Source organism: Gigantopelta aegis, chromosome 3 (assembly GCF_016097555.1).
Source record: "Gigantopelta aegis isolate Gae_Host chromosome 3, Gae_host_genome, whole genome shotgun sequence".
NCBI lineage: Eukaryota > Metazoa > Mollusca > Gastropoda > Neomphalida > Peltospiridae > Gigantopelta > Gigantopelta aegis.
In genome coordinates this window covers 10,137,857-10,209,945 of record NC_054701.1, presented here as the reverse complement: position 1 = coordinate 10,209,945, position 72,089 = coordinate 10,137,857, and the positions used below count along the sequence as shown (strand labels likewise).

At 37.8% G+C, this 72,089-nt stretch overlaps 2 protein-coding genes across 10 annotated transcripts in view; both read left to right on the top strand.

The window, feature by feature from the left end:
• The window catches only part of LOC121367499 (potassium channel subfamily K member 1-like), an 18,845-nt gene extending 7,186 nt beyond the window's left edge, over positions 1-11,659 (top strand). The window contains exon 3 of the mRNA XM_041491710.1: positions 10,853-11,659. Coding sequence (XP_041347644.1) covers positions 10,853-11,658 — 806 coding nt within the window. The 3' untranslated portion in view covers position 11,659. The remainder of the gene's footprint in view (positions 1-10,852) is intronic.
• Positions 11,660-41,332: 29,673 nt separating this feature from the next.
• Positions 41,333-70,705, top strand: LOC121367498. 9 transcript variants are annotated; one of them, XM_041491704.1, is made up of 12 exons: positions 41,333-41,458; positions 50,901-50,973; positions 52,043-52,060; positions 54,527-54,544; positions 59,557-59,574; positions 60,297-60,314; positions 61,291-61,467; positions 62,565-62,664; positions 64,257-64,302; positions 66,038-66,109; positions 69,467-69,534; positions 69,918-70,705. In XM_041491704.1, exons 2-11 carry the CDS (start codon positions 50,922-50,924, stop codon positions 69,515-69,517), a joined length of 570 nt encoding a protein of 189 aa, XP_041347638.1. In that variant the 5' UTR covers positions 41,333-41,458; positions 50,901-50,921; the 3' UTR covers positions 69,518-69,534; positions 69,918-70,705. The 9 variants fall into 9 exon arrangements, with proteins under 9 accessions (XP_041347638.1, XP_041347634.1, XP_041347641.1 ...); XM_041491700.1 differs by having other exon boundaries at positions 64,257-64,332; XM_041491707.1 differs by lacking the exons at positions 62,565-62,664; positions 64,257-64,302; positions 66,038-66,109; positions 69,467-69,534; positions 69,918-70,705 and adding exons at positions 55,148-55,165; positions 56,372-56,389; positions 56,649-56,666; positions 57,794-57,811; positions 58,228-58,244 and having other exon boundaries at positions 61,291-61,461.
• Positions 70,706-72,089: the final 1,384 nt, after the last annotated feature.

The window sequence follows — 72,089 nt, the reverse complement described above, 5'->3', positions numbered from 1 at the left end:
TTGACAGGCCCTGTTTCCTGGGAATTAGGCTAAATCGGAACCACTATCAAAACGGAACCGATTTGGCTATAACGGCACCTCAATGTAATGACAAAAAAATAATATATTGTAGATATATAGAGTGTAGGGTGCCGTTTCAATCAACGCTAGGTTCCATATTGTCCAGTTTGGTTCCATTTTCGTTTGGGGCTGTTTTGGCATGGTTCCGATTTTGCTATAACCAATTTCCGGAATATCGCGGTTGCGCAGTTCGAAACTCTAAGTTGTTTATTGACAATGCGGCGCATGCATTATTATGTGTCACCATCATTCTAAAACGTTTGTTTGAATGGTTTGGAATTCTTGCATGACTGATGCGTAGTCGCGGATTCAATGCCAAAAAAAAAAAAAATAATAATTAAAAAAAAAAAAAAAAAAAAAAAAAAAAAAAAAAAATTATAATACAGTCAGTCTGGAAAAGATAGATCGCCCGTCGGACTTGTAGTGGTAGTTGCATTTTTTATTTTGTCCGTCAGAATTTTTACTTGCATTCGGCAAGCGGGCGAGTACTTTCTGCACCCCTGGTTAGTATAGAATTGCGCTTGAGCTATGTTATATTCCGCGACTGTCCTCACAAGTATTAGTTAATACAGAATTACACACGAGCTATGTTATATTGTCATCGCAAGTATTGGTTGGTATAGAATTATGCAGGAGCTATGCTATATTCTGTGACCGTCCTTACAATTATTTGTCAATATAGACATCTTAGGTTTTATCCCTGCGAGCTAATTAAACATGTGTGTAGGTATTACAAATATTATGACAAATCGTAGCGATTACATGTTCTACTTCCCACTACAAGTCTCCTCGTGAGAACCTCTACCATTACTCATGACCGGTGTTATATATCATGTCTGACCTCACAACTGTGTTATATATGTTATGCTATATTCCGTGACTATCTTCATAAGTATTGGTTAGTATAGCCCGATATTAGACTTTGTTTGACAGTGGTTCATGAATGCAATATCCACTAGACTTTGTCTTGTACAGGTTCAACTTTGTCAAACTAGTCTTTGGAGTAGGAAGAATTGACTCTTCATAGGGAGTAAATTCATGGGATAATACCGTCACAAAACTTTCAAAACGTCCCTTTAGTTCTCTTGTGCAGAAATACGACTTTAAGTGTGATAACTGTTTTGTCGTTTGGATAATATTGGGTGTTGTTGTCCTAGACACGGACACTGAAGGGTATATGCCGTCTTGTGGAATCAAAGGCAGTATTCCTATAGAAGAGACCATCATAGCCATGTAAAAAGTTCATACCCCGAGTTACTGGTTTTATGGTTCATGTAGATATTGGACATGGCATGCCATTTATTATTTCGAATAAAATCAGCTAATAGTACATTGTAAATGGAGCCAGGATAAATACAAATGATATTACGGATGAAATACACAAGTTTTCATAATATCCTTGACCCTTTTTAGGTATGGGTTGTATGGGAAAGAAACAACTTCAGATTAGAAGTATACATGATAATTGTATTCAGCATGTAAGGTGGTATTATCTGTGTCCTTTCATCCCACGCTCGCTAGTAATTAAAGGCATGTTTGCGATCACGCGTATCTTGATAGTCACTTCTGCGGCGCGCCGTCCAACTGATAGAGCAAATTAAACCTGCTCAGACCCATGCCTATTCTCTTGTCTAATTTAAACCATCAGGCGTCTGCCATAAATACATATCATAACAAGCAAGGTATATCTCTGTGTTTCGAATATGAACGATAAAACCATTAATGTATTTGTACACAAAGTAGATTCTAAAGAATGTTTCCACAAGGTCACAGCTGCTTCCATGAACCATAGTCAAGTGTTCTGTTTATAGGAGTAGCACCACTCTCCAGAACAATTAATCCTTTCTACCTCAAATCTTCAAAGGCTAGTTACACAAATATAAATTTACACCAGACAGATCTCATTCTACACAAGACATATCTCAATCTACACATGACAGATATATACACAACACATATCTCAACCTACACAACACAGATCTCAATCTACACAAGACAGATCTCATTATACACGACATAAATCTCAATCTACACAACACAAATCCAAGTCTACACGACACAGATCTTAATCTACACAGCACAGATCTTAATCTACACAAGACAGATATCAATATACACAATCTGGTCGTGAGTCATTAACTGGTCCTAATTTGCGTTGCGGGGTCAAAATGACCAATTTTTCACTATTCTTGGTATAAATACCTAGGATACTAGTGGTAAAAAAAACTAAAAACAAATAAAAAATTCCATCAATTAGCAAAGATATTAAAAATTTTAATCAACAAATTTAATAGAAAATGCATTACACTGTACACACGTTTTTGGCATTTCCTCAAATCATACCTACCTTGACGTAATTGGCCTTAGACACAATAATATCCATCTGATTTCAATAATGTATGTGGGTCTGAACGGTTTGTTCCATCCTAGGACTATGTCTGAAGTTTTAATTGTTTTTTCTCACCAAAATCTTAAAAAAGTACCATTTAGAAGAGATTATCCTAAAAAAATGTAACAACTTCCCAGGTTTCTTTGTTTGAAATTCAACCACTGGTGTTTATGACACCCCAAAGATTCAGAAGATGTGGCTGAATCACTCTTCAATTAGACATCTTCACATGTCGAGTAACATTGTCCTGCCACCTACTGGCCTACATCTGACTACCAAAATTAGAGATATTATATCAGATTCTTTATGAATGAAGTTAGTACATTCATGTGTTTCCACTTTCTAAATGAGTATAAAATATAACAACCATTGTTGAGACTTCATCCAACTGAAAGACAGTGAAATGACCTTTTCACTAAATGATATATCATAAGTATGACTATGTATCATGAGTAATCATTTACCATTGAGAAATGGTAAGAATGAGCAAATTCGTCATTAAAATTTCAAGACAAAGGCTTGGAGCTGCTGTGCTTCAAGAAAATGACTTTAACATGTATAATTACCTGCCCTCTATTGTCCTCTATGGTGAAGTTTGTTTTATTTAACGACACCACTAGAGCACATTGATTTTTTATATTATCATCGGCTATTGGACGTCAAACATATGGTCATTCTGACACCGTGTTTTTGTTGAGGAAACCCGCTGTCGCCACATAGGCTACTCTTTTACGACAGGCAGCAAGGGATCTTTTATTTGCACTTCCCACAGGCAGGATAGCACAAACCATGGCCTTTGTTAAACCAGTTATGGATCCCTGTTCGGTGCAAGTGGTTTACACCTACCCATTGAGCCTTGCGGAGCACTCACTCAGGGTTTGGAGTCGGTATCTAGATTAAAAATCCCATGCCTCGACTGGGATCCGAACCCAGTACCTGCCAGCCTGTAGACCGATGGCCTAACCACAACGCCAACGAGACCGGTTTGTCCTCTATGGCTATTAAGTGACATCTAGTGGGGAAAACCTGAAACTACAGCTGTTTAACACCCATAGAATGTCTGTAGCCACAAATGTGTACAACCACTAGCACCCCCCCCCCCCCCCCCCGCCTGCATGCTCCACCTCTGACTTAATTCATATATTTGTACATAACTCACAAAGTATTTTATATTTTTTCTTCCTGTTTTTTTACCCACATTAAACGCGCTCTGACACAGATGGTTGACCTAATTATTGGCCCAACAAGGTATTATATGACAATATATACATTTGATTTGTACCTAAAAGTACTTTATTGAACCATCTACATAACCACCATTTCACACTTATTATTGTTATTTTATAAAAATAATTGAATTATGGGTACGGTCCATAATTCTGAGAAAAATAACACCTATTTGGAGAGCAGAGGTGTGACGTATTATATTGAGTCACGTGACGGGCATTCCCCGAATAACCGCAGTGCCAAAACGATTTACCAAGCTCGTGTAACAAAAACGCTTGACCGTCCTCTGCGACGTAGGGTAAATAGAAGAAAAAAACCCCAATGAAAATAAGTTATTAAAAAATAATAAAAACATGTACTGAATGATAATAAGCTCATACATTAATTTATTTTAGTAACAGAAGCATATTAAACGTCGAAAATCCCGACTAGTTAGGCCTTGCATCTATAGGTAAATTGTTCGTTAGTCGTACACGAAAAACTCTAAACATCTGGATCACAAACACCGTCATTTTCCACCTTGTCAAATTCACTATTATACCAAATATGCCATAACAGCTGACTTGGGATAGGAATTGTTACATTTTTGAAAAATACTCTGAACTAGACGGTGTTTATATACGATGTGACTATATATACGAAGGCCGTGTCTATAGCCTCCACTGACGAGGGCTGGCTATATTCACAGCAAAAATGTATATAGACGGTAAATAAGTACATGTATTTGATTGATCCATATTACCGAACCATCTGGAACAGGAGGAATACATACTAAGTACTGTACGAACAGTGCATTTTCTGAACAGGGGAGGGGGTGGGGGAGTATATGAATTTAGCGGACCCTTTTGTATACGTTTTCCATAGATATACGAATAACGTCATATTGTCCCTACAGTACTAACAAAAAATTAATTATAATAAATAAATAAATAAATGATGATGATGATGATGATGATGATGATGGATGAATGAATAAATAAATAAAAGTAACAATTACAAATTATCAGCGGCTGAGGTAGATTAACTGAAAGAGAAACTAATTACGGACAGTACACAAACTAACATCAAGGCTTGAACTTAATAATTTTTCACTGATTGCAATTTTGAGGCTGCTTACGTAAATTTTGTAAAAAAGTTAATTTTACCGTAAATAAATATGACTAAAAGGTTATTTTGCTATATTTAGTCACATTTCAAATGCTCAAAATTGCAAGGGCCAATAAAACTGAAAATACATTTTTTTATAGGCTACTACTAAAGCTGAGACCACTCGCGGGTCCCCCACTAAATTTATGTAATGTTTTTGTAACAACCGCCCCCACCCACCCCACCCCACCGCGACGTGATTTTACCAACATTATAATACATGTAATAATAATAATAATACACAATTATTATTCCTATTACTAATATTACTATTATTATTATTATTATTAGCCTACTACTACCTTTTTGGGGTGGAGGGCGGTGTTTTATCTGGAGGAGTTTTGGCTATAAAAATGCAAGATTAACGTGCGTGCACACACGCATAAACGGCAGGCTGAACTTGTCCCTGCACGTAGAACAGGATTCAACTGGGTTAAGTAATAATTAGCCAACCTTTGGACGACAAAACATGCAACAGTACACTGTTTTTTTACGCTATACATTAAAACCGAAATATCACTTTGCGAACCAGTCAAAATAATTTGCACACGCGCCTAATAATAATAATAATAATAATAATAATAAATAATAATAGTGAATTCATGTTCCGACTGTTTATTATTTTATTTCAGCGTATTCGCGGTTATTTTCGTCACGAAATAATATATATAGCCGGCCCTCATTTGCCAAGTCTCTATACACGGCGATCGTTTATATAAGTCCAAAAATACATTATACGGTTGTCGTATATATAGCCTCATCACTACGAGTTTGTTTTTCCGTATTTTTCATGTCTCATCACAAGAAGAGTTCCAGATTTTAAAAAAGAAGTGTATCATGGAATTCCCTCGATCGTAGTTCAATTAAAATATTTTGGATCATACAATAACTAGGTTTGGTATTCCAAATGATTGTAAGTTCCATTTATAATGCATATTTAGAGAAACAAGGCCCACTAAATCCGTAATTGAGCTCCTTTAAACTATACGGATTTCCCTTTCTTCTGATACCAAAATCATTGAAAAGAACCATTATTATGGGATGTAGCAATATTTAAAAACTTGTGTTTTAGAAAAACTGCAACGGCTCCACCTTTTTAGGGTGACCAGTTAGTGACTTACGGCCATCTACACAAGACAAATTTCAATCTACACAAGACAGATCTCAATATACACATGGCAGATATATACACAACACAGATATCAATCTACACAAGACAGATCTCAATCTACACAACACAAATTTCAATCTACACAACACAAATTTCAATCTACACATGACAGATATATACACAACACAGATTTGATCTACACAAGACATCTCAATCTAAACAAGACGGATCTCAATCTACACAACACATATATCAATCTACACAACACAGATCTCAGTATACACATGACAGTTATATACACAACACAGATGTGATCTACACAACAGATCTCAATCTACACAAGACAGATCTCAATCTACACAAGACAGATCTCACTCTACACATGAGAGATTTCAATCTACACATGAGATATATATACACAAGATAGATAGATGACTACTATAACGTGCTCATATACCACTAGAGTTTCGAACACGCCCACCCAGAGTCCGACCTCCGATAAGATCGGTGGCCTGACTAGGGATGGGGGGAGGGGGAAGGTGGAGTTGAAAATGGGCAGAATTTTGAAAATAGCAATTAGTGAAAAAGTTAATAAAATTTAAAAAAAGAGAAAAAAAAGAGTTACAAGCCAAAAATAAAAAAGAATTGACTGCTCGGCCAAATATTTATATAATTTGGAGCATTTTAGAAGGACAGTCCAAAAATAAATAAGAAAAAGAAGAGAGGATCGGACTATTTAATAATATTTAAAAAAGAAAGTAATTTCGACATAAAATTTTGAACGCAGATCTAAAAGTTTAAAGTCCGATCGATATGTCCTCGTGAGTGGCCTCGTTAAGGCTGTTTGGGTGCACAGCTTATAGGGACGAGATGGGTTGCATCCCGTCAAGAAAACCATAGATTGACAGTCATTAGACGTTGAAGGTGTAATGCTGTGCTAAAATACAGATCTTGAGAAGCTGGATCTGTCTGAACGAGAGAGAGAGTATCAAACTAGGGTATAGTCCAGTCGTCATGGGTTGGTATAGTGGTTCTGACGGGCCCGACTCCGGAGGATACGAGATGGTATCACTATAAAGCAAAGTAAAGTCTAGAAAAGAGTAGTAGGGGCCGACCCCGCTTCCTATTTCTTCTTTGAGTGGGGCGGTCAATCTCCCAGTGCTGCTAGGACAGATTCGGACATGTAAAGACTAAACGCGAACAACCGTGGCGTTCTGCAGAATGGCTGTCATACGAGTCACGAAAAAACAAGTCGACATAGTCAGCTGAAGAAATGACGTGGAGGCAAGGAATCTCGTTAAAAAATAATCCAACCTAGTGGTGCAGGCTGTCGAAACGAGAAGCGTTCCAGCGTTCAATCAGTTCCAATGGCTGCATACACCCCAGTAGAAAACTTCATTTCGCTGACAAAAACAACGAAACGAAGGATCCCCAAGTCGAGCACACGTAGCACGTGCAATGTGCACAAGCGAAACAAACACGTCTTACCGCGTCGAGCTTCAGACTGGGAATGTATATACACAAGACAGATATCAATCTACACAAGACAGATCTCAATCTACACAAGACAAATTTCAATATACACAAGACAGACCTCAATCTACACAACACATATTTCATCCTATACGACATATATCTCAATCTACACAACAGATTTCAATCTACACGACATAGAGCTCGATCTTAATCTACACAAACGGATATCAATCAACACGACAGATCTCAATCTACGCAACACAAATTTCAATCTACACAAGACATCTCAATCTACACATGATAGATTATATACACAACACAGACATGATCTACACAAGACAGATCTCAATCGACACATGACATATATATACACAACAGATATGATCTACACCAGACAGATCTCAATCGAAACAAGACGGATCTCAATCTACAAGCACAGATCTCAATCTACACAACACAGCCCAATCTACACAACACAGAGCTCAATCTACACAGCACAGAGCTCAATCAACCACACACAGATCTCAATCTACACAACACATAACTCAATATACACAACATAAAGTTCAATCTACAAAACACAGAGCTCAATCTACACAACACAGCTCAATCTACACAACACAGAGCTCAATCTACACAACACAGCTCAATCTACAAAACACAGAGCTCAATCTACACAAGACAGATCTCAAGCTACACAACACAAAGCTCAATCTACACAACAGAGATCAATAACAAAACACAGAGCTCAATCTACACCAGACAGATTTCAATCTACACAACACAAAGCTCAATCTACAAAAAACAGAGCTCAATCTACACAACACAGAGCTCAATCTACACAACAGATATCAATCTACAATCCACAGAGCTCAATCTACAAAACACAGAGGTCAATCTACACAATACAGAGCTCAATCTACACAACACATAACTCAATATACACAACACAGAGCTCAATCAGCCACACACAGATCTCAATCTATACAACACAGATCTCAATCTACACAACATAAAGTTCAATCTACAAAACACAGAGCTCACTCTACACAACACAGAGCTCAATCTACACAACACAGCTCAATCTACACAACACAGATATCAATCTACACAAGACCTATCTCAATCTACGCAAGACATATCTCGATGAAAATTTAGACGGATATGCCTTATGGAATCACGTCCAATTGTAAGGATGGATCGTAAGAGGGCAAATTAGTTAGGACGTCAAACTTAGATTTAGAGACTTGTGAACCTTAAGGAACGCGAATTATTACTATAACCATGCGTGAACAACAACGGTGTTGACACCAGCAAACGATTAATCATCTTATGCATGTATCGTTGGGCCGTCAACGCCAGGGTGGCCTAAGGGACAGGAGAAAGGTAGATCGCACCATTTTCATGCCATCGCAGTATTAAAGTGATAATAAAGCGGTTACATATATCACAGAATGTTACTAAAAACATCAACAATTAAAACCTTAAACGATATCATGTTTTGACCCCTCCTTAGTACGTTTTGCCTATATTATAGCATCTGTTCATATCAAAGTTTTACTAACATTATACAGAGCATTAAATTCTACCATGCTAGTCATTGGATATATATATATATATATATATATATATATATACACACACACACACACATTTTTTTGTAATGTGATTTGCATCAGTATATATCCACTAGGTATTATTTTGCGGGCTGCCCTTAAAATTAGGATGGCAATTTTATGCGGAACTAGGATTAGTGAAAAAAGTTTCCTGTCATACCCCAAAATAAATAGCATAACTCCCATTGTGTTCGACTTACTTAATGGTGACCCTGGGATGATGGTATGTAATATTATGTATGGTGTGTAATAATTTAATTGAAACGTTGCGTGCAGACGCTTTAGTCACATGTTATTATTGTTTTCTATGGGATTTGATTTTGTGGTATGCACCCTTCAGCTGTGATACGATATGTGATGACATGCCACACTGTTTTTATTCAGCCTAAATGTTTTACCAATTAAACACATTTTTGTTATTTCTTCTGCAGCCCAAATTTCATAGATATATTCTCTTTTTTGGCGCGTCTATGTAAACATTTCTTCTTCACTGGTGATTATTTGTGTAAATGCCAGTATAAAAGTAACGAATTATGAAAAAAGGAATGCTAGTTGTGTGACGAGAGAAGGAAATCGTCTGCGTACGTGGAAGTGGTGCAGAAAGCCGATAGCAGACAACACCGATGGAGAGATAGGAGCGCTGAATGAAGGCGGAAACAAATTAGAGAAAAATATGTGCGAGGGAACGCAGTGCTGAATTGACGCGTCAAAACACGGATTGTCAAATACGTTATTCGAACACTAAATACGTTACTCGTCTTGTGGCGGTGTATGGACTTGAGTGCAATGAAGTATACTTACCTGACTGGTCTCTATTGATGTAATGGTGAATGTACGAGGGGTGCAGATTCGTGAAAAATGTAATGGTGAATGTACGAGGGGTGTAGATTCGTGAAAAATAAACAGTTTTTATGAATCTACACTTCCGAGTGTATTCTCGCTTTTTCTGTCTCTGTCTCATAGTCGGTAGGCCCATTGGGCTATTTCTTGCTCCAGATAGTGCACCACGACTGGTATATCAAAGGCCATGGTATGTGTTATCCAGTCTAGGATGGTGCATATAAAAGATCCAGTGCTGCTAATGGAAAAGAGTAGCCCATGAAGTGGCGACAGCGGGTTTCCTCTCTCAATATCGTATGGTCCTTAACCATATGTCCGACGCCATATAACCGAAAATAAAAGAACATATCCTTCTGTCTCTGTCTGTCTGTCTGTCTGTCTCTCTCTCTCTCTCTCTCTCTCTCTCTCTCTCTCTCTCTCTCTCTCTCTCTCTCTCTCTCTCTGTGTGTTTGTGTATATGTATATGTGTGTGTGTGTGTGTGTGTGTGTGTGTGTAGATGCTCGCGTGCAGGTGAAGGGTTTCGAAGGTCCAAACCCTTCTCTGCTCAAGCAATTTTTTTCTATATATATTTTTTGGTAGAGCAATACCAGAACCCCTGTAAATATCGATCGCCACACTCTAGACCTCCCCTGCCCGCTAAATTCCTATGACACGAGCTAGGTATATATATGTGTATATACGTGCGTGAGTGCGTGCATATATCTGGCTGTATATGTATGTATATATGTATGTATGTATGTGATGTGTAGTGTAGTGTAGTGTGTGTATGTTTGTATGTGATGTGATGTGATGTGTAGTGTAGTGTAGTGTAGTGTGTATGTTTGTATGTGATGTGTAGTGTAGTGTAGTGTAGTGTAGTGTAGTGTAGTGTAGTGTAGTGTAGTGTAGTGTAGTGTAGTGTAGTGTAGTGTAGTATTAAGGAGCGTTAACTGGACTATTTCAATGTATCCATTATAACAAAATCATGTTTTTGCTTTATTTCACAGGTTATGGTCACATAGCACCAAAAACCGACTGGGGTCGAATAGTGACAATATTCTACGCCATATTTGGAATTCCCCTGACCTTTCTGTGTGTGAGAAACATTGGATCCCTTCTCAGCAGCTGCGTCCGTTTCTTCTACCGACATGCCTGCATCGGTGCCATCAACCAGTGGGTAGAAATTCAAACAAAGATGCAAGTCTCGAGAAATCTCGAACGTCTCCAGCATGCCATCCACGCGCGTGCGCGGAAGTTCAGCCTCACCTTGACCAACGACCTCTACCATCACAGGCGGCGGGTCCCCGTCAACCGCCCGTCGATCGACGAAGTCGAGTCCGTCTGCTCCAAGTCTGACGACGGCATCGACGAGGACGACGGGGTTGTGTCGCTATTTAGCGAGCGGACGGGGAAGATCAGAATCAGCAGCGACTACAAACTCCGTGTGCCCATATCTCTGACTCTGACGATAATGACGTGCTACATAGTAGGGGGCGCCATCATGTTCTCCATATGGGAGAAGAACTGGAACTTCCTCGTGTCCTCCTACTTCTGTGTGATCACGCTCACTACGATCGGGTTCGGTGACTACGTGCCCGGCACGGACATGGACTCGTGGTCCAACGAGGAGAAGCGTGTCATCTGCTGCCTGTACCTGCTGTTCGGGATGGCCATGCAGGCGATGTGCTTCCACCTGATGCAGGAGGAGATCAGGATGAAGTTCAGGCGGCTCGCCAAGAGGATCGGACTCATTGAGGACGACCAGCCGAAGACGCCACCGGAAAGTTTACAAGATGAAGAAAATACAGACTGATGTTAAGGCAGCTCGCCAAGTGGATTATACTCCTCATCGAGGTTTACAAAATGAAGATACACGCCGAGATACTGCTGATGTTAAGGCGGCTCGCCAAGTGGATTATACTCCTCATCAAGGTTTACAAAATGAAGATACACACTGAGATACTGCTGGTGTTAAGGCGGCTCGCCAAGTGGATTATACTCCTCATCAAGGTTTACAAAATGAAGATACACACTGAGATACTGCTGGTGTTAAGGCGGCTCGCCAAGTGGATTATACTCCTCATCAAGGTTTACAAAATGAAGATACACACTGAGATACTGCTGGTGTTAAGGCAGCTTGCCAAGTGGATTATACTCCTCATCAAGGTTTACAAAATGAAGATACACACTGAGATACTGCTGGTGTTAAGGCAGCTCGCCAAGTGGATTATACTCCTCATCAAGGTTTACAAAATGAAGATACACACTGAGATACTGCTGGTGTTAAGGCGGCTCGCCAAGTGGATTATACTCCTCATCGAGGTTTACAAAATGAAGATACACTGAGATACTGCTGATTTTAAGGCAGTTCGCCAAGTGGATTATACTCCCCATCGAGGTTTATGAAATGAAGATACACACTGAGATCATATCGGGTGGATCGCCTAGAGGACAGGACTAATGCAGGACGACCAGGCCAGTATGCTGCCGGGACGTTTACAGAACGAAACTACTGATTAAGATACTGCTGCTACATTTAGATGCTGTTTAGGAGGCTAGCCAAACAGTTTGGACTCATCGAGGACGATTTAACGCAATACGCAGCCAGCAAATGTACAAGAGGAAGATACTGATGGAGATACTGCTGTTGCAGATCATAAATTATGACCAACTACTAGTAATTTATTTTCATGATCATATCCAATTAAGAATCTAGGATGCAACCTGCTGGAAATTGTGTACATTGGTCTAGCCTGTGACCAACGATATTTTTAGAGGTTGATTTTCTCATGTTTCCTGTGGAAATTTATTTAAAACAAATGAAACTTCGTTTGGAGCAGAGGAGCGTGATTGGTCTCTGGAACTGCCTCTGCGGACTGTTGGTGGCAGATAGAGATTCATGGATTAACGCGAAAGTAAAACTGACGATGATAATATACTTCATTTATTCAGTGAAGGTTCAAGAACCAACTCACCTGACTACACTGTGTTGATCCAGGACAGAGATTCTTGGATTAGGGCGAATGAGGAAGCCTCACCTACATTCTGATCTTAAGTCTAAAAGGTACATAACTTTAATGTAGGTTTTTCCATCGTGTGAACAATATACGAACAAATGAGCTGGATGATTATTTATAGTGATGTATATTTGCAGTAAATATATTATATTATTGGTGCCTAAGGGGCCGTCCATAATTTTCAACATTTTCACAAGCGTACAAACCGTACTCTTTTGACCCCCCCCCCCCCCCCCCCCCCCTAAAAGTGTACATCCCCAAATGAAAAATGTTGATCGACATTTTTCATTTTTCTAAAAAGTGTACGCTGGCCCCTTAACCCCCTCCCCCCGCGTACGGTTTGTACGCTCGTAAAAATGTTGCAAATTATGGACGGCCCCTAAATGCTTGTGCCCGAAATGACTTGTTTGTATGACATAATATATGTCTTGACCATGAAGCTTGTAATTGTGTAGGATATTAAGCATGCCATGTACATATATTACTCTCGCATATATAATGTGTTGGCGCACATCGAGTTTATTACTTTTTTTTTATACAATGATGCTATTTTTAAAAGTAGAATAAAATATCACTTTTGTACATGACCAATTATATTATTTTATTTACTAGTATTTATTTTATTTTATGGTTTTGTTTTTATTTGTTAATAAAATCCACAGACGACTGTGTCGACGTCGGATCTGGAGAGTCCCTTATCGTCGAGTCGACATTCTTTCTTTATTCGCCCCATACATACACTCAAATTGCATTTGTCCATATCTCATGTGAGTATACGTAATCTACAATACTTAATCCGTAACAACCACTTTCTATGCAAATAGGTTGAGTAGATTCCATTTATGCATCTCCGTATGTGTGTGCGTCTTCGTATTCGATCACTTTGTGAATTATGGATTACGGACAAATATAATAATTTCATTTGTTTGAGGTGGGCGGAATTTGCAATAAATTTTTTTAGAAGTAGGTACTGAGACCTAAGCCAAAAGTAGCTAACATAACCTGCTCATGTCTGGAACAAAACAATTAAACCCAAAAGTAGCTAACATAACCTGCTCATGTCTGGAACAAAACAATTAAACCCAAAAGTAGCTAACATAACCTGCTCATGTCTGGAACAAAACAATTAAACCCAAAAATAAATTATAATGCTCGGCGGAAAAGGTTTTATGGTGATTTGGGCAATTTTGACGGGCAATCAAATTAAAGTGTGTTAGACTGTTTACAAAAAAATAAACATAAAATTTTGAATGACGGTTCAAAATGTTTTAAAGTCCAACGTGCCCAAAAAGAATGATACCTGTCCTGGTTAAGGTTGACTTTCTACGGCGAGTTGAGGGGTGGGCTGGCACTCAGGTTCGGGACTTGATTCCTCTTGGTCAACAAGTCTGCGATGACGACCTGGTACCCGGCGCCGCAGATGATCTTCACAATCCTGTGTATGGTGTGGCTATCCATGTCGACAAGCACGATTGCTTGACGGAAGACCCCTTGGCGTCGGTGCGTCACTATCAGTCCCGATCAGTTTTTCTTGATCCTGAGTGAGTGGAGCTCGTAGTCACTTCCATTTGGAAGTGGCTTCCAGTCCTGGTTTGAAAACCTCCCCCTCAAACGTCGCCGGGTCGGTGGTGTCCCCCTGGATCAGCTGTCTGTACTGGCCCTTGACCTTGCTTTGACAGTGGGTGGCGGCTGTCTTTCCTCTTGCGGCTCGGCTGCTGGTGAAGTCGCCTTTCGCTTAGTCGCCGCAACAACAACAACAGGCGCGGACTCGACGCGAGCGGTAGGTAAAGTTAACCGCTTCACCGCAGCCGGCACCTTGGGAGTGGAAGTCGGCGGAGCCGCCCTCGGTGCTTGACACATTCCTGTGTCCAGCTGCGAGTACGTCGCGTTGGGGGACTCTGGAGCCGTTGGCTGTCGTGTCCTCTTCTGCGGAGTAGGTGGGGGCGGGGACGCAGAAGGGACCGCCGCTGGCAGTTGAGCTGCCAGCTTTGTTCCCCCCTGAGCCGCACCTGGCGCACGCTTCTTCTTCCTCCGTCTTCTTCAAAACCTCTTCTCTGGAACCGCGTCGCGTACACACCGGGTCACGCTCCCAACAGTGTACCGAAGCTTTCTATCAAGTCCTCCAGGTGGGGGGGAGCAAGTCGAGCGCACAGGCGATTACGTCGAGCTGCATCGTGAGTTAGCTCGGGAGTGATTAATAATGCGTAGATTCGCACACCGTACAGTGACGCATACATGGAATCTACTCTTGAAAACTATTTGCATAGAAAATGGGGAGGGGGGGGGGGGGGGGGGGTGTAGAGACATGAGACATACTCCCCCGGAAAGCGTATTGAAAAAAAGATAAGAAGAACATTGGCTTGAGCAGAGATGAGTTTTGACCCCCGAACACCTCCCAACCCACAATTACACACGCGCCTGGTTGCCCTTATTTCCCGATCCCGATTAGTGCAGCAGACTGGTGAAAATTATAGAAGAATTGTGCCTTTTATGATAAAAGCATGACACTTGGCATGAAGTAAGAACATACCAAAACAGTTATTTTTAGATATAGGGACATTGCAGATTTGTTCTGTGGTTGCCATGGTAGCCATGTTGAAAAATGCCCGCCATGGTCACAACATAACCTAATGCAGGGGTTTGAATTTAGCTTATTTTTTGTTCTTTACACAATTAATTACAATGATTTATAGATGTGCCTTTACACATCATGTAGGTGTGCTGGTACGGGAAAATTCCAGGGATAAATCCAGAATATGGTCCAAACGGAATTATATTTATTAAGAAACTATGGTGTCTATATGCTCTTTTCCGATAAATAGCTTATATAATTATAATGCAAATATTTACAGGGTTCAGATTAAATTAATTTATAGGTATGTCCATTCCACATATAGGGGTGCAGTTTGTTAAACATCTCAGGGCATATCCTGAATGAGAGAGGGTTGTCTATCGGAAAGGGTAGCATTTCTCACCATTTATTATATGCTTTGTTGTTCAACAAATCATTTCTGATTTTTAACTATGAATTTCTAGTATCACTAAACTGCTTTCATTCACAATAAATATTTGTTGTTTTATAAACAGTACAGGAAGTACAGCACCAAACAAAAAGAAAGTCATGACAATGTCATAATTTTGCACCCTCTTACAATGTTTCTTGTCGGTGGGCCCATTGGGCTATTTCTCGTTCCAGCCAGTGCACCACGACTGGTATATTAAAGGTCGTGGTATGTACTATCCCTTCTGTGGGAATGCGCATATAAAAGATCTCTTGCTACTAATAGAAAAATATAGCAGATTTCCTCTCTAGCCATTGTTAAATTAATTCATGGAACATGGCCAGCAAGTCACGGTAAAGACATATTGATATGACAGCCTTAAGGTGGTAGGAGATCTATTTGATGACAGTGGTTGGACAGATGCCCTTGTACAGACTGAGAGCTGCCTCCGCAGTTACAACAAATTCTTTCTTAAAAGTCACCCATGTAACACACACTCCTAACACACACACATGTAAAACACTCGTGAAGCTCATTAAGCCACAGCTTGTAGCCTGCACATACTCATGAAAAAGGCATATACATGGTACAGCAGCAGACTTGTAGAAGACGAGCATCTCATATCAATCAAAGACTGGTGCAGTATCGGAGCTGAAGTAAGTCCCCAGTTTCAGTTTTGGTTCATCGTTCTTCAACTGGAAGTCAAAGTGTTGATATTTATCCGAGCAATTCAGGTGACAAAATTCCTTTTGTACATTGATGCCCTGACCAAGATTATTCGATTCGTCTTTGCCTTAAATCACACAAATTATGCCAGATGGATTTCAGTCCATTTGAGAATTCCTTTCCATTTGAGAGATTTGGTTACACTCAAAGAACACCATCTTGTATATGCCGAATTTCAAGCAGGAAGATTCACAATCAAGTAGACAGCATGCCTTTTCCCTGACTAGGCCCAAAATAATGCTACTGAAAAAGGTGATGGTGGAGCTATAAGCCTAACAGAGAATCCGACAGCTCTTAGGCGTTGGATGGTATGTGAGCTAGAGATGGCTCGACCAAACGTTTGAGTCATCCATTGAGATGACCCAGGAGGAGCAAATTCAGTACACCATGAACAGACCAAACAAACACAGAAACAATTTTTTCTCCGAGATGTCAAGTCGCTGACAAATATAATAGAAGGGATCAATTTTGTAAAAACAGTGATGATCTACTCAAACTAGATTGCTAAGACATTGCAGACCATGCAGTTGTTTATGCTATGCGCAATCTTGAGACGTTGGGATAGGATCAGTATGGAATATTTGTGAAAAAACCCAGCTTATTTATTAGACAAAGTCCATCCAAGAACCAATTAAGAATTTCTACTGCTCTTCAAGCATCCTCCAGTTCGAAATAAATCCAAAGTACAACAGCAAATGTCTTCCCTAAAAATTACTGCTCTGTGTTCCAGATTTTACGTTGCTTGTCAGGTACTGGTTGGCAACCTGAATGAGTTGTTTTAGCATGCGAATCAAGCCTGGCCACCATCACTGTTACATATGGGAAAACTAAGACTTGGCACAGAGTCTGACCTTGTGGACTGCCTAGAGGATCTTGTAACATCCGATTGCAAATTTAACAGACCTTCTGTTGAGATAAGCATCTTTGATGGTGAAGCTGTAAATAACATGTTGAAACCTGAGGTCTTCGTCTCATATCTTGCATCACAACTACAACAGGCTACGAGGAACGATGTCATCTGGGATGTTTACAACCTAACCAGTATGAAGTCAAGCACTTGAAGAATGCGACGGAAAGGCATGTGGAGCCATTGAGTCCTGGAGTTTGGCAAGGATTCCTATAGCTTGACGAAAACAAGACTGAACTGTGTCAGGCAATCTGCACACAGGGCTAGGTCTGGCACTCGCCAAATTCGCAAATTTGGGGAATTTTAAAAACAATTGGCAAATTTTATTTTAATATTGCGAACTTATTCTTATGTAATAATTGATATTATTTTGGAAAATATAATAGTTTCTACTATTTTGGAAGTTTGATAGATAATTTGGTGAAACGTCCTGCACACCCAGAGCTAGTCCTGGCACACATCTTCAAAATATCCTATACAAACAGCCAAGATATGTCACCAGTATAGCCCCATGCACCCAAGAGGAAGCAGACACATGAATATTGCTTCATGTAGCTGATGCTGTTAATGAAGAAAACACTGTTGTCTTGGTTCTAGCCATAGCAACTGTTCAAAAGCTCAATATACCTGAACTGTGGGTGGCTTCTGGTACTGGAAAGAAGTTTCGACACCTGGCTGCCCATGAGATATATCGTGTCTTGGGTCCAGACAGATGCCTTTCATTGTCCATGTTCTACACGGTGTCTTCGTTCGGTGGTAGGGACAAGAAAATAAGTTGGGTCGTCTGGAAAGTAGCAAATGAAGACGTGTGTTTGTTTTGTTTAACGACACCACTGGAGCACATTGATTAATTAATCATCAGCTATTGGATGACAAACATTTGATAACTATGACTTGTAGTCATCAGAGGAAACCTGCTACATTTTTCCTAATACAGCAAGGGATCTTTTATATATACTTTTCCACAGACTGGAAAGCACATACCACGGCCTTTGTCCAGTTGTCGTGCATCGGTTGGAACGAGAATAGCAAATGAAGTCACACCAGTGTTCTGTACCTTACCAACAACACCAAGCACCACAGAGGAACGATAGAATGCTTTGTTTTATTGTTGAATGACCACACCAGCAACCTACACCTTGTTAAGAGTACTGAGTCAAATACCTCCTAAAAAGGCAGAACTTCTACAACATGTGAAAAGGACAATATACCAGACATCACACTGTCGGGGTCAGATGCTAGTTTCTGCACTAGAACTCCCACCACCAAATGAATAGGGATGGTATCAAGGTAACACAGGCAGCTGGGAACCAGTTTGGACAACCTTGCCTAGGGCTTCTAGTGCATGCAGAGAACTCATTAGATGCGGTTGTAGAAAAGGCTGTGGAGTGCACTGTAAATGTTTTAAGTACACTACTCTCTTCCAGTTTTGTGGACACATGAGTGACAATGAATGACTGTACAAGTATGTATGTGGAGAACAAAAATAATGTTGTTTAGCTTATATTCTGGAACTGTCCCTGAAATTTGTATAAAACATCACCTCTACATAATGTACAATGGGCATAGCTATACATTATGGTAAAATATGGTAAATTCTGACAACCGCATTGGATCATGTGGTAGCCATGGCGGCCATTTTGAAAAATGGCCACCACGGCTCCCAGAGGACGAATATGCAATGTCCTTATATCTAATTTTTGTCTCTAATGTATGTCCTAGCACCATGCAAAGTTGCATGCTTTTATCATCAAAGGCACAATTTTATCACATATCCGCTGGACTAGATACCATGTGCATGGAAACAACGTTATACGACCACGAGTACACGAACGATAAACGTCTTGGCGAATTAGTTCTGGGACAGAATAATGAAACCTAATATCTGCATTGCCGTGTTTTGTGAACTCATTTATAGCAACGCGTTGCGTGGTCTACTGCGATAGGAACAACACTACAATGTTATCTAACCAGTTCATTACATTTTACAATAATAAATCTTTACACAGGTAAGTGCCATACCTAAACGACTGCGGGTTTCACAGGGACGCCTACTAGGGATTCTTGATTAATTTCACTACATTAGCAAATTGAACAAACTGTCTCATGCACCATCGCTTTCCAAAGATACCGACATAAAACAGCTGTATAGAGTTTTATGATTCCCAGGAACTGTAGGAAGATATATAACAGGTTTTGGTCGTTAACACTGTTCCAGAAATGATCTTATTGGATAGGGAGAGAGAAGCCATTTTCCAGTACCAGTCATTTACAAAATGTAACCAAGTCAACCTGTACGATATGCACAAGCGCAGGGTGTCCTGATACAGGTTTCTAAGGGGATCTGGAACAACAGACATTTAATGTTTAACTGCATATATATTGAAATGCGGTTTACTAGTATCTAAAACATAAACTATTTTATAATACTCTTAGAAAGGATCTCATTTGGGCATCGAAGTTTTGAAAAAGGCTAAATTTTAGTATGTGAGAATATACTATTAGTAAAACAATAAATATGTATTATAATGTATGCTTAATCCTGCCATGTCATAAACAGAATATGAATCCTTATACAGTCTCCTTCTATCACGTAATTAACAAGACAAGACAAGAATTTATTTACACTCGGGCCGTTGCACAACGGCATAGGAAAAATATATGCATATACAATTTATAATGATTGCTGGAGAATACTTTATTTATAATTTATTTTTTATACTTTTAAAACCTGTTTTCAATGATGTGCACGGGATTGGGAAATAAGTGCAACGTAGATGGCGAAAGGACCGTCGAAGAATACAGGATACACGCCTGAAACGAAACACGCTACAGTTAACTGCATCAAGATGCATCCCAGAAGATCTAGCATACCCACCCCTCTCCGTTCTTTTCTGGAATAAATATTCCTTACGCACTACATAAGTTTTATGACCGCGGGGACACCTGAAACTCTTGTCCATTTGCACATCGACCCTTACATCAAGACATATGAACGACAAAACCGCAACACATTGCCAAGGCCATATATCCACACAATGCAGAGTGGAATGGGCATTTGGCAAAATGGCGATCGATTCCACGAATATCCTCTTTCGAAGGATCTTTACAGTCATGTCAGTGGTTGTGATTATTATTATCAAGGGTGGACCCAGAAATTATAAATACCAAGGATAAAAGGGTACGTGGATCAACTCATTGCAAAGAGCACACGATTGAAAATTGTATGCGAATGCGAATACGAATGTTTATTTGGATTGCCGATCATTTCATAGCGTGTTCCGCAAATAAATACATGTGCATTATATTGCATATACATAAATGTTAAAAGTGAATATAAAATTAATTTGTACAAAATAAATGACAAATGTCAAATTACAAATGTATGCCATTCATAACAGTAAACAAATTGATAATAAATGTTTGGGGCTTTGTTTTAGGGGGAGGGAGGGTACAGATGCCCCTGAACCCCTGCCTTTGATACGGTTTTGGTTATAGAAATAATATATATTTATAAAGCAGCCCCACGAATACTTTCTTGAGATAGTTGGCAACGCAGAACATGGAAACCAGATCAACGCATTAGCAAATTATCTTGTTCTTACATAAACTCTCTGATGGACGGCCAGTTTCCGGAACACGTCTGCATAACACAGTTGCTCAGAAGTGTTTTTAATGGTTTGGCTCGCAATAAGATAGATATCGGGCCGCCTGGGATGTTCCAGATTTGATCATATATCATGTGGGAAAGAGTAAGAGATCTTATTTCCAGTCGTCCGCAGAATACAGCTATACAAACAAACAACAAAAAACAAACAACTAAAGACATTTTAAAAAACTACCCCAAAAACCAAAACAAACAACAAAAAACAAACAAAAAGAAACAACCCCCAACCCTCCAAAAGCAAGAAAAAAGAACACCCCCAAAACCCAATAAAGCAACCAAAAAACCCCCCAAAAAAACAACAACACAAAAATCACACAATAAGCCCCCACAAACAACAACTACACCAAGAAAACCCCAATCCAACCACACGACATCAACATCAAACAAACAAACAAAAAAGAAGAACCCCCAACAAATCTAACAACTGCGAAAAGACATACACGTACTTCAATTCATTCCACAAGACACTATTTGCGTGTTTAGACACTTGATTGAATTCGAATATGTGGAAACAAATGGTAATGGTTTTATAGACATTGCGAAGTTTGACAAACGCATAAACTTCACTAATGACGGCGCACCTGAACATTATAACCTGTCTGCACCCACGTAAGTGCGCCACCATGAACTGTTATATAACAGCAGGGGAAACAAGCTAAATCCACCATATTATTTTAATTAGCCAGCAGTTTTCTTTTTAACACTTACTTGCCAAGATAGCTGGCAGTAGCGCTATATGAAACAGAACCGCCATTACACAACGTGCTTCGCGTTTATAGACTTCTTTCAAGCATAGACAACAAGAATAGAGAAAATAGTAATAAAGAAATAAAAATAAGACAACTGAGATGGAAAGACCTACTAGAAATGTAATACTGAGAGATAAAAGTTATATATAACTTGAAAGGGACATGTTGATAGCAACCTTTATGGACCATGAAACACGATATGATTTATATATATTTGGGAAACCATATGTGAAGAAAAGCACTGTGTTTATTGTCTTTGATCTATGGAGATGTATGGAGCATCCAAACAACGTCTCATTGATCACATATGTGGATTCAGACATTTGAATATTAATTCTTGTCTGTGGGATAGTGCATATAAAAGATCCCTTGCTACTAATGGAAAAATATAGCAGGTTTCCTCTCTAACACTATATATAAAAATTACCAAATATTTGACATCCTATCACCGATTATTAATGTCAATGTGCTCTAGTGGTGTCGTTAAACAAAACGTACTGTATTTATTTGTACATTAGATATACTTTTTCTTCTTCTTCTTCTTTTTAAACTTGTTTGTTTATAGCAATCCAACAGTATTTCCATCATGACTAAAAGTGCGTGCTCTTTATAAATGTGGTTTCTTTTAGGTGTACCGGCCTCGGTGGCGTCGTGGTTAGGCCATCGGTCTACAGGCTGGTAGGTACTGGGTTTGGATCCCAGTCGAGGCATGGAATTTTTAATCCAGATACCGACTCCAAATCCTGAGTGAGTGCTCCACAAGGCTCAATGGGAAAACCACTTGCACCGACCAATGATCCATAACTGGTTCAACAAAGGCCATGGTTTGTGCTATCCTGCCTGTGGGAAGCGCAAATAAAAAAATCCCTTGCTGCTAATCGGAAAGAGTAGCCCATGTAGTGGCGACAGCGGGTTTCCTCTCAAAATCTGTGTGGTCCTTAACCATATGTCTGACGCCATATAACCGTAAATAAAATGTGTTGAGTGCGTCGTTAAATAAAACATTTCTTTCTTTTCTTTTATGTGTAGTCATATTAATATAATACCATCTGCTGTATATTTGTCTAGATACATGACATCACATAATGGCCTTTGATATTCAATTGCTTGTTTGAGCGAGAATATAGAATTAATCTGTCCACCGAGGGGAAGAGATCCGACGACCCATCGCACCTAAGCTACAACCCGAAACACTTTAGTCACGGAAGGTTCCATTTGACCAAATCAGTTCCCATTGCCGATAACGTTAAGATTTTCTAACGCAATTGATATAAACAAAATATCAACACGCCCAGGTAGTATACGTTTTGAAAAAAAATGACACCTTACATTTAATACACCAGCAAGAAACCTGGAGTGTCATACTGTATTTAAGAGATTTTAAGAATTTGTTCAGTAGAAACCTAATTTTTGGAGAAGTTGGTCCCATTTGTTTTAATTTAATTTTTTGGTACACTACATAACAACTCCATGCTTAACAAATGTATACATGTGTATTAATTTATTGGGAATATATATTAATATTTCCACAATTAAAAAATGTCACATATTACTACAACTCAAAGAGGCAGCTGTTTTTACTTCAAAGTGAAATCAGACATTGGATTTAATTGATGCATCATTTATCAGTAAAGGTAACAGGAGATTTTAAATACAAAATGAAATGGTTGACTTCACATCACTGAATGTTGCTTGTATTTTAAACTACAATACAACCGTACCAGATTGCTAAACCTTTTTGCCTTAGTATATTTGACGGTGCGCCCCCAACTTTAACACAGAACTTTCCGATTTTGTATACTGCAATCTTAAGACGACACAGCAAGACCGGTTTTCAAACAAAATACGGTCTTTGATAAATCGTTTCAGCGTTCTCAGTTCCCAGACACCCAGCGTCTTAGAAAGGCGGTGGTATTCTCAGAATAAATCTGACAAATAAATGATATGTGTGGTGTCAGATGAGTCGTCTGTTTTAGCCTAAAACACAAACGAAATCTTGCAACTAATCGGTTTACCAGCGAGTTAATTATTGTGCACCAGAACGTGTTAGAAACAGGTCATTTACTGAACGTTCGAACAGTAGTTGTTTTTCTCACTACACGAAATGAACCTTTTGTAATTCTAGTTTCAGATTTTAACATGATGTTCTTGTATATATGTATAAGAAACAAGCGAGAAAAACTGATTTTATTATGACATCCACTTGCAAATTTATATTTTTTGTTAATCATGTAATAATCATGTATTGACATAAGCGAGGAGGTAGTAAATATAAATATATCACAATCACAGTTTTCCATAAAGTAATTCCAACCATCGATTTTATCATCACTCTTTTGAGAATTGGAGAACTTATGTAATTATTCACGACGTTTACAATGGAGGAAGATCGACCGAATATAGTAAGCCTAAAACTTTTCCCGAGCACTAAAAATGTCTAATTTCCTAGTTTTTATTTTGATAATAATAAATGCTGTAATATGGACGTATTGTATCACCTTGTCAGACTTCGCACATTTAGTTTGTCTTATACATAGATACAATTTTGTATAGACACAACCTGAACTTTGTCCTTTATATAGATACGACTTTGTTGCAGTATCTTCTGGGCTTTGACAGTGATACGACTTTGTACAGGTATATCCTGGACTGTGTCCCATTCATAAATAAATAGATGTACTGGTATATCTTGGACTTTGTCGCATACACATGCACGACTGTATACAGATATCTACTGAATGGTGCCATATATGTATAAACTGGACTTTGTCCTGTACGAAGATACGATATGCTGAAGATTTTGTCGCGGAGATCACAGCGAGCAGAATGTAAAGCAATACAATCTAAACTCGCACCCTACGCCATTTAACAAAGCGCCATTATTCGGCGATCACAGATTTATTTTCGAGGTTTCTTGTTTTGGTTTAGTATTTACCAAACCCCACGGAAGACAAGTGCCCTCTTTTCTACGAACGGTTGAACCCTACATCTCCACTTTCTCATGTCAGTCTTGTTTTATAGATGTTGCTTACATCAAGAAAGCGGCAAACTGCAATACATCATATCGACGTCGCAGTATATAGAGAACAGGTTTATGTTTGTGTTCGTTTTTCAACAATGTTACAGCGGCGTGCTTTCGCATGCTTGCGACGAAAGCTCTCCGATCAGTTTACAACAAATTGTTACTAAGCACAATACAAGATGTTCTTTTACTGTGAACAGAATAAGCAGTATTAATGTTTCTATATTTTCGTGCAGTTAAAACAAATAATTTATAAATAAAAAACAGTCCGCGTGTAATGCGTGAAAGTAAAACGTTATGAAGGATACCCCACACGTTGGTAAGTTCGCGCCAAGATTTAAATTAGTTACAACCCGGGGGAGGGATCTCAGTCAGCTTGAACTGCTCTAGGAATCGCAGAATCTAAGCGGCGGAAGATGCCAGCTGCTCGGGGTGGGGGTTAGTTATGTTAATTTGTCTTTCAACTGGAGGAGGAATGTAAACTCTTCAGAGGTAGTTGGGGATGGTGCTGCTTTCGATGCCTATTCTCTCTGCTAATGATTAACATATAGCAGTTTTATCCTTGATGGCACAGATTCACTTTTATGTCTCCAGATAGATCATAGTATAGAGAAAGTTCCACAAATTATCACAATACTGGTAGGAACCTTAATTATTATTTTATGCCTGGCTGGGGTGATACATATTACCCCCGTATGCATACATGGTATAATCCGTATGTCCATAGATTTCTGAGATGAAGTTAAAAGTTTGTTTTTGTTTAACGACACCACTAGAGCACATTGATTAATTAATCATCGGCTATTGGATGCCAAACACTTTGTAATTCTCACATGTAGTCATCAGAGGTACATTTTTCCTAATCCCTATAGGGATTTTTTATAAGCAATTTCCCACAGACAGGAAAGCACATACCATGGCCTTTGACCAGTTGTGGTGCACTCACACTCCCCATCACTCACCTGAGACTTTTTCTCGTTCCAGCCAGTGCACCACAAATGGTATATCAAAGGCCGTGGTATGTGCTATCCTGTCTGTGGTATGGTGCATATAAGAGATCCCTTGCTGCTAATCGAAAAGAGTAGCCCATGAAGTGGCGACAGCGTGTTTCCTCTCTCAATATCTGTGTCGTCCTTAACCATATGTCCGACGCTATATAACCGTAAATAAAATGTATTGAGCGCGTCGTTAAATAAAACATTTTCTTCCTTGTTCAAGCAGAGTACTGTTTAGCTCCCCCCGCCCCCCCCCCCCCCCTCACCCCTTAGCATGTGAATATATATGGTATCAATACTGTAAAATGTTAAATTGTTCCCAGCAATCTAATTCAGGGAAACAATTAATCACTTCCCTCAATTTGTTTATTACGTAGATATCAGGAAATATATATAGGATAATTAGTAAATATGCTCTAACTGACACACATTATAAAACGGTGCTTTGGGAATAATTAGTTAAAGGAAATGAAGTGTAAGTGCGAATTCTATTCCCTCGATACCCGAAAGGTAGAATTTCTTTTGCACCTGCCGCAAATCAGCGGTGTTTTTGTGAAACATGCTAACTAATTAAGTCAAACCTGGAAACTGTCACTCAAACATTTGACCTATGATTACATCCAATGAAGGATCAGGCTTGTCCGTCTTGAACCCACAAGGATGCGAAATATGGGGTTATGAAAACATCGACATCATTGAAAGTATTCATATAAACTTCTGAAGACACATCTTACCAGCTACAAAAAGCACCCCACTATTCATGCTATATGGAGAACCAGGAAGAAGACTCCTTCCGTTAATTATTCAAAAAATAATTATCAGTTTCTGGGTCCGTATCGTATCTGGTAAACAAACAAAATCATCGTTTTTATTCCATAAATTAATGTTAAACGAATCTTCTGTTAATGGATGCAGTTATATGTGGATAAAATGGTCAAAGATAACTTTAACCAGCTAGGCTTGACAAATGTTTGGATGTCACGGAACTTTTAATCTGTAAAAATACTTCTTAATGAAGTAAAATTAAGATGAATAGACCAGTATTTACAACAATTGAATAGTAACATAACTTTATCATCAAGAGGTAAAACGTACACTATATTTAAAGAAACCTTAGATTAGAAAAAATATCTTATTATGTTACCACAAAAATCCTGCGCCAGATATTATGTTAGCAACCTTAGTTGGAGTTATCTCCCTTGATGTATTAGTATTTCTCAAGTAAACTTGTGTTTTACTTTCTAAGTTTGTGTTTCTGATCAGTATCTATTAGGGTGGCAACTTTTCTCTTAACTGGCGTGGTGGCAGCAGGTATCGAAACCACGCGTTTGAACACAAGCAGAGTTTCTCGTAAGCTGTCCTATATAGTTTTACTACGTCACGTAGCTGATCGGTTCGACGTTTAGTTCGCCTGTAACACACATTCTTTCATCGTAGTTCTACAACACAAACACACCATGACACAGACACACCGCGCTCCAAAACAATGGTCTCTAACAAAAGTAGAAACAGTAAATTCATTCGAAAACTGGCGTCAAAATATAATGTACACGTTGTCACTCGATCCCAACTTCAGCCGTTTCCTGGCCGATGGATATACGTGGGATAAGAAGTCCCGTGCAGAACCCACAAGAGGTTTCGCTGACGATGGTGAACATATCCCAGTAAGACAACGTCTTACAGCTCAACAAAAAAGCAACTACTTAGACTTGATGTTGGGACAAATGGCAAATTATTGCCCCATCATATCTCGCAACACCATAATCAAAACATCCGCATCTCTGCCTTGCATCTGGCAGTCAATACGCCTACATTTTGGCTTCCAATCCACCGGGGGTAATTTTCTGGATTTTGGTGAAATTCAACTACAGCCAGAGGAAAGACCGGACGATCTCTTTCAGCGTCTAACTGCATTTGTAGAAGACAATCTACTCACACCTGATAGTGGCATCACTCACCATGGTGACCAGGTTGCTGAAGATGAGGAAATGTCTCCATCTCTTGAGAACTTCATTGTTCTTCAGTGCCTGAGACTTATCAATAAAGACCTACCTAGACTTGTCAAACAAAGGTATGGCACAGAACTTAGATCAAGAACTTTAGCATCAATCAAGCCAGAAATATCACAAGCTTTGCTGTCATTAATCGATGAATTACGCACATCTGAAGATGCAAAGGTCATGCGCTCCTCAGCATGGCGGTCGCAACAAATACCCAGACACCAACAGGCTAAGCATTTTACCTCTCGGACGCCATCCAAAGTATGCCCCATATGCAAAGCAGCAGACCGTTCCTATGATCATTTCCTGAGCCGTTGCAAACACCTTCCTGAAAGTGATCGCAAATTCCTTCTAAAAGCTCGACAAATAATCAACATAGCTGACAACCAGGACTCTGCAGACACCGATGACAACGAACAAAACGAATCGCCATCTGAATCTCACCAGTCTTCTAGTGCTTCTACACTGAGAATGCAGATCAGACAGTCACCCTACATAAATGTGTTTTACAAACATAACAATGTTCGAGTAACTCCTGACACCGGCGCCACTGGAAACATGGTCAGGTTATCAACTGCACAAGCATTGGGATTCCACATCAAGAAAACATCACAATCAGCTCACCAAGCAGATGGCTGATCTCCCTTGAATGTGATTGGAGAAACTACTGCCACTTTCTCTCGGGGACATAAGGAATTCCATTTTGAAGGCTTGATCGTGGAACAACTAGACATAGACATACTTACTGGTACAACATTTATGGAAAGTAACGACATCGGCATTCGACCTGCAAAGCGTCAGATAAGTCTTAAAGATGGTACACTTGTTCACTATGGCTCTATATCTGAAACAAAGGATCAACACACCATTCGCCGAGCTTGTGTACTCAGAGCACTACCCACTACTACCACAGTGTGGCCCGGTGACTATGTTGAAATACCAGTGCCTGATGACTATGCACTTCAAGATGATTTGTATGCTGTAGAACCACGAACCGATAACATTCATGCTACACAAGCCAAAACATGGCCTCCACACAGTCTCCTCCAAAGTGTATTGGGGAGAATTCGCATACCAAACACAACCGACAGTCCACAGCTCCTGAGTAAAAATGAACATTTTTGCCAGATTCGACCAGTATTCATCCCTGAAGTTGACAATGTCAGTGACAAAGCACGTCTCCCCAGAACATATACCAAATCACAGTCATATAGCAAGTTCTCAGATCAAATTCAAATAGACCCTCACCGTATTCTCTCTCCAGAAATCAGAAAGGAATTCAGTGCTCTAGTTCAGGAATATGATGATGTGTTTGACCCTTCCATAGAATGCTATAATGGTGCCAGTGGTCCATTCCAAGCAGTAGTTAACATGGGTCCAGTACAACCTCCTCAGAGGAAGGGAAGAGTACCCCAGTACTCCAGAAAGCAACTCAGAGAACTTCAACAGATGTTCGACGACCTCGAGGACAAGGGAGTTTTCAAACGTCCTGAAGATGCAGGTATCAAGGTTGAATAGGTCAACCATTCCTTCCTTGTCAGAAAGCCATCGCCTGGTCACATCATTCGGTGATGTTGGTCGTTACACCAAACCTCAGCCGTCCCTGTTACCTGATGTAGATTCAACATTGAGACAAATCGGTCAATGGAAATATATTATTACCATTGATCTGTCCTGTGCTTTCTACCAAATACCACTTGACAAGAATTCCATGAAGTATTGTGGTGTCGCTACTCCGTTTCGCGGTATCCGTGTATACACCCGATCGGCAATAGGTATGCCAGGTTCAGAAACTGCACTAGAGGAACTTATGTGTAGAGTTCTGGGAGATTTATTGACGGAAGGGGTTGTCACTAAACTCGCTGATGACTTGTATTGTGGAGGAAATACCCCTGAAGAATTAATCAACACTTGGCGTCGGTTGTTGACAGCCCTTCGACACAACAACTTAAGACTGTCAGCACACAAAACAATAATCACTCCACAATCAACCACAATCCTAGGATGGAATTGGCAACAAGGCTGTATTCAGGCTAGTCCTCACCGCATCGCTACTTTAGCATCATGTTCGCCTCCCAACACAGTCTATGGTTTGCGCTCATTCATTGGTGCATCCAACATTCTCGCCCGCGTTATACCCGGCTGTTCGAAGATCCTTGCCCATTTGCAGAGACATGTTTCTGGAATTTTACACACAGTACAAAGTGAACTAGCTTCATTACCAAAAGAAGGTTTTATTGCACGATTAATTGAACTTGTTGAATATGATAGAAGTGATATGGAATCTCTTCGTTTTGAACTTTTTAAAATGTGTAAAATGTGTGAGCATTTTGCCCATAAATCGGCGCAACTAAAACGCAGATATGAGGCTCGTACTAGAACCGGTGAGAGTATGTTGAAAAAATTAGCAAAGGACTGTTTTATTCTCTTCCGATGCTCTCTAGGTGATATCCATGATGATTTGTTTGATGTTATTAATATACAAAATCATTCCAAACGACAAACATCCATTGCTTGCAGTCAGAGTGAACAGTGTTCAGACGACGTAAACTACGACGCAAGCATTGTTCTACGCGAATCCATGGCGATTCTTGAACGTGACTTGGTTACACTGCGTGGTGAACTCGTTCAAGATGTGGACTGTTTGCGAAATAAAGTTAACGAGCAAGCCCGCGTACATACCACACTGGCTGATAAAATTAGCAAATTAGAAAAACAGTTATCTGACCAGCTAAAGATTAGAGAGCTTTTTCAACGCGAAAATGTTGATCTAAAGGAAAAAGTAGTAACTTTACAACAAAAGCTGGACAAATTAAATTCAGACAATAAAAGTCTAGTCAAGCAAATTCAAAATGAGTTTAGGAAGGTCAATGAGAATAACATAAATATTCAATCTGACACTGATAACTTGAAAAGTGAATTAAAAACACAAATTCAAACTTTAGCTGCTGTTAAAGAAACTGTCGACCCTTTACCAGAACTATTTGGTGCAACCAAACGACTACGAGAATCGCATATAGCCCTTGTGAAAGACTTTAACTATGTAAAATCTAAAGTCGACAATGGATGCTTAAATATAACTCGTGTTGAAGATCACAAAAGTATGGGCATTATGGCACTGAAGTCAAAAGTACAGCTAACAAACTCTAAAGTAAATGACATGGAAAGCAGCGTGGATGAACTGAAGGCGTTAGTAACATCGGTGACAACATCGACAACTGATCTAAGGAAACGCCTTGGTAATCTAGAAAAAACAGAACAGAGACATCAACTAAAATTAAAAAGCTATGCCGAAGCGACTGCCAACACAAGTCGTCCATCCCACACACTGCATAAAGAGACGTCAACTACACAGACTGCATCAAAAGAAACCACTGATTCGACGGAGACATATACAACGGGTTCTAACACTGGCATAACGGTAGATGAGGGCCGTGCAGTACGTGAATCGACAACATCTACAATGACTGAGTCACCTTACACAATAGCTGCACTCCCTGATATACACGCCCAAACACCGTCTTCGCTGGAGAGTCACAATTCTGAAACTGACCAAAACCAATCTTCGAAATTACCCCCCGTTAGTACAAGCAAATGTACCACTAGTCGAGATTGCCCTGCTCGTGAACAGTTGTCAGTGATCGAAAGAACGGATAATCATCACACCAGTCATGACGATCAGTCTCCCATTGTAAACTCCAAGCGAAGTAATACTTCTTCTGTGTGTTTAAACACGATTAGCGTCTGGGCACCCGGCGACCAGTGTAGGGCAACGTTTGCCAAACAATCAGTTTTTTGTGGTGTAACGAGAAAGCCTAGAGTAGCCCGATTTTATATTGGTGGTATCAGCAAATATTCCACGGAAACAGGCTTAAGAGATTTTCTTATAGAAAAAGGTGTGAAACCAACCTTTCTCAGATTTTTTAATAAAGATACAATGAAGTCCGCTTCTGCTCAGTTAAATATATGTTACGAACATCGCGAAAAAATCGAATGTGCCGACTTTTGGCCTAGTGGGGTATATGTAAAACCCTGGTTACCGAAAGACAAGTTTCTTAGCCAATTTAATAACAGAAACACTGACAATGGAATATCAGAATATTAATTTTATGTGCTGGAACTGTCGAGGTATCATGACAGCAACTCCTTATTTAATCAAATGTTTAAATAATCATAGAATAGATATATGTGGTATCACTGAGCACCACTTACGACAATACAACTGCAGTTTTTTAAATTCTATTGATAACAATTATACTGCATTCGTAAAATGTGCAACAGAACGTGACCCTTCAGTATTTCGTAATGTAAATAAAGGAGGCGTCGCCATTTTACTCCACAATCGTTTTGCGCACTGCTGTAACGCAATTGAAGTAGACTGTGATAGAATAGTTGGAGTGGAAATTGTGCTCGGTGACTCCTCAAATATCTATATATTTTGTGTATATTTGCCTGCGTCTAACTTGTCTGATGATTTATTTAACGAATATTTAAACATTGTAGAAGAACTGTATATTGCCTATAGCGCAAAAGGTATTGTTTATATAATAGGTGACTTAAATGCTAAAATAGCTGGGCCGAGATATAACTTTATAACAAACAAAAGAAGTGATCTATGTCACGCATTTCTTATTAGAAATAGTCTTGTATCGGTCCACGTTCAGGAATTTTGTAAAGGTCCTCCCTACACTTTCGAAGCTTACGCAGGTGGCCCGATGTCTGCAATCGATCATATTATAGTACCCGAAGAGTTAATTCCTTATATAAGTAATGCTCTAGTTAAAGATGATCATGTGCTCTCATTATCAGACCATAAACCCATAATATGTACAGTAAAGATAAACAATATAACTAATAAAGTAGGCACAGTGCCCGAAAAACCATCATGGGAAAAGGCTAGGCGATCACATACATTGTCGGACTATACGTTTGCGGTGTCCCACATGCTATGGCCAATACACATACCCAATAACGATGTAAATAAAGCAGAAATTGAGCGCTTCCACTTAGATATAGTCCATACATTAAATCAGGCAGCCAAAGAAACAATTCCTTATTCAAGGTTTAACAAGCATGTAAAACCATACTGGTCTAAAACAGTTAAGGAATGCCACAAAGATATGTCACATTTTAGGCGATTGTGGATAGTAGCCGGCAGGCCCCGCGGTTTTCAATATAATGTGTACAGATTTTATAAAAGGGCAAAAGATTTATTCCGCACGAAATTAAACGAAGCTTATTTAAACTATGAACACGACTTCTATAGCTCCTTGGATAAAGATTGTGAAACAGATCACAAAATGTTATGGACCAAACTTAGAAATAAGAAAAAAAGTAGCTATATTATGTCTTTAAAGGTCAACAATACAACTATAACACAACCACACGAAATTTGTAGTTCTAAAGTAAAGTTTGTTTTATTTAACGACGCCGCTAGAGCACATTGATTTTTTTTATCTTATCATCGGCTATTGGACGTCAAACATATGGTCATTCTGACACTGTTTTTAGAGGAAACCCGCTGTCGCCACATAGGCTACTCTTTTTACGACAGGCAGCAAGGGATCTTTTATTTGCGCTTCCCACAGGCAGGATAGCACAAACCATGGCCTTTGTTGAACCAGTTATGGATCACTGGTCGGTGCAAGTGGTTTACACCTACCCACTGAGCCTTGCGGAGCACTCACTCAGGGTTTGGAGTCGGTATCTCGATTAAAAATCCCATGCCTCGACTGGGATCCGAACCCAGTACCTACCAGCCTGTAGACCGATGGCCTGCCACGACGCCACCGAGGCCGGTTTGTAGTTCTATGGCAGAACATTTTAGTCGAGTATTTAGCGACACAGAAGATGAACATTTTGATGCCAATTTTAAATCAACTATTGAAAAGAAAGTTTCAGAATTTAAGCTAACTGCCGCTACAAGTAAAGATAGTGTTGATATTTCCCCCATTCTTGTTAGCAAAATCTGCTCTAAGCTACCGAATAACAAGTCTTGTGGGCCAGACAAAATATTCTATGAACACTTAAAATATGGAGGTTTTTATCTTTATTTTTGTCTTTCTCGGTTATTTTCCTTGGTAATAAACAGTGGGCACATTCCAGAAGGTTGGAATTCAGGGCTTTTAGTCTGTTTATTTAAAGGTCAAAGTAAGTCGAAATCCAACAGAGACTCTTATCGAGGTATCGCACTTCTATCTGTAATCTTTAAAGTTTTTGAAAGAGTGCTGGAAACGTTAATGCCAGAACTGAACTCTTCAGAAAGTTTTCCTAATATTCACCAATGTGGTTTTCAGAAAGGCCTTTCTAGCATTGACACTTCGTTCATTCTACAAGAAACTATCAATCACTATAGAGAAAGTGGTGATGGAGTAATTGTTACATTTCTAGATAGTGCTAAAGCCTTTGATACTGTCTGGCACTCTGGTCTCTTGTGGAAACTTTCTGAAACTGGTATATCCCCCAAAGTCTGGCTTACTTTAGAAGCAATCTATTCAAACTGTAAACTACAGGTCTTAGTAAACAATAGTTTCTCTTCACACTTTCCTTTGAAAAGAGGATTGTGTCAAGAAAGCATACTATCCCCCAAATTGTATGTATTGTTTATTAATGAATTGCTGAATAATTTAACCCAATCCAACAAAGGTGCAATGATCCTGGATACTAGAGTTTCTTGCCCAACTCAAGCAGATGACATCTCTATTATTTCTCCTACTCCAAGTGACATGCAAAATATGATTTCAATATGTGAGCGATATAGCGCTAAATGGCGTTTTACATTCTCTGCTTCTAAAACACAAGTTGTTTACTTCTGTAAGGATCCGGATACGAAACTTATTCTGTATGGAAAGGAACTGCCATGTTCAACAACCATAAAACATGTTGGCATTAAATTACAAAGGTCTTTAAATAATTGGGACAGAACACTCGAGACTTGCAAAACTATAAAATCCACCGCCATGTCTCTAGTTCAGGCTGGTTGTCACTGCCGTGGAATTAATCCTGTAACTAGCGTCAAACTAGTTCATTCGCTGTGCCTATCAAAAGCTTTGTACGGTAGTGAATTATGGAATAATTTAAATACAAATGAACTATTGGCGTTAGAAAGAGCATATAGATTTGTAATAAAGATTATCCAGGGTCTTCCTAAAAGAACACGAACCGATTTTTGTCTTGGACTTCTTGGCAGTATATCCCTTGAAGGACATATAGATAGAAACAAATTATACTATTTAGGACATCTTTTGCGATGCCCCGTGTGGACTCTGGCTTATAAAATAGCAGTCACTCGACTACTAAGTTTTAAAAATCAGTGTGTTCGTTCAAATATTGGCTTTGCAGCGGATATATACACAATTCTTCGTAAATATAATCTACTGCATCACCTCAACGAATTTTTTCTAACATCAGTATTCCCTAGTAAGCATATTTGGAATATAATTGTAAGAAAACATGTTTTAGAATTTGAGGAAACTAACTGGCAGTTACGAATTTCTTTAAACCCCGATACAACACATTTTCTAAAAATTCATGCCAATCTCGAAGTGCATAGAGCTTGGTCAGTTGCACGGTCAAATCCATCACTAAAGGAGCAAGCAAATCACTTGATAAATATATGTGCTACATGGAGGCAAAACTCAGTACACGGTATTTGTACGTTATGCACTAGTAACTATTCTGATCTTTTTACACACGTCATGACTAGTTGTTCATACTTAACAACAACCAGAGATACATTCTGGACAACGCTTCTTGATATCTGTCCTATTGACCTCAGTGTAGAATTACATAACTGCCCCGATGATATTTTTATTACAAAACTCCTGTCCTGTAAACCTCCAATAAATATTGATGATGAATCATCTATGTTATATAGTGAAACTGTCATACACTTCATTTATAAAATAACACACATATATTACGTTAACAATATGAAGACCAATATACTGTAGACAGTCTGACTGTCTGTTCTTGTGCAAATGTGCAGATCTTTATAGTGGGTGTGTGTGTGTGTGTGTGTGAGAGAGAGAGAGAGAGAGAGAGAGAGAGAGAGAGAGAGAGAGAGAGAGAGAGAGAGAGAGAGAGAGAGAGAGAGAGAGAATGGCAGGGTGGCGAGTGAATTTATATGAGTGTGATTCTGATCAACCAATAACCTTTTCATGTAATTCTCTCACCATGCGTTTATTCCAATGCCACTGTATATATTACCTATTATTTATTTTGTATCAAGTACTATGTATTATCCATTAATCATTGTGCATTGCCTTTTATGTATTATGTATGTATGATAATCTGTACTGTTCGAACTCTCTACAAGAGGAATAAAGAATATATATATACCCGGCTGTTCGAAGATCCTTGCCCATTTTGATGATATTGTAGCAGGTCCCAGTCAAAAGATGAAATAGTTTGGAGCAATGACCTTCATGATGCCTTTTCTCATGCCCAGACAATGCTCTCGTCAAACAAAGCAATCGTTCTCCCAAACCCAAAAGACCAACTTTGAATTGTTACAGATGGAGCTGTTAAGGACCCAGGCATAGGAGCAACCTTGTACGTAACTCGCCACAATCAACCTCGCGTTGCAGGATTCTTCAGCGCAAAACTCAGACCACGTCAAGTCACATGGTTACCATGTGAAATTGAAGCACTGTCGATTGCCGCTGCCACAAAGCACTTCAGTCCTTACATCATCCAGTCCAGTCTGAAACCTATCATCCTCACTGACAACAAACCTTGCGTCCTTGCTTTTGAGAAGTTATGCCGTGGCGAATTTTCAGCAAGTCCTCGGGTTTCAACTTTTCTATCTACAGTCAGCAGATTTCAAGCCTCCGTCCGTCATCTAGCTGGTAATGCAAATATCCCATCAGACTTTGCTAGCCGAAATGCTCCAGAGTGTCACAATGAATCGTGTCAAATATGTACTTTCATCCAAGAAACTGAAAATTCTGTTGTTCGACACATTCTCATAGATGACATACTATCAGGTAAGACTCGGATACCCTTCACCACAAGATCAACTTGGCACTCACTACAAGAAGAGTGCAAGGATTTACGGCGTACCCATTCTCACCTGATTCAAGGTACTCGCCCTTCGAAGAAGCTTACCAACATCAAAGATGTTAAACGTTACATCAATACGGTAACCATTGCCAAAGATGGTCTCCTCATTGTAATGCGAACTGATCCACTATTCCCCACACGAGAATGTATTGTTGTTCCATGACAAGTTCTAGGTCTCCTCAATGCCTTACATATTCAGTTGAATCACCCATCAGCATTTCAACTGAAGAAGGTAGTTCAAAGATACTTCTTTGCGCTTGACATGGATCGTTCCATTGACTCTGTATCCAACAACTGCCATCAGTGTGCTGCTCTGCACAAGACTCCATCTACCATTGTCGAACAAAGTTCAAGTAATCCACCTGAGACTGTAGGCAGTCTCTTTGCTGCGGATATCCTTAAACGAGAACGCCAAGTCATCATAGTTGTGAGGGAATGTGTTACATCCTTTACAGTCGCCTGTCTGATTGATAATGAACGTAGTGATGTCATTCGACAGGCATTGATTCGTTTGTGCATAGAATTACGCCCTCTTGACGGACCCCCAGCAGTCATCCGCACAGATCCTGCTCCAGGCTTTCTTGCGCTGGCAGATGACAGTTTCCTACACAAACACAGAATCACTCTTGAAATCGGTAGGGTCAAGAACATAAACAAAAACCCAGTTGCGGAAAGAGCAATACAAGAATTGGAAAATGAACTCCGTCATCAAGATCCTACTCGTGGTCCTGTTACTCCTACCGAGTTAGCCATAGCAGTCGCTAGTCTCAATTCCCGCATTCGAAACTGTGGCGTATCATCTCGTGAAATGTGGACTCAGAGAGACCAATTCACAAGCAGCCAATTACCCCTTTCTGACCAACAACTTATTACAGACCAACACTCCGCCAGATTATCAAACCACCCACACAGTGAGGTATCCAAAACTCTTAAAGGAATCCAATCAACCATGCCTTCAGTACACATTGGTGATTTAGTGTGTCTATATTGTGACAGAAATAAGACATGTGCACGTAATCGAAATTTTGTTGTGAACATTGACGGGCCATGGTGCGACATCCGCAAATTTGTTGGATCACAACTTAGAAATAACTGTTATCGTGTTAAACGTACTGAGTGTTACATAGTACCAAACAAGACTTGTCAAATTCCACAGTGTAATTCCGGTGACACAGATAATGATGATGAAACACCCCCAGATCCTGACGTTGACACAAGTTATGATCTTCCTCCAATTCCAACTGAGATCGCCTCGCCTCTACCAGACATATCTTCCCAATCACTGGACAACATCCTGAACACAACAACGGAGAACTCGCTACTCCCCTCAAGACCACGACGACGGATAAATCTACCAGGTCGATTTAAGGATTTTGTGTTGAACTAACATTCACCATGTTTTTGTTCTAACCACGACATAGAAATATACTGTGTCAGTGTCATGAATCTGCATTATCTATCGTTTACCATGTTTTATTCCAGACCCCAATGACAAGAACATCTACCGCGTCGATTTTGATGATTTTGTGTTGCTTTAATAGTAACCATACATTTATTATATACTCACAGACAGTAAGTTCTAACCTTAACATTAACAGTACAAAAACAAAAAGAAGAAAAAAGTGGTTACGCCAGATATTATGTTAGCAACCTTAGTTGGAGTTATCTCCCTTGATGTATTGGGTGAAAGTAATCGCCCTTGTTTTTCACTCTTCCTTCTCCTTTTGTATTTCTAAGTTTGTGTTTCTGATCAGTAACTATTAGGGTGGCAACTTTTCTCTTAACTGGCGCTGGTCTATATTACACAAATTTAAACATCTAACCACTACTTAACAATCGAAATAGAACGCTGGAACAACACCTCAGTTGCAGATCGAGCGTGCACATTATGTAACAACAATGACATTGGAGACAAATTTCACTGTTTATTCACACTTTATCCCTTTCAAGTCAGTCTTCACGGTCACTTTTCACTAATTCAACTTTTGACAACTGCAAGTTTAATACAGTAATATATAAAGCTTCTAAATAATTTGACGCTCCCTTATATTAATTAGTTAAATTCATACTCTAACCGCTTTACAACAAATCTTCCATTTAGGTATATAGATCGTTCAATTCTTAATTAATTATCGTTTGATATTTTTGAAAAAAAAAAAAAAATGTTTGCGTAATCAGTTGTTATTTAGTTATTTTAAAATTTATAACTTTTTATCCGCATTTGATTCAGAAAATTAAAATTTATAAAACCCTTATGTAAATCATTATAATGAATCGGAGATTTGACGGAAAAAACCCCCGAATGTAACTTTCTAAGGGAATTCTCTTACTTGTGTATTGATACAGTTGTAAATCATTGTGGAATAGCGTTCGATTGGGGTTTTAAATGTAGTTTTCTTTTTCTTCTTCGTCGTACGCTCAGACAGGGACCCCAGTGGCTCGAATAAAAGCTGCTGTATTAGTAGTACCAGGGCCTATTGGGTACCATGTATGCAAATGAGCTAGGTCACGTGACCTATCCTGCGCTCTGATTGGTTTACGGGGGTGGGGTCTAATGACGTGGCTGCTGCTGCTGCACGCACTTAAATTATCTATAGGGCTACCTGTCCAGGACAGTGGGAGGTAGTGGTTAGTGAAACGTCAGGGTAGTGACCAGTTGACACCCGGATACGAACCCAGTACCTACCAGTCTTAACCACTACACCAATGAGGCCAATAATAATGTGGGTTTATTTATTTAAATACAACAATGTCTCGGGCATTTCTTGTGACTTCACACCCCACGCCATCCATAGCGTCCCCACGCTATCTCGAGGTCAAGACGTGTCTGAACACGTTCTGGAATGACTCCTGGCCATCGCCGAATATGGGCACGTTTTAAAACTTCCCCTCCCCCAGATGTGCACAGCTGCCAAACCCATTAATCAGGTCACCGAGGTCAGCTGAGAACTGCCAAAGTCATTAACTCCCGTGAAAGTAGCGTCCCTACACTTAAACCTGACAGCTGTCAAACCCATTCACCGAGCTGAGTTCGTTGTTAAATAAAACATTTCCTTCCTTCCTTCCTGATCCCGTTCCATCGGTCTCCTGGCGCCACGAAACGGAGCACGGGGATCACCAGTAGCTTGTGTTGGACCATTTCGAGGCATAGGGCCCGGCACTCTTCCACCCTGGCGGGTCTCCAACGGTTGAGCATCATCTGTCAAGTTTCTGTTGTCATCTGTCATATGGGCGGAAATGCGTTGAGCTGCGGTTAGGCGCCTCCCTACAAGTAGTTTGGCCCAGCTCATCCGTCTTCAGCAGTGGTCCATATTAGTCTAGCCTCTACCCTTCAACCAATCGAGCCTGGGTGGCCCTACCAGGAGTCAAAATTCCCGCTGACATAGCTCTCTGGGTCATTGAGGCATACACGCCACCTCACCGCAACAAGGAATGGACCATGAGGTGGAAATACAGTTTTGTATAATGGCAATATTAATGCATTTAGAATTATAAGAATTGGACGTTATATTTTTGACGTTCATGCAATGATAAACACCAAAACCGTTTTACACACTTCGCGCTACGCCATTCGAACGGTTTTGGTGTTTATCATCGCATGAACGTCAAAAATATAACGTTCAATTCTTAAATAAATACTATGAGAAAACAATCAACTCTTTCTTTAGGAAATTAAAACAGAAATATGGACTAGACATCCTGCGATTCGGCTTTTCCCCTTTAGTAGGCGAATATGGGATTTCTCACATTCTTTCATAAACAATTATAAACAATTAATCATATTTAGACCTACTTATTCAACATTAACAAACAACATAAACAGTTATTTTATTAATTTTAAGTAAAGAAAACTAAAATGATTTAGTTTGGTTTCTAAGTAGGCCTATTACCAAAAGTAGTGCAACATTGAGATTCAACGTCGGATTTTTTTTTAAGTCACACGATATCATTTGGACCAATAGGGCCTACACGCATTTATAAGAAAGGAAATGTTTACAGATTCGAATTATCTACTAAATGACCCAACAAATCGGTATACAGCCTGGAAATACAGGCACTTTTGCAGGGAGGGTTAAATTTAGTTTGTTTTGTTTAACGACACCACTAGAGCACATTAATTTATTAATCATTCTGACATATAGTCTTAGACAGGAAACCCGCTACATTTTTTCCATTAGTAGCAAGAGGTCTTTTAAATGCACAGACAAACAGTATAGCACATACCACGACCTTTGATATACCAGTCGTGGTGCACTGGCTGAAATGAGACATAGCCCAGTGATGCAGGAAGGGGGCCGGGGTACCAGTGACTCTGACGTCACACAATCTTTCAAATGACGTAATATCGTTAGATAGGCTATTCGTTTTCCGCCAGTCTTGTCTCCACTTTATTCTTTAACAAAGTTGATTTTGGAAAATGCAGAAGAAAGTCTAGGTTCTTATTCATACCAACCACATATATCAGGTAGGACTATCTGTATGTTGTCCCGTAGCTAATTGGGTGTATGGGGGCATCCCCACCCCTGAAATAAGAATAAGAACAAGAATAAGAATAATTTATTTGCATAACACCCGCATATGGGCAGAGCAAAAATAACTATATAACATACATTTATCTGCAGTAACAATAAATGACAGGCGCGCGTGCAAGCGATATTTCGTTTTTAAAAATATATTTTCCGAGAGAGCATGACCCGAAAACCACTTTTGAAAGTTCGTTCACCACAATCTTAAAAAAAGAAAAGCAAAAAAAGTCCGAACCAAAATGTTAACTACAAAAAGTTGCTCTCCTACCTTTATTTTTCGTTAGATTGTACCCAAATTTTGTCCAGATAGAAATCTTGAAAAAAAACCCACATTACAGTGACACAGATTCCACATACTAGATGATAACCATGTCACCTATCGCATAGGGCAAAAAGCATGTACTTTTGTGCCGGCTGCCATTTTGACTTTTTTTTATGGAATATTCTCCAAGAGGGGTGAAAGGATATGACTTAATCTAACAACGTCATAACAGGTTATGATATAAAAACAAACGTGATGACGTCATATTGATTTTTTTAAAAATATTTTTTAATGATACCACTAGAGATCATTGATTTTATATTAATTATATTACATACTTTGGAAGCTTTCACCCCTCACGAAGAGTATTCCATAAAAATAAAAAAAATGGCAGGCGGTAGAAAACTGCATGTATGTTGCCCTATGCTATCTCAGCAAAGTCGATACTGGCGACATCATTACAGTCTCATATGTGGAATCTGTGTCACTGTAATGGTTTTTTCACAACTTGTGTGTGGACAAAATTTGGGGGAAATGTAACGGTAATTAAAGGTAGGAGAGTACTTTTTCGTAGTTGTTAAAGTGCTGTGCCAGACCATACACTAAAATTTCAAATTCCACAATTAAATGCTTTCTTAATTCATTGCAATAATATTTTACACCGATATGTAAATCAATAATTACGAAAATGCCCCATAAAAGTATTAAAACATCACCCCCGTAGAACACTGCCGGAAACGACCGAGTAAAATTCTCGGTAAAAACATTTGCCTGTAAATAGCCATGACGTCACGAAGGGAACGCGCTTGACAGAAACCTACCACGAGATGACTTCCAGCGCAAGCGAGAGTGGGACCGACAGCGATTCTTCTTTCGATGATGAAGTGTGGTAATGATGACTGGACTAACACAACAAATAATGCCTTATCAGTTTGCCTTATCAGTTTTGAACCTGGAACATCTTCCGACGAACCACCGGCCTGACAGATTACGATGAAAATGGTCGTGGAGACAGCTTACCACTAATTTACAACTTTTATTCTTGTTTTGTTCTTTAGCTTTTCGTGCGAATTATTTTGCTACACTGTATGTTCTAATACTTGTGATGTAGTAGAAAAGACGATAAATAACTCTTGAATTCTACGAGTCAAGTGGACCCGATATCGGTAATTTTAAGAAATAAACAAAAACGACTTTTAGTCCGTCCCATCCCTCTATGAAGATGGGTTTTTTAATGAACAATTTTAGTTTAGTTTGACGTAAAAAAAAGAGTAAAAGTGTTTTGGAAATAACAAAATAATACTATTTTTTTTATGCATTTATGAAAACAGTCTGCTCAGAAATAAATAACTTATTTTAATTTTAAGAAATAAACAAAAACGACTTTTAGTCCGTCCCATCCATCCATGAAGATGTTTTTTTGTGTGAATAATTTCAGTTTAGTTTGACGTAAAAAAAAATAACTTATAGCACATTCCATAGTATGAAAAAAGGTTTTCTCTGTGGGAAGATATAGTAAAATTAATTTAATGTATTTATAGTCTGTTTTACAGGGAACGCCTTTTTGTCATACTATGGAATTTACAAGTCATTTATTTCTTAGCCGATTGTTTTCTAAGATGCATACAAAATTAGCTTCTACTTTTTTTCTTTCTTTCTTACAAAAAAACCCCTACATTTTTGTAGGATGGGACGGACTAGGCTATAGATACTTACTTGTTTGTACTTTATTGTTCTCGAACTGTAAAGAAAAATCTCACAAATGAACGAGATGCAAACGACAACAAATCGGATCTCGATGATTGCACGAACCGTGCATGAAAAACAAACTGACCGGAGTTGAAAGCATAACGCAATTTCGGACATTGACGATATATGCACCCCAAGGTCGTTTCGGTGTGGATGGCGTCGGCTTGTTGTCATTTGTTTTGTGTCGCAGAAAAATTGTTGGTATGGCATCTTTTTTTAAAAGCCATAACACATGGTATTCCCATATCTCGCTTAAGCCGACAAGCCAGTTCGGACGAATCGAAACTAAAGTGCCTGCAGTCACAACGGTCTCCAGCATTTTCTTCCTGTCCATTATTTTCACGTTATTTTAATCAAATTCACACACAGATTTCTCACAGCAACATTACTAGGAAATGCGTGAAGACTAAATTTATCGGCTTTTGTATTGCTACAGCCGCTAACAACATGCCGTTTAACCATAATAAACACAAAAGAAGCAATGAACAATGGTGCTGACTATCGAAAGAAGTTCCCTTCGTGACGTCACGGATCAAATCTTACGGAAATTCCCGAAACGTATTCAGCTGGTTCTGTTTTTCAGGGGAATATTTTTAAATGGAAAATATACCGGTATATAAATTTTTTTACATTTTTTCTTTTAATTTTCTAATCATATTAAATAATATCTTGATTGATATAGCTCGATACATCATACATCTGGAACAGCACTTTAACATTTTGGTTCGGACAGCGGGGGAGGGGGGGGGGGGGGAATCCAGGAATTTTAGCAGGGGGGGGGGTCCAGTCTTGAGCCTTTGAAGGCCCTCCTCCCCCGATAGGAAATTTTAATATTTGAAGATGGCTTTAGATGTAAATTGTCGAAAACCGTACGAAATCGAAAACCATATTATTTTACTTCCGGGTATTTTGTAATGTCTGTGCATGTTCGATCGTTGATACGACAAGAACTTCTTGTTAAGGAAGTACACTTAAAACAAATTTACTTAAAAATGCGGGGGAAAAAGTAAGAATACGTTTTATGCACAGTGAAATGTATTATTACAGTTAATTTGCACCCTGGAATCTTAATGAATGCAATGCAAATGCATCCCTAAACAGCAACAGGTGCACGACGGAATCCACACAACCAAACACGTCTGCTAGCACTGCCAAATGAGTAATGACGGATCATTTCCGGATAGCCGCTTTTAGAACACGTGACTGTTTTCGCGGGAAAAGCCGATTTTATGTTGTTGCCATTACGTTGATAACGTCATAGTACGGTTTTCGATAATGCTTTTAAAATGACGTTTTCTTACCACCTGTTATAATTGTTGATGGAAATGGGATTACATGCGAGTATGTACTTACCTTTTTATACATTTTATTTCTAAATTGAACAAGGTAAACATTAATGTCGTTAATTAAATTGATAGCCTGACATGAATTAGCATGCGCACCAGCCATTTCCTCTTAGTCTTACGGTTTTCGATTAAACGAGTATATATTCCCGTTATCAAAATCCTGCTTGTTCAAACACCCAGGCCATGTCTGAAATGTCTCAGGATCGAACATAACTGTTTGTTTTCTTTATTCTTTTTAATGAAATTAATTTTGTGTCACGAGCAGGTGGGTCCAGACCCCCCCCCCCCCCCCCCCCCCCCCCCCCCGATCCGCGTCTGGACAATAAGGTCGACGACAGTCAGTTTTTGCACCCTTGTTTTGGGTTCGTACACAATAAATATAAAAATCTAACATTATTGTCTTCAATAAGCGTAAAATGAACACAGATCATCTTAACTTTACCATAGGGTCCTCCAAAATTAACATATCTAATGACTACACATATTTGGGTATCACTATAGACAGCCATGGTAAATTCAACATTGGTGTAAAGTGTTTAAAAAACAAAGGACTTAAATCTTTAAATCACTTATTAAAATCAATTCTCAAACACAATCCACCTATCAATATTTGCATTAAACTATTCAATACATTAATTAAACCAGTGTTGTTATATGGGAGTGAAATTTGGGGACCACAAGTTTGTAACACAAATTATTTTACTCTTGATGTAGAAAAAGTACACATAAAATTCTGTAAATGGGTTTTGGGGGTCAATAAATATACCAGTAATGCTGCAGCATTAGCAGAATTAGGAAGATTGCCACTGACGTATGATATAATTATTAATGCCTTTAAATATGTATTACATATCCAGACTTCAAACAACCCACTGTTAACTGCTGCGTTTATTGATAGCTCAAAGTCAGCTCAGAATAACAAACCGTCGAGGGTAGCTAAACTTATTAATGCTGCAAAGCTAATTGGAATTCCTACGCATCTATCTTCAACTCCAGAATTACCGACTGCATGCACTTTAGGTGAAATCGTAATTAAATGCGAGCAGTACTTTTTGCAGTATATTACAACACAGCTAACATCAAACAAAAATTCTAACAAATATGGTAATAAAATGCGCACATATATGTCATTCAAACAAATTTCGAGTTCAGTTGAGTCCTATTTATTACATACCAAAGACTATGAAAGCAGAAAAGCTTTTAGTAGGCTTCGTTTAAGTTCACATTCACTTATGATTGAAAAGGGAAGATACAAGAAACCACCTGTCCCTGCGAATGAGAGATATTGTCCCAACTGTCCCCTAGAAGTTGAAGACGAATATCATTTCATTATGACGTGCCCTATATATAATGCTTTTAGAAATGATTTACATCATAAAATAATAAAACAAGAATCACATTTTTCTTTTTTGACTAATAATGAAAAATTCTTATTTCTTACACGCAACAATATTCCGGAATTATGCCCTATCATTTGCAATTTTGTAAAGAGATGCTTTAAGTTGCGTGAAAGCATATGAGTTGGAAGTGATTTCAGATTGTTTGCATTTCACGTCTGTATAGGCTGATGGAGAATGTGCGGGGTGTGTGTGGATTCGTGAAAAATAATTCACGAACGCCATAGTTGATGGGTTTTTTTTTATGGCTCTGCACTTCTGACAATATTTGCTTTTACCTAAATATTAATTAAGGCTTAAATTACATATGTATTTGTTGATTCAGATGTTTGTTCATGTAATTAATGTATATTTATGTTACTGTTACTGCAGATAAATGTATATTATATTGTTATTTTTGCTCTGCCCATATTCGGGTGTTATGCAAATAAATTATTCTTATTCTTATTCTTATAACATATCTCACCGTAATTTCACCTGAAAGCCATATTTCGTAAAAGGTACAATTTTTTAATCACAAGATTTTCTTCAAACACATTCCGATGCATTAGTAATATTCAAACAAAACATTTTCAATAGCAAGTTTGCATTGGAATTTTTCCAGCATTCTTAAAACGGAAACGTCATGTACCCAGTGTATGGTTATGTTATTGTAAGGCGATTCAAAGTGACGTCATTGGAATACTGACGTCATTCAAATTCAAAATTAGCTATATTAGGTCTCACTACACAAATGTCAGCTGCCATTGAAACCCATGTTAAACTGCCCAAATTCAAGCGAAGATTGCCCATAAAACGGGTTCTCGTTGGCACTAACAACATACACCATTGCGAACATACATTATATAAGCATTTATTTTCACTCCAAAATTGAGAACATTTCCGTCTCAGGTTTTTTGCTATATGACCGCATCTGGCAGTAGTACCGGTCTGAACAGGTGGTTCATTAACCGATTCACTCCGGCTGTCACTTGCGCTATATACCCATGTCCCAAAAGGTCGATGCACAATATTACAAAATAACATGGGCAAAATACAGCCAGAAGGCTTACCATTAAACATACATATTGTTTTAATTCTTCACCATTTCCTAGAAGTGAATATATGTGAACCATAACATGTGTCACAATTAGGAACTGTGGACCGTCATCAATCAACTCTCATCCGGAAGTGATCTGTGTAGTGATACCTTATTACAATGCTTCGCCACATTAAAATAAAAACTGGTCTACTAACCTTGACCCCTGTCAAATTTCTATAACAAGCGGACGTTATTTACAGGTTGACATGTTGTTATTTTTCATAATTCTGGACAAAATATTAATTTTAAGTTTCAAAAGATGAAAGAAATAAAAAGTACCTTTTGTCAAATATATCATATAAAAAAATTACCGTTGGATATGTTGTATTTACTGTGTACGAAGCCAAAATAAGGATGCGAAAAGTGACTTTCGTCTACCTTAGAACTCCACTCGCGCTTAAAGTTACATTATCTGGTTACCATGATATTATAACATCATGTACAAATGTTAAATACAAGCTCAAATGCACTTTTAAAAAAGTCGTGTGTGTTCGCTATGAACGGATATCGTCAAACGTATACGCTTGATTCGTCGCCTATGCGCCATAGCTCGGCAAAGAAACGACAGCCTGTTGTCAGTTTCAGTTAACATGTGCGTTTGCAGATTTCAAATTGTAGGGTTCGTCTCAAAACATTAAAAGAGAAATCTTGCGCTGTAGTTAAAACCGGTTTGATCTTGACAACGTGTTATCGACAGTCGTACCTTCCTATTTCAGAATTGATATTTTATAAAGTGTTAGTAGAACTTTCAAAGTTTAGTTTGTATACTAGTAACACATTAATCATGTATATATTTTTAAAATAAAATATACTAAAGTAGACAATGAACGTTTTCACTTCTTAATTTTACATTAATTTTAATCGACAAATTCAAATAAATATTATTTCGTTTGGAAAGGGTAAAGTTGGATGGGGTGTGTGTTTAACGACATCAAAGATAAAGCATATTGATTTAATAATCATCCGACCCCATACAACCGTAAATAAAATGTGTTGAGTGCGTCGTTAAATAAAACATATCCTATCCTTCCTTCCATCTGCTGTTGGATGTCTAACATTTGGTAATTTTGACATATAATCTTAGAGAGGAATCGGGTGCATGTGCAGGGGGAGGGTATTGGAGGTCGAAACCCTTACTTGCCCAAGCGTAAAAAAAAATCGAAACGTATTTTTTTGGGGAGCATGGCCCCATATAAATTTCGCTTAACACAGTCTATAACCCCAACCCCGCTGAAATCCCTGCACACGCACCTTGGAAACCCGCTACATTTTTTTTTGTTCAGCAAGGGATTGTTTATATGTACCATCCCACAGACAGGATATTACACACCATGGTCTTTTTGCATACCCGCCGATGGGGATCGATCCTAGACTGACCGCGCATTTCCAGAAAACACCTTTTTAGGTCTAAGTAATGAATAAAAATAACATATAGTCTTGAAAAATGTTACATAAATCGAACACAGTACCCTCTTCCTCTACCCCTAGAGCGTTACGTAATTAGTAACACCCCCTTACATGTAACGCGTATGCCAACAGCTGGCCACTGTCAAAATTTCAAGGCAAATCCCCCACTCACAGACCCCTGGAAAGGCGTTGTACCATACCTCTATGGATATAAATATTATTTAGGAGATATAAGACGACCCCTCAATCAAGACAGTTAAATTTGTTCAAAAATTGCGAAATCTCACGTGATCTCTTGTTGGGGAATTCTATACTTGTGATAAGCCAATGAAAACCGAGATCGGTACGAGCCCGTCAAAAGTGTTCCACTTTCAAAATCATGGCTTTGTTTTTTACCTGGATAAGCCAGCGTAGTGAAACCAATGCGGAGTGCGGCGTCATATATGCACCAAACGTAATTGGATTTTCTGTTCTATATGCTTAAATTATAAAAATATTCCAGGGAATGTAGTTTTAAACGATCGGCCCCATAGAATCTGTATTTTATTAATACAGTGTGATGCTGTCTGTACCAAACAAATAAGGAAATAAGAAACCTTTTGTGCACGGTGGTTGATACATGTTCATAAGCGTAAATGCTGGAGAAAATCATCAAATTCGGGCAAAATGAAATAATATATGTTTTGGTGTATAGATGTTGTAGGGAATCAGACATTCAACACGAGTGGACATACTATTGTGGAAAACGGTAAAGTTGTAAAATAAAACAGTTCGTTTAATTAATTTTTCGTGTTGTGTGGATTGCAAGATAAATAAAATAACTGGTTACAACCTCGCGGTATTGTAACCTTCGTAGGATAGAGCCGATCTTAAGACAGTAACCAGTGTGTTTGTGTGTGGCGTGCGTGTCACCGTGTGTCTGTCTGCGTCTATATATATATATATATATATATATATATTAATTAAATTAAAATTAGGGAATAACCCTACTGTTTTCCGATTTGCGGACGTATATCGGTGGTTTTACTGTCGCAAATTTAGTTATATATATATATTAGTTGCGCGGTTTTTAATAGGCGTACGGGATTATACGCTCCTCCAAAATCTGTATTTCCCGAGGCGTAACGAATTTATTTGATTTTATAACATCTTTGTTTTATAATTAAACTAAAATTACACTAACAGTCAAACTTTTAAATAGAGTACACAGACATTTTGAGTTTGAGTTTAATAACATAAAATAACATCAAATTCCTAAAAATATATTGGATTTTTTTGTTAACAAATAACTATGCGAGGTATTACTGCTGTTTTGTTAGCTGTTTGGGTATTAAGAGTGTCAACAAGGATTCAGGGTGGTTTCACCCTGAAATCATTTCGAACCCTGTGTTTCGCAAAAGGAGACAACTCTTAACGCCTTATTATCTTGCGTTTTTAAACGTTTATGATTATGTTGTAATCGTATCGGGAAAAACAAAATGGAACACCCGCAGCCTAACAAAAATATTTGTCGTGTTGAACTAACTTGTAGAACATGTAAAAAAAAGCAGGTAAAGTCGTTACTTCAAATATGTTCGTGATAATTAGCCCAAGTTCTAACACGGTAACCGATTACGCACTGCTATATTCTAGCATTAGCTATTAATGCACGAAAAACTACAATCTAGCACATTTTTTTTGCCAAACGTGCTCAAGAAATCTTCAAATAAACAGTAAAAATAAAATTTACGGAATTGTGGTATTCCCATTCATAATGAATTCAAGACTTTTAAGAAATTTAATCAGTGAGGCGTGTTGGGAAAAATTTCGTCGCTCTCATACGCAGTTTGTATTTTCGTACAACCAGTCGAGCAAGTCACGTGACATTTCGTACACCCCAGAAAATTCTGTATTTTCCCGCAAATCCTGTATTTTCCCGCAAATGACACGGCGATGCATTGGCTATTGACCAAACAAAACGCATGCAATTTATCTAAAAGGTAATAAATATCAGTATTTGAAATAATTTTGTCAGTTTGTTCTCACTTTATTAGCTGCCGAATTTAGTGAATCAGGGTTTGTGAACGTGTATGTAAAATGGTGTGGTTATTAAATTTTATTGTGCAACTCTCTATTTCAGTGTTTTTGTTCACATTTCAGGTCTTCCAACAGGCTATCTAGATGACGTGGACACTTCTCATTGTGCCTCTCCTGGGGGCCCTGTTAATCGATGGTCTGTATATGGGTCATTCTCCGCTCTAGGTAGTACTAAACCAAATAACACCCGGCGGGGTCAAAGTTCGGCTGGGTCAAAGTTCAAGGTGCAATGAACTTTTGATAGAGCAGTTATTACCACAAGTCCTGCCATTGGTGATAAATGTAACAGTGTTGTAAAATAAATTAGTTTCATCTAGGCAATACATGTATGCAATTTAATTTCATCCTTTAGGACTGTATCAAGTAGCCTTTTACCTGAAAAATGTATAAACGTACCTGTAAAACTAAGTACTACAAGTTGGTGTGTAACTGGGATTGTTGTAAAAAGATCCTGTTATATCGAAAATGAGCCATGAAACGTTCCACTTTCTTCAGTTAATACTTTGAGGGAGGGGTTGCAGTACTGATATTTATGGGTCATGGTTTGGTTGATATATAGAGAATAACACACGAGTGGCCGTTAGATACCATTTATCTTACAACGAGTTGTTTTAAATGTATCTAACGAGCGAAAGTGAGTTTGATACGTTTTTAAACAACGAGTTGTAAGATAAATGGTATGTAACGGACACGAATGTATTATTCTATTTCTTACATATCCTCAAAAACCAGGTTTTAAGCAAACTTTAATATCTTTTTCGACTAAAAGTTATTTACAGCCTTTGCACTTGTAGCTAACTTACGCGTCACAAACAATTGTCGGGTTATCTATACGTCACTGTAATCGATTTCGATCGTGCTGTTTTTTTCATTGCATTATGGCATTGGGGACCTTGTCATCCCCTGGGAGCTGCCAGTTGTATGTCTTGAAATTGTTAACACACGTACATGTGTAAACAAATATGTGTTATCAAAAATAACGAATGATGTTCTCACCAGTGGGTGTGTAAGAAAATGTTTTGAACCAAATACGATTTTATTTGGTATAGTACAACCCCTAGAACCCATTTACCGGAAACATGCACATAAACATATAAAACAGCCAATGACGAAGCCCTCTGCATGTATTTTATAATATAGCATCTAAATATTTAAAAAAAACCCTTGTTTAATTGTTATTCGGAATATTGTTTTTACTTTTGCAGCCTCAAGATCAACGTCAAGTAAGTATTAAAATTGTGAATCAATGGTTAACATGTTTACACAGGTTAATAGTAAAAGTTCTTTTAATTTTGTATGTTTGCATATGAATAATCAAGCCTTACGTTTCATAATGTGGGCATTCGCGAAACGCTTTGTCGTTAGCGTTAAGACAGAACACGGACTGGTGGCCACGAGCAAACCGAACGTTAACTAACGTCAAGCGGCCTCGGTGGTGCAGTGGTTAAGCCATCGGACTTCAGGCTGGTAGGTACAGGGTTCGCAGCCCGGTACCGGCTCCAACCCAGAGCGATTTCTGAAGGACTCATTGGGTAGATGTAAGGCCACTACACTCTCTTCTCTCTCACTAACCACTTACCAACTTACAACTAACCCAATGTCCTGAACAGACAGCCCAGATAGCTGATGTGTGTGCCCAGGACAGCGTGCTTGAACCTTAATTGGATATAAGCACAAAAATAAGTTTAAATGAAATGATCTAACGTCAATGAAAAGTTACTCACAGCGAACAAAAATAGCTGCCATACTTTTCAATTTGCACACTTAAACTGTTAAACATTGTTAACTTTTTCACACTGGAATAAATTAGTTATGCTCTAAAAAAATTAACGTGTGTATCATTATTGGAATTAAACAAAATAAATTTCATTACATCGGCAAGCAGTAATTTTTCTAAATTTTTCGTTGATAATTATATGTTCACAGTTTTGTTACCGTGTTAACTGTTTAATAAAAACAATCAATGAATTAAACGGATTTTGTTTCATGCATTAAATGTTATAAGGATATACTTTTGTTTTTGAAACCAAAAGCCTACTAATGATTTCAATATCTTATTTGAGAATAATACAAAGTCAAGCATTTTAGCTATTTTGGTCAAATATTTTGGAAAACGTTTGTATATTAGAATACCATTGCACAGACATTAAAATGCCCGCGGCGAACGTTCGCTTTAAAAAATGTAATGCAGTTCCAAGTTCAGCCAGCTAACGTTTCGCTAATGTTCGCGAACTATTTGATTGGTTCCCAACATGGCTATTTGGTTTACCATATAGCGCATAAAGCAGTCTAGTAGACGTTTTTCTGCTAGGTGTGGCTGAACGCAGCCCAGGACTACTGGTAATTCTACCTTTCTGTGTTGATCGTTATTACTTGTGTTTATAGTCTCAATATTTAGTAGATTTTTTAATATGTAAGTATTTGGAACAGATGACCGAGTTCTGTTGTCTTGTTACATGCCATGAGTGTTATTTTATGTCAGAAACGTGTAGTTGTCACCATATTGAGTCTCAGTGGCGGGTCACATGTTTAGTTGTACACTGTATTAAAATCGACAACGAGATTTGTATGTCTCACCAAAAACCTTGCTAGGTGAGTAAAATACACAACTTGTTAATTTGAAATCTGTAAAGCTGTAATCGTATTATAGTTGTGTAGTTAAATCAAGCCATATTAGTTTTTCATTTTATTAATATTATCCGAGATTGATTAATTACCAATAATCATCTATTTTTAACTATATTTTATTAATTTTATTTATTTTTTAGCTAAATACTCCTCTTCAAGTAATCATAACAACAAACACATGATTTACAAGTATTTATTGTAAAAAAAAAAAAAAAAAAAAAAAAAAAAGTCCTTTAATTTTAAATTCTTTAAACATAATCAACGTGAGTAGTATTTGAATGTTTTGAACTTTATTGCTACCTTATGTTTAAAATATTCACCGATACTACTTTCATTCTATCAAATTACACTAAATTGTTACAGTTAATTTTTTATTACCCAAACTTATTTTAATATTTATTTTAATTTTTACTAAAATTGTCCAGCCAATAGATACTAGTTCTAGAAGCAGTCATGTTGTTCATGCTTGTTTAATTTTATATCTTTGCAAAGAATAATTGAAGATTACTGGTAATTACAGCCTTTTGTCCTGATTTGTGTCTTCTTATTTTTAACTCCTAGTCAACTGTCGAGTATACTTGTAATATATAACGCGGTTGTTTTTTTAAAAAGAAAAAAAAGTTTTATTGTATTTTCCTAACACGCCATTCTTCGATTTTGTTGTTATGTGTATTTATGTGACAAACAAATGTAGTTTTTCATACATAGCGATTGAGGGTGGGTTGCATCTGAACTATTATTCAATCTGAGTTTCATTATCTTTTGTTTCAATTACAATTATCAGTGTGACTATTTTAAGTCCATTTTGACAGTCTGTTTAAAGATTTAATATTGTTATGAAAAATATATTTATTAAAATATTTGCCTTTCTTTGTTATTCAGTACATTAAAAATGGCAATTAATTTTGTTTTGTTTTGTTACTTCAGGGCAGTTGACCGTGTGACTTTAACGTATTCATTAGTATTATCTTATAGAGATTAATATAATAATTCATGAATCAACTATATCCACATTTAAATACTATAATGCTATTTTATTTTATTTATTTTATTTTTCACAGCTACAAGCTCCACTTCAAGTAAGTATTTAATTTTCATTTCAACATATTTTCGTGCTTATATCCAATTAAGGTTCAGGCACAGCTGAAAGTTATTTTAATTTTAAATAGGTCGTAATTTCACCTTTCTGGTTTGATGTTTTTTCCCTTCTTTTGTCTATATCTCCAGTATTACTATTAAGTATATTTTATATTTACACATGATCATCGCATTTTGTTTGTTCTAAACACGTCATACTTAAAGTTTGTGTAGCCTATTATGCCATATAGGACAGAAACAAGTAGTTTTAAATTTAACCATATCGATGATTGAAGGGTGAAAGGAAAACAAATAAAGTTTTAACCATATCGATACTTGGAGGATGAGGGTCTTGCTTGAGTATTAGAAATGACGACGAAATGTTATGTTAAAGCTGCATGAATGTAACCAGATGGTATTACTTGGAGGGATTGGGGTGCGGACATTAAATAATAATAACAGAATATACCTAATTAAGTAGTTTTTAAGGAGTGGCTCCCCCAGTGACCCCTGGCTACTGAGGCTTAAAGTTAACCATTAATATTATCCTCAGTTTTTCACTAATATATGTTAACTTTCATTGTTATTAATTTTTATTATTACAGCCACAATGTCCTCTTCACGTAAGTATTACAATTATCCAACCAATGAAAACAGGTTTTACAAGCTTTTATAATTTATTGTGAAAATTTAAGTTAATTGTTTTTTTTAATACAAATTTAATGAAGATGACTTCGTCATTGAAGCTCGTTACATTGTATTCTGATCATCATTATTTCGACCAAACGTTTATATAATTTATCAATATTATCTTCATACTAACTAAATGAAACAACCTATGAATCAGTTACAGTTAATATTTAATTAGCTAACTTATTTTAAATTTAGTTTTAATTCTCCACAACCCACAAGTAAGTATTGATAGTGTCCAAGTAATGAACACAGTTTCTTGTAGTAGTGATTGTTATTCAAACATTTTCATTTTATATTCTCGCATAAGCACTAGTAGTAATTTATATATTATCGTCAATTTTCATGGAAAAATATCCCTTTGTTTGCTTTGTACAGCCAATAAATACACCCACATTCTCACAATTAACATGGAATACCAATTCATAATTGAATCCAGTTTCACCAAAGATAGTTGACCAACATACAATGTACAAGTTTGCTTTGGTGAGACTCTTGCCTATTTATTTTGTCATCGTTTTAGATGAAGTGACGGGCTTGTCAGCTGTGATGGCGGTACTCATGTTTTAGATCAAGTGACGGGCTTGTCAGCTGTGATGGCGGTACTAGCGACGGGTGCCACCGGTGGGGCAGGATATACTCGCCTTTCTCAAACACCTGGCATCATCACAGTTTTGACGGATTTATGAGTGCATGCCATTGCAGCTGTTTATTCCAGTGAGCTCTGTATTGTGCTAGCTTTGATTTAGTAAACTAGTCTGGGAGTGCCTGTCTTCTGTTTGGCAGTCAAGTAAAGGCGCTCTTCGGGAATACCTGTCCTATAAACAAGGCACTAGATAGAACATCATGGAATCGACCACTATTTTGCCAAATGTCTATTCGACTCTGCATTGTGCAGAAATACGGTCTTGATCACGGATAAGGTTTTGTCGTTCAGTTAGTATGTTACATCAAGGAAGCTGACAGCGTCCAATGATAGTTGAACCACACACAATTGTTAAAGTGATTGGGAAGTGATATTGGGGCTTTAAGTTATTTATTAATGATTTGCTCAGATTAATTTTGATAATTTATAAATCAGTTATAATCCTTAGTTAACTAATACATTTTAAATTTATGTTTTAATTTTTCTATTACAGCTACAGGATCGACATTATGTAAGTATTCAAACTGTCCAACTTAAGGACACAGGTTTTCAAGCATCTATTACAGAAACATTCCTTTGATATTGAATACTTCTGTAAGACTAAATGTTCCTCATTGTTCTAATTGGTTTTTGTCAACATATTTTTAAGTGATTAATCAGTTGGTATTATTTTCAAACTACTTATTTATAATAATTGTAAATCGGGAACAGTTGATATTCAATTACCGTAAGTATTTTAACTTTTATATTTTATTTCTTTACTTGTACAGCTCTAAGTTCTACACAACGTAAGTATTAAAATTGTCCAACCAGTTGAAGTATTTATTGTTGGAATTTTTATTTAGTTTTTCGTCTTATGTAAAAATAATCAAATAGTAATATTACCCTTCTGTTCTGATTACTTTTCTCTAATATATGTTTTTTTGTTTGTTTTGGTTTTCTTCACTGTTTTCTTTCTTGTTTTGTTGAGTTGGGGTAAGGGTGTTAAAATATTTAGACATTTAGACTACAACATTCAAGGTGAGACATAAAGAAAGAATCTGTCTATATGTCCAATTTCATTTTGTTTAATTGTTTTAATTTTTATTTCCTAATCACACTTGCTTCTATTTCTATTGCCCATTTTATGTTTTGTAAGCCACAAATAGATGCAACCTTTCGCTAAATTGATGTTTGAAGGATGGGAGGCATTTTATATTAAAAATAGCACGGAGATCGTTGATAGTTGAAACACATTTTTTAAACTATAGGTGTGTTTTGCATTAGTAAATGGCGTTAAGTGGCTAAGAAAATGATATTATTATCATATTATTACCATATGTTCAACATAACCGAGTTAATAATAATCATACGAAGCACATGTGTAATAGCAAGTGTAATGACGTAATTTTGGACAGCGACGTCATAACATGACATTGCTTCTCCAGTCCTAGCTCAGACTGTGCATTTTGAAAGATGGTGTCATTTCATCATCTCCTTCTAGTTGTGGCTGAAACAATTTGAGTTGGGTCTTGTTTTTCATAAAGAAAACAACAATAATAATATAGATAATAAAGAAAGTATTACACTCGCGTCGTGTGTGAGTCGTACTGATTTTACGGATGCAGGATGCATGTATTACCCGCGCTCTCGCTTGCAGCTGAAATTTCCACTTCAAGAAAGAAGTAGTATATGTATTAACAGGGTACAATCGATGATTACAAACGTTTGAGGCACTTTATTAAAAATATGTTTCTAAATTTAAAATTATTGGATAAGAATAATGACGGTCAATTTATACCTCTTCCTTGCTGTTTTGTATCGCTATCGTTCTGTTGAATGATTTCTTAATATTATAATAACTTGTTAGTAGGCTACAGTGAATAATTAATTACCAAAACCTATTTCACTTTCTTTTTTTTTCTTTTTTTTACAGCTCCAAAAGTCACATCAAGTAAGTGTTAAAACTATCAAACCAATACACATCAGTACTAGAAGCATTTATTGCTAAAAGTCCCTTTAAGTTTATATTCATGTATAACAATAAGCAAGGACTAGCAATTTTAACTTTCTGTTCTGATTTTTCTGTCCTTTTTATTGATTTTGTTTGTGACCTATGTACTTGTACAATCCAACTGTAAATGCATTAAACATGGCAGTGAGTGTTATCTTACATCTGAACCATCAGCAGTATGTGTTGATAGCTGTTATTTTTTATTTGTAAAGTTGAATAATGCGTGGTTATAGTGGGGATTTAATATTATCGCTAGACAGATTAATTGCTATTATAATAATTCATGAATCAATTATCTTTCATATTTATCAAATATCTGTTTTATTTAATTTTATTAAATGTATTTTTTTTTTCAGCTAAAACTCCACTTCAAGTAAGTATTAAAATTATAAAAAATTACAATTGTTGATTAATATTAGAAACAAATAGTTTAAACAGGTCAATGCAATTTTCATCAAATCGTCCATGAAACACGGGCACATTGCCACAAGTACGCACCGATTTACCTTTTTCCATTTTAAGATTACGAAGTAAAAACTATCGAGAAATGCTCCTCAATTCCAGTAAGGTTTAAATACAATTCTGGAGCTGGTAGCAGGAGGCGAACCAAGTACTAACCAGCCTAACCGGATGTAGTTCACAATTTGTGGTTTGTTATATTGATGCTTGGTGGTGGGAGCTGGTAGCAGGAGGCGAACCAAGTACTAACCAGCCTAACCGGATGTAGTTCACAATTTGTAGTTTGTTATATTGATGCTTGGTGGTGGGAGCTGGTAGCAGGAGGCGAACCAAGTACTAACCAGCCTAACCGGATGTAGTTCACAATTTGTGGTTTGTTATATTGATGCTTGGTGGTGGGAGCTGGTAGCAGGAGGCGAACCAAGTACTAACCAGCCTAACCGGATGTAGTTCACAATTTGTGGTTTGTTATATTGATGCTTGGTGGTGGGAGCTGGTAGCAGGAGGCGAACCAAGTACTAACCAGCCTAACCGAATGTAGTTCACAATTTGTGGTTTGTTATATTGATGCTTGGTGGTGGGAGCTGGTAGCAGGAGGCGAAGCAAGTACTAACCAGCCTAACCGAATGTAGTTCACAATTTGTGGTTTGTTATATTGATGCTTGGTGGTGGGAGCTGGTAGCAGGAGGCGAACCAAGTACTAACCAGCCTAACCGAATGTAGTTCACAATTTGTGGTTTGTTATATTGATGCTTGGTGGTGGGAGCTGGTAGCAGGAGGCGAACCAAGTACTAACCAGCCTAACCGGATGTAGTTCACAATTTGTGGTTTGTTATATTGATGCTTGGTGGTGGGAGATGTCTCACCTGTTTCAAAACATCGACCCTGGCAATTATGAAAATGGCCTCAGCAAACAATATGCCGTAGAAAGTCTCTACAGTATTTTACACGGCAGTTTTGCGGATAATTTATAAAAGAGGGTTAATCTGAGAATATTACAAAAATAAATAATTAACTAAGAAAAGTGACATTAGAACTTTAAATTTTAATGGCAAACTAAATGTCATGAACAATTTTAAAGACTGCGACAATCTCCACGACTTTGCCGATTGCCGATTGCCGTGGTTAATTGCAAGGGCTGAATTTTAGGGTACGATGTTAGTATGTTGAAGTTATTAAATGTTGCTTTTTTTCCCCCTTTTTTTTTCTTTTTTTTTTAATTACAGCTACTAAAACCAATTCATGTGAGTATTAAAATTATCCAAGCAATGCCAACATATTTTACAAGCTTGTATTTTGAAATGATTTTAATTTGAAACTTCTTGAAGAAGAATAATGAATATTAATTAATTCATCAATGCTATCTCCATACTAGCTAATTATGCAAACTTATGAATCACTTAAAAAAATAAAAAATAAAATTTGCACAATTACATTCCATGATGATTTTTGTTGCCCACCATTGTGGTTTGAAGGATGAGGATGGGGGTTGGAGTGGGGAGCTCATGTGATTTCTTGTGTATTATGTTAAATATATCGCGATACATGGATGCCACTCTGTTGATAGTTGCAAGATAAAAAAAATTAAGATGTAGCTGTGGTCGTATTTTGCTTTTATTAATTATTATATATTTAAAAAAAAAAAAATCTAAATATTGCATTAGTAAAGGAAATTAAATGACGGGACAAATGATATCGGGGTATTAAATAATTAATTCATTAATGATAATATTTTCATTCATATTTTACTAATGTAGGTTTTTTACATCATTTTTACAGCTACAAGTAAATACAAAAAGTATCAAAATAATGGACATATGGGTTTCAAGCATTTATTAAAAATATTTCTTTTAATTAAAAATTTGTCAACATTATCTTAATACTAATTACAATAACTTGTGAATCAGTTATAGTCGATATTTAATTACCTAAACTATTGTAATTTCATTTAATATTGTCTTTACAGCCGCAAAGTTCATGCCAAGTAAGTATTACAACTGTCCAACCCCTAGACACTACTAAAAGCAATTTACTGATAAAAAGTCCCGATCACTTTATATTCTTGTATAAGAACGATCATTCAGCTTATCGTTATACACAAGTAGTATTCGTTTGAAAATTAATCTTAGAATTTAATTAGATGTAGTAAATTATTTCTTTAATTTTGTTTGTAAACGTGTGGCTATCATTACTCTTTTGACAACGATATCATAACTGTTCAAATATCACCCAAACTCCCCTTTGAGTGGATATAAGACTGTCATTAAAATTTTATTCATCCAATCTGGAGAGTGGCAGTCCCTCATACGAATGAGCAGGAACGATATATTTTCATGTCTGAATGGGAGTCCTCTATATGAAGCAAGGACAATGTCTTGTCAGGGAATGGCAGTCCTCCATATGAAGCGTGGATGATGTCGTCACACTGAAGAGTGTCAGTCATCTATATAAAGCAGGAATGATGACGTGACATTTCGCAGAGTGTCAGTCCTCCAGACAAAGCAGAAATGAAATCTTGTCGTACTGGAGAAATATCTGAGTCAGTAATGGGTTAATTCCATCACGAGTTTGTCAAAATTTACATCCTTTGTATCATGTCCTGTGTAGAAATGCGAGCTTATCACTTATCAATTGAGAATAAACAAATATCAATAGATAATAAAGAATTGAAGTAATATTAACAGAATGATAACCGTTGTATAATTATGATCCGTGATTTGTGCAGAACTAAACTTGTTATCTGCCAGTTGAGCCAGTCTTAGGAGTGGCAGTCCTCCAGACAGCGCCTAAACGATAATCCAGCTGCGTGTGCAGGTTGAGGGTTTTGTGAATCAATCCTCTACCCCCGTTCAAACAAATGTTCTGACACCGATTCATAATAACTTTATGGAATTAAACGTTATAATCGTTTTATTGTTCATAATGACAACTTTTGTTTTGTTTCTGTGTTCTTTTGGCAGTTAATGGACAGTGGTCAGGTTGGACAGTATCTGAACATATAGACTGTGATGACCATTGCTTGGAAACAATCGTCTACAAAAGAACGTGTAGGAAGCCAGTCCCCTCGATTGAAGGTAGACCGTGTTTCGGAAACTCGACCTCAAACACTACAACAGTATGCAGGTGGGACCTCTGCGGTAAGGCCATATGCAATGATACACTGGTTGAAAGAATAGTGGTTCACACCAGCACCTTTACCCATAGTGACAAGAACATAACAAGTGTTACTGACATTCAGTCTCACATTACATCCTTGTACTTAATACAGACATTACGATGCTAATAGTAATTGAAATGTGGTCCACGATACCAAGTTTCTCCAAATGTCTTTCTCTTAGTATAATAGCAGGCACTAGTGAGCTCTCATGGGAAATATTAAACGAGAAACCAAAATTATAATGTTCAGTGTTTCTTACAGACGCACAACACTGGGTCCTGGTAAGAAAAATGAATACGTTTTGGTAATGTCATTGATAGTCAATTAAATGACCACATATATGTAGCCTGTTGTCATCTGATGTGAACAGCAAAGAAATGCTTGAATACATCAGTGAGCACAATCCAGTCAAATCTGTGTTAAGCAGCCACCAAATGGAGTGTCAAAAAGTGGCCCTTCAATACAGGTTGTCGCAAGAGCAGGTGTGATTATATATATTTGAAATTTAAAAATTCGCTTTTTGTCGCTCTTATTATAAACTGACAGTTTTAATGATTAACTAATATGGTTTATGCAAGGACTGATCATGAAAAACCTTGGCTGATGAATAAATGAATGAATGAATGTTTAAGGACACCCCAGTACGAACAATACTTTGGCTATTGGGTGTCAAACTATATATGTTAAAGGCAAAACAACCTTGGCTGAGTGTCTGTATACATGGGTGGGGTGGGTTTTAATATTAACATAATAACTACATGGTCAACTTCGATTACAAAATCAATGTACTGTGATATCCTTTATTTGTTTTGGGCTTACATTTTGTTTTTCTTTTCCTCTTTTTGCTAAAAGCAGAAGGTATGTCGTGGGTAATTGAATTCATGGATTACAAAGGGTAGTGTTGTAAATTCATATTATATGTGTGCACGTATATTGCATTTACGTTGTGTTCTTAAATTTGCTGACAACACTAGTCAACGAATTACACAAAATTTCGACAACCGCGAAAGTGCTTTAACAGTAAATAAAAATGAAAATGCGAGTCATTGGTAACAATTTACCTTGTTTTTCTTTCAGCAATCGAGAAATTTGTGGGCTTGGGTATGGGCCGTATTGTCGTAATAGCCATTTTGGTGCTCCTTCTCGTTACTCTTTCAGCAGTTTGTTTTTTTACCAGGTAATTAATATAACTTTCCAGTATTGTTCGTTTAACAATATTAACGTTTATATAATGGCGTAGCGTGGTCTGGAACTGGTGTGTATGTGTGTGTGTGTGTGTGTGTGTGTGTGTGTGTGTGTGTGTGTGTGAATATAAAGTAAGCTGACCATTTTGTCTACATGTTAGCGTAATTTCGGGCTTTGGTAACTACGGACTGTGGATCGTCCTTAACAATTTAGCATTTATATTCATTAAACTCACCAAGCAGATTTGTAGTTACATTAAAGTGTTTTTGTATAACTGGATGATCCAGGATGTACTCTGGATGGCAATAATTAATCCATAAATTGTATACAAAAGTTAGAGCTTTACACACATTATGGCGTATACACCACTCACGTATCATACTCCTATGGACTTTAAGCAACAACTCGAGCAATTTTAGTTTTACATGGTAAAGTTCTTAGCCATTACGACAGAATAATATGGAGAGGGGGAAGATATAGCTCAGTTGGTAGAGCGCTCACCTGAGCAGCTTGTGTCCTAGGATCAAATCACCCTAGTGAACCATTTTCTGACTGGGGGGTTTCTCATCCGAGCCAGTACCCCACAACTGGTATATCAAAGACCGTGGCATGTGCTTTGCTGTTAGTGGGTAATGCATAAAAAAAAAGATCTGATGGATCCCACAAAAAACAAATGTAGTGGGTTTGCTCTGGAGACTACATGTCAGTTTTACCAAATGATTGGCACCCATTAACTCAGGATTAATTAATTAATCAATGTGTTCTAGTAGTGTTGTTAAACAAAACAGTAGGGCGATGACCATTAACAGCCGGTTTCTGATCTCTAGGACTGTCATGTAGCGTTTATAAAGAAAAAAATGTTTTATTTAACGACTCTCTCAGCACATTTTATTTACGGGTTATATGGCGTCAGACATATGGTTAAGGACCACACAGATTTTGAGAGGAAACCCGATGTCGCCACTACATGGGCTACTCTTTCCGATTAGCAGCAAGCGATCTTTTATTTGCACTTCCCACAGGCAGGATAGCACAAACCATGGCATTTGTTGAACCAGTTATGGATCACTGGTTGGTGCAAGTGGTTTACACCTACCTACCCATTGAGCCTTGCGGAGCACTCACTCAGGGTTTGGAGTCGGTATCTGGATTAAAAATCCCATGCCTCGACTGGGATTCGAACCCAGTACCTACCAGCCTGTAGACCGATGGCCTAACCACGACGCCACCGAGGCCGGTATGTAGCGTTTATAGGTTACCAACATACATATATGTTTGGCGTCAGAAGTGAACTCGAAACTGATGAAACAGATCAGTGGGGTCCGATTTAGATACTGTGTGTATTTTAGAAAGAGAACTTGGCGACCTGTCACGAATGTCAAAATTCAAAAACGTATGACACTCTAGCTCTTGGCATAACCCACCACCCCCCTCCCCCAATTAACAAAAATGGCCGACTCTGATTTTGATTTCAGTGTATCTTATTTTTACGGCCCTATTCTCAAATATAAACAGAATAGAACTAGGTATCACTCGAAGTACATTGCGAACGTTACCTAATGAACTTAATATTTCTGTTCACAGAAAAAAGAAAACCAAAGAGGCCAGAAAACCAGAAGCCATTAAGATAGTAAGGCATCCAGAAGATAAAGTCAAAGTGGTAACAATTGAAGAGTTCAGGCGCAAAATGCGATATAAACCATTTTCTTTCTACTTTTTAGTTAAAGCCATTATTGTATGTCAGTAAGGGCTAATCGTAGGCCCGCTGATTTGCTGCAAAACGTGATTGATCCTTATGAAATTGTATTGGGTAAATGCCATTTTTTATTTATCAAAATGCTATATACGCCAATTAATTTTTTTTTTTTACTGAAAATGAAAAATGGATATATCGCGTTTTGCGCCTAAACTCTTCAATTGCTCTTTTCAATTATTGACCAACTACTGCTGATGCAAAATATACTAGCGGGTGATTAAAATAAGGTGGCTTAATTTTTGAAGTTGAACATCAGAAAGAAAGTATGTACAAAAGTAGTTTGTTATGTTGTATATTCATAGTAAAAGTTTCATTTTGATACATTTCTTAGCTTAAAATACACCTAATGTGTGTAGTTGAAAAGATTGTCGGCTTACCCACCGTCTTCGTAATAATATAACACCTTTAAGTACAAAATAAAATACTGTAAACATTCCTAGGCCATAATGAATACAGATACATGTTATTACCATGGGCTACAACATGCTGTTGAGGTAGTCAGCGGACTACTTATGATCACTTTCTCATTACATGTATAGACCTAACTAGTCGGGATTGACACTCTTTGAAATGCTGATATTACTCAAATAAATTAATATATTAAATTATGCATTCAGTGTTTGTTTTTCTTTTGTTGGTTTTTTAAAACTTCCTTTCATTGTGTTTGTTTATGATGACCCCACTTCGCCAAGGACAGCGACACGTTCTGGAAACAAGGAAACAAGGTTTCAAGGAAAATATTTTTAGCTCCCCTTAATATGTGGATGTATATGGTATCAATATGATTATAACTTAATGGCTTTCCATAGTCTAAGTTAAGGGAAGAATGAATCACTTTCCTAATTTTTTTAAATTGTTTTTATTATTATATATTTTTTAAAAGAATGTAATTTGCTTTCATTGTTTTAATTTCTGCTGACCACACTTCACCGAAGACAGCCACACGTTCTTGATACAGGAGCTTGGCAAATAATTTTATCCTGCAACAACAGTTTCTATTGACAGATTATGATAACGATAAAGTAGTCATATCCTGCTAGTTAAGTAGCAGGATGTGACTTTTGACGTCACTCATGTGACGTCACACGCATAGCTACATTACAAAGTCGCTCATTTGACCTCTAGGTCATCGTACAATGTGGCTGAAATAACAGAAATAATAGCTTTTTCCCTTATTTTTATGGTCTGCAGGATACAGATAATAACTATTTGATGACGTCGGATATCTGCTTTATCCTGTTTAGGCCGAATGAGAAATTTCCCATTCTTACCTTCACAGGATAAAGCTGATAATCTGACGTCATTATCTAGTTATTCTCTATTTAACAATGCAGTTAATCAGGGGTTGCCCGTCATGCGACTCAGAATGTAATACGTCACACGTCTGTGCTCAAAATTGCCCTTATTTCTTTTCTGATTTATGGACCATGGAAAAAATTCAATTATGTTTACAAAATATCAATGATAAAATGGATATCGGGCTTATGTAGATGGTTGAGTAAAATACTTTTGTGAACAAATCAAATGTATTTCGTTTTAGATAGTATTTTGTTGGGCCATTAAATAGTGATATTATATGGTTGTTGTTTTCTTTGTATTTTGTTTACAGAGAGCGCCAAAAAGGTCTCCAAGCTATCAAATGCAATACGACAATCCTGCCTTTTCAGCTTCACCTGAACGAGTCAGTATCTTATATATATTCCACCGAACCTTGTCCACACCTCGTCATTTATGAGGAGCTATCACTCTAGCTCCCCATCACTCCCTTGAGATTAGTTCTAGGAAAATATGTTTAGCTCCCCTTGACATGTGAAGTTATATGGTATTAATATGGTAATTTATTACATACCAGTGTAAGATATTAATCACGTCATAACAATTACTCAATATCTAACTAGTATAATATTGGCACGCCTAGACTGGCGGGGTTTAGAAAATCAGTGAGCCTCCATGTACCTCGCGAAAGTTCTGATTTGAGCTCTTCATGTCACCATACACAAATGTTTTTTCTAAGGACATTAATTAATTTAGTGGAGATAGAAAGTCACACTGCACTTGTCAAATGTAAACCTCTTACACTGACCTGATAGACCAGACTTACCATCGCACCGTCGTGTTGTGTTTTAATGAATAGGATGATTACCTGTCTTTTGGTCAAGGCATTCAAAACTCTTGTACGCTTGTTTAAAGGGACATTCCTGAGTTTGCTGCATTGTAAGATGTTTCCGACTAATAAAATATTTCTACGATTAAACTTACATATTAAATATATTTTCTTGTTTAGAATATCAGTGTCTGTATATTCAATGTGTTTCTGGTCGTCTTGATATTTGTAAGAAGCCCAAACTGGATTCTATTTTAGGAAATAAAATGAAATTTAACCTAGTAAAAATATTAGAACAACCAGAAACACGTTTAATATACAGCCATTAATATTTTATGCAGAAAAATATATTTGATATGTAATTACAATCGTTCAAAAGGCTGTGTTAGTCGATAACAGCTTAACAATTGCAGCAAACTCAGGAATGTCCCTTTAATAACAAACTGAGAATTCAGCAGCTGTTGAAGGCATCAATCATCAAACTTTCCCTGGGCAATGGACTACTTGTCTTATTCTGTTATTATCCTGGTGTACAAATTTTCTAACAGTAGAAAACGTCCCATCACTGCAAAGTGTCGTCCGGCTGAAGTAGATACATCCGTATTACTATATACGAACACCTCCACACCAATGTCAGTGCATGATCAAACAGCTTATCCCTGTATGTTCTATATCTAAAGTAAAGGTCCAGACATGTGGAGGTCACTTTGTAACGAAATAAGGACCCCAGCTGTCATGACCACTTGATTGGATCTGACAGTATCTGTCGGATTTCTGGTCACGGTAAACGAGCTATATGTGAGAAATGTGCTATGAAACAATTAAAGAAACTCTAGCTCTCTCTCAAATCATTACTCCATTGAAACCAGTGGGCGAGACGTATCCCAGTTGTAAAGTGCTTGCTTGATGCGCGTTCGGTTTGGGATCGATCCCCGTCGGTGGGCTGGTATATCAAAGGCCGTGGTATGTGTTATCCTGTCTATGGGATGACACATTTAAAAGATCCCTTGCTGCTAATCGAAAAGAGTAGCCCATGAGGTTTCCTCTCAATATCTGTGTGGTCCTTAACCATATGTCTGACGCCATATAACCATAAATAAAATGTGTTGAGTGTGTCGTTATATAAAACATTTCTTTTCATTGAAACCATGAATGCACTTAACACCTTTGTCATGAACTTTGTGTATTGTAACATGAGTAGCTCAATCCTTTTAGAAACTTGGGATAAAAGTGGCACTAACAAAATTAAAAAAAACCCCAATAAAGCTCCCATCAGACTGATTTTTCGAACAACATTGGTTAAGCACCTATCTCTGCAATTCCTTTCTCACATACCTCTCTTCTGTTGTTCTAGCACTCCCACGAATACCCAATACACAGACTGTAACTGATGATGATAGCTCTACATTAGGTTTCAGTTATAACCTATATTCTTTGAATTTACAGATCCAATGGACATAAAATATTTCGCAATATATTGTCCTTACCAAAATGTCATCATATTGTAAAAAGGACCCATGAAAAGATTGTGAATCCCCTTTTTAGTGGAAATAGACACCTCATTTATTATACTATCTCGGTTAGTTCAAGGGTTCCAGCATTTTCTCATTTTAAATATGAAGAATAACGGCCATCTTGGATTTGAAGATCTAGGTGATCTCAAATTTCAAAAGTAATATCACTAATAGATTGTGCGTTCACTTTTCAGTACAAAAATGCTATTCACGTATGATCTAACCCAAATATTTCAAGAGCTCTGACGTTTTTTAATTATCAATATGGTGAACAACGGTCATCTTGGCTTTCAATGTCAAGATGCCTTCCAATTACAAAAATAGCCCCACCAGAATATTAGGCATCCTCTTTGTAATGGGAATAGACAACTTATTCATGATTGTAAGTTATGTATAAGTGAGATATTGCGATTTTCGATTTCCAGTATGGCCACCGGTGACCATCATTGATTTGGCCCTCCTGTAGAGTTAGCTAGAACTTTCGCGAGGTACATGGGGGTTAATATTGGTTTAAAGGTCCCAAAGACTTGAAATCCACCCTCAAACTTTGGTCCCCGAAAAATCATCACGGGGCATCCAAATATGACCTCACTATCCCTTAATTAAATAATAATAAAAAATATATATATTTACTTTAAAATAAAATAAAACTTCTGGGTTTTTTGTGTGATTGTTGGGCACTTGTCGTTTTGAGACGGCCCCTGGAAGATGGAATGGCTGAGAGGGCGATCATGTGACGCAACGTCACGATATAAATCGGCGAACTTAGAATTCTGCTGTCCGGAGTTTGCCGAAGCATAACTGAATATGGGTGCTGTCGGGTTTCTTTCTGTAGTGTGTGTATTAGTGATTAATATCTGAATTTCTTTTAATCAATTAACTCGAAAATGATCGATGTAAAGGTATTTCACGTCAAACATAGGATTGTTGTGGTATTAGAGCGGAAATCTTTGACTACTTTTTGGTTGTCGGCAATTGCCAAAAAAATACATAGCTTGGTCTCTGGCTGTAATGAGAGCGTATTTATGTCCAAATGTCCGTCTAGCTCTCTTACAGTCAGAGTACTCGGGCTATTTAAAATAATAACTTGCTTTCATTGTTTTTGTTTCTTCTGACCCCAATTCTGCGAGGACGGCAACACGTTCTCGATACAGGAGCTTGGGAAATTACTTTGACACTGCAGTTATTCGGGCGTTGTCCGTCATGTGAGTCCGAATGTAATACGTCACACGTCTGTGCTAAAAATCGCCCTTATTTCTTTTCTGATTTATGGACCAGCGCAATAATTCTATTATTTATTACAATAGTAAAATTGATGTGATGGTTATGTAGATGGTTTAGTAAAATACTTTTTGGGACAAATCAAATGTATATATTTTCAGATAATACTGTGATGTTATATATTGTTGTTTTTTGACAGATAGTGCCAAGAAAAGTGTTCAATCCATCAAAAGTAAAACGACAATCCTGACTTTACAACTTCATATGGTAATGTATGGCTTTCCATAATCTAAATTAGGTTGAGAAATTAATCACAACCCTCAAATATTTTTTTTTTTATGTTAAGGTCTGCTTGTCTCGTGCAGATTTAGATATATATCGAATCCGTGTTGGTAGTGGCAGTCCTCCTACAGACAGGCTGGGGAGGAGAATGAATGTATCGTCCTGAGTGGCAGTATTCCTGTACATTTAATCCTGTCGATTTTTACTTTATGGTTTTAAATATTTATTGATGGTAGCCTTGTTAAAACATCACTTTAAAACTCTGTCTTGTGCGGATATATGATTTTGATTGTGTTAAATATGTTCGGGCTGTGTAAAAGATCAACTGCCATTAATGTATGGGTTGTTTTGGGGTTGTTTTTTTACAGATAGTGTCGAGAAAGTTCCCTAACTACTCCATCCAAGAAACCTTAAGACTTGAGTCGAACGGAGACTCACGATTGTATACACACGTGGATGTAGACGAACAGCTATAGCAACATTCCTGACAGAGTGGACACTTTTCAGGCGCACATCGTTAAAGGGACATACTCTAGTTTTCAAACACTAAGGCATATGTTTTACTATTAGAGCCGTTTTTGATAACTGAAATTATACTTTACTTAGATTTTAATGTTTAGATTATTCATTTCCGTACATTAGAAGTGTTTTTGGTCATCCTGGTATTTTTAATATGACAAAATGCATTTCTCGTATTTTTAAAAACGCACATACGTCTGAGAGATAACAGTTATTGAGTCAAGGTTTAGTCTATTTTTAGAGGGTATTTCACCATTTCAAAGTCACAGACTTGTTTCACTCAATTGTAACTTTATCCAAATGTGTTACAGGTTTGTAGATTAACTAAACTTAGTGTTAATTTTCATGGGTTGAAACTATCGTCTGTCCCTTTAAGGGAGGGGTGTGTGAGATGGGGTGGGAGTGTATGGTTAGGAATTGGAATAGCGTATAGTTAGGTGGTGTTGATGAACTAAACTCCTCATGTATACAAAAGGTAAATGGTTTACCTGACCAAAAACAGGGCTCTTTGCCTGAAATTGCACGTGATTTTGGAAAAGGATGTACATTCAAGGCTGGCCTCTATTCATGGTGTTACAGTATCCGAAATATGTATACTGTAAACTGACGAGCTACAATAAAGACATGAAATACATCACTTTAGAGTTATTGTGTTTGTACGAAAACAGACATGTTTTAGGGTCCATTTCGAAATACGGTTTCATGGGAGCAAGCAAGAGATCTTTTATATGCACCATCCCACAGACAGGATAACACATACCACGGCCTTTGATATACCAGTCGTGGTGCACTGGCTGGAGCGAGAAATAGCCAAATGGGCCCACCGACGGGGATCGATCCCAAACCGACCGCGCATCAAGCAAGCGCTGTACCACTGAGCTACGTCCCGCTCCTCATGGGAGCAGTGACAACCTTGTCAATACGTTATACGTTGTGCAGAGATACGATTTAAAACCATTTATGGTTTTGTTGTTCAGATTTGGTTTAAGTAGGTAAACAAAATCCTCTCCAAGTTCTCCATATCAGTGACAGTTTTCACGAACAGGATCTTGATTTTCTATAAGATACTAGTAATTGAAAATAAACGTACATCCTTGCAGTCGTCCACCATATTTACAAACCAACTGACTAATCAGAGTGATAACTTCATGTCTATGAATGCAGCAAATTTACAGGTGCCCTCAAAAGGACATTTTTAGTTTATCTGTCTTCTTCCCCATCCTTCCTCTCTCTCTCTCTCTCTCTCTCTCTCTCTCTCTCTCTCTCTCTCTCTCTCTCTCTCTCTCTCTCTCTCTCTCTCTCTGTTTACATCTTTCTTTTCCAAGACAATCGACAATATAAACACACGTTGATCCTATTCACCAGGAAGTCGTCACAAACATAACGATTATGAATCTGTCATTGGCATTAAAAAACGCTGTATCTCTGGACAATTCTGGTTCGCTGCTGGGTGTTCTGTCTAAAGAGGCGAGAACTTGTCTTAACCACGATATTTGGTTCCAACACCGTTTGTAGGACTGCAACTTTTATAGTGCACACTAGTACTTTTTTTACACCTTCCATATAATACGTGACATCTGAATGTATCCACGAATGTGCATAGATTAAAGCAAGCAGCCTTTCATAACAAAATACCGAAGACAGTGGAAACGTATTGAGTTGGTGAATGGTGTTTTGGATTTGTTTTGGATGACCAGATGGTGAAACAGTTGAAGTTACCAGAATTGCATAGACAGTCGGCAATGAAAGGAATTCATGATGGTGATGCTCATTAAGGTAAAGAGAAGACACTTTGGTTAGCCAAGCAGAGATTCTGTTGGCCAGGACTTGAGAAGGACATAGACAGAAAGGTGTAGCACTGTGGTCGGTGTATTAGATGGAAGACTCCAATTCGACCAATAGCAGAATTAGTGTTTATTGAGACTACACGACAATGCAGTGTGTATGTATGGATTTTTGAGTCTGGAGAAATCAAAAGATGAGTATGACAACATTCTTGGTATTACTGATAACTACTCTTT

Coding starts and splice junctions, on each gene's coding strand:
- LOC121367498 (XM_041491700.1), top strand. CDS start 50,922: ATGACGTGGACACTTCTCATTGTGCCTCTCCTGGGGGCCCTGTTAATC. Junction 62,665..64,256: donor GCAGTTTGTTTTTTTACCAG/GTAATTAATATA, acceptor TTCTGTTCACAG/AAAAAAGAAAACCAAAGAGG. Junction 64,333..66,037: donor CAGAAGATAAAGTCAAAGTG/GTAACAATTGAA, acceptor TTTTGTTTACAG/AGAGCGCCAAAAAGGTCTCC.